The sequence below is a fragment of the Pezoporus occidentalis genome, unplaced genomic scaffold, assembly GCF_034315485.1.
Source record: "Pezoporus occidentalis ecotype Australia unplaced genomic scaffold, CSIRO_AGI_Poc_V1 ctg487, whole genome shotgun sequence".
NCBI classification, from domain to species: domain Eukaryota; kingdom Metazoa; phylum Chordata; class Aves; order Psittaciformes; family Psittacidae; genus Pezoporus; species Pezoporus occidentalis.
The window spans coordinates 1-65,948 of NW_026915821.1; the positions used below are offsets into that span (position 1 = coordinate 1).

At 55.2% G+C, this 65,948-nt stretch overlaps 2 protein-coding genes across 3 annotated transcripts; one reads left to right on the forward strand and one right to left on the reverse strand.

The window, feature by feature from the left end:
* Positions 1 to 2,263: 2,263 nt before the first annotated feature.
* Positions 2,264 to 30,836, reverse strand: BICRA (BRD4 interacting chromatin remodeling complex associated protein). Its single transcript, XM_062636613.1, has 14 exons — positions 30,673 to 30,836; positions 20,791 to 20,836; positions 20,359 to 20,401; positions 19,816 to 19,881; positions 17,292 to 19,217; positions 15,134 to 15,670; positions 13,485 to 13,635; positions 10,599 to 10,726; positions 9,364 to 9,456; positions 6,630 to 6,688; positions 6,395 to 6,543; positions 5,318 to 5,412; positions 3,606 to 3,708; positions 2,264 to 3,491 (listed from the first exon to the last, which is right to left on the reverse strand). Exons 2-14 carry the CDS (start codon positions 20,829 to 20,831, stop codon positions 2,323 to 2,325), a joined length of 4,560 nt encoding a protein of 1,519 aa, XP_062492597.1. The 5' UTR covers positions 20,832 to 20,836; positions 30,673 to 30,836; the 3' UTR covers positions 2,264 to 2,322.
* A 9,848-nt stretch (positions 30,837 to 40,684) lies between these two features.
* SIPA1L3 (signal induced proliferation associated 1 like 3) lies at positions 40,685 to 56,880 on the forward strand. Of its 2 annotated transcripts, XM_062636615.1 has the most exons (20): positions 40,685 to 42,142; positions 42,242 to 42,372; positions 42,462 to 42,650; positions 42,724 to 42,898; positions 42,983 to 43,086; positions 43,183 to 43,340; positions 43,513 to 44,089; positions 45,053 to 45,327; positions 46,462 to 46,662; positions 48,095 to 48,235; positions 48,371 to 48,459; positions 48,538 to 48,638; positions 48,721 to 49,037; positions 49,156 to 49,330; positions 50,401 to 50,478; positions 51,346 to 51,538; positions 53,441 to 53,560; positions 54,962 to 55,061; positions 55,179 to 55,260; positions 56,476 to 56,880. In XM_062636615.1, exons 1-20 carry the CDS (start codon positions 40,813 to 40,815, stop codon positions 56,623 to 56,625), a joined length of 4,686 nt encoding a protein of 1,561 aa, XP_062492599.1. In that variant the 5' UTR covers positions 40,685 to 40,812; the 3' UTR covers positions 56,626 to 56,880. The 2 variants fall into 2 exon arrangements, with proteins under 2 accessions (XP_062492599.1, XP_062492598.1); XM_062636614.1 differs by having other exon boundaries at positions 48,371 to 48,638.
* Positions 56,881 to 65,948: the final 9,068 nt, after the last annotated feature.

The following is a 65,948-nucleotide window of genomic DNA, read 5'->3' on the forward strand; positions in this document are numbered from 1 at the left end:
TTCACCACTTCTCCTGTTTTTTTTTACCATTTTCCCTGGATTTTACCCCAATTTCCACTCTTTTCCTGGATTTTCCCCATTTTCCCTGGATTTCAACCAACCTTCATCATTTCCTGGTGATTTTAACCCCATTTTCCATGGATTTTCACCCCATTTTCACCATTTTCCATGGATTTTACCCCAATTTCCACCTTTTTCCTGGATTTTCACCATTTTCCCTTGATTTCAACCAATTTTCACCATTTCCTGGTGATTTTAACCAATTTTCCATGGATTTTCACCCCATTTTCCATGGATTTTCACCCCATTTTCACCATTTTCCATGGATTTTCACCCCATTTTTGCTGGATTTTCACCCTATTTTCACATTTTCGCTGGATTTTCACTCCATTTTCACCATTTTCCATGGATTTTAACCCCATTTTCACCATTTTCCATGGATTTCAACCAACCTTCATCATTTTCTGGTGATTTTAACCCCATTTTCCATGGATTTTCACCCCATTTTCACCATTTTCCATGGATTTTCACCATTTTCCATGGATTTTCACCCCATTTTCACCATTTTCGCTGGATTTTCACTCCATTTTCACCATTCCCACGGATTTTAACCCAATTTTCTCCATTTTCCATGGATTTCCCCCCCATTCCCAAGGGATCGGGGGGGGGGGGGGGGGCGAGTTTATAGAAAGCAAAAACCATTTTAATTTACAAAGTCCTAAATGTACAGAATTCCCGATAAAAAACGCCGTTATCCACAATAAATACAAGTACAAAACTATTTATAGGATGGATCGTTCGGGATACCGGGAATGAAGGGGGGGGGGGGGGGGGGATTTGGGGTGGTTTGGAATGATTCTGACCTTGCCCCATCCCAAAATCCCACTAAAACCAGGATTAACCCCCCCTAATTCCATAGATCGGGATAAGGCTGACACCCCCCCCCCTTCCTCGGCGCCACATCCCATGGGATAAAGGGGGGGGGGGGGGGTCCTATGTAAAATGAAGGGGAAACCCCATCCTGCACCCCCTCATTTTTGGGGGGAAAAATGGGGAAAATCTCCCATTTTTCCAGGGAAAGGGAGAGGGAAAAGGTGGATTTCAGGCTCCCGATGGCTGGAATAAAGCGAGATTCCCAAGCTCCAGAGCCCCCGGAAACCCAGGATTTAATACACGTGGATATATAGGGATAAGGGAGAGATCCAACCGGGAAGCGCCAAAGAGTGGGAAAACGGGAATTGCCCCTTATTGCTGCCCGACCCGGGAATGGGGCTCCGGAGAGGCAAGGAAAGCAAAGAATCCATTCCCCCCCTTTTTTTTCCCTATGGAAAAGGCATTCCCGACATCCCCATCCCTCCCCTAAGGCCTTCGGAAGGGGGAAGAGAAGTGGGATGGAAGCGATCCCAAGCGGCTCCGTTTGGGATGCGGGAGGGCCAGCGGGAAGCGCGGGGTTAAGGAGGCGGCGTGGGGCGCTGGCCGTGAGCAAGCGGGGAGGAATGCCGGAATGCCGGCGTTCCCAAGGGAATCTGTGGGGCCCGCTTGGCCTCCGCCCCACCTCTGCGAGAGAATTCCCACTTTGCCCCCATTCCCGGGATTTGGGACCCCCCCCCAAAATGGGAAAACTCTTGGATAATGCCCATTCCGGAGTGGGATCCGTGCTGTTTGAACCCCCCCCCCCCCCTCCAAATCCCGTTTTTCCCCCTGGCATTCCCATGGGGAAGTTGTGGATTTCCCTTGTATGGGAAAAGAAGGGAAAAGGCGAGGGAAACGCAACGGGAAAACGGGAAAAGGCCCGGCGCCGGAGCGGGAATGACGAATCCTTCCGGATCGGGTGTTTTTGAGGGAAGGGGGTGGAGAATTCCTCATTGTTTCGGTGGGAAGAAGAGGGAAAAGCAGAGCCTTATTCCCACCCCCTTTTCTTTTTTCCATAGGGATTTGCATCCGATTGTTGCGCTTCCTCCTTTCCCCTCCGGATGATCCCAAACCCTGGAATCACCCCATTCCAGCTCCTCTTTTCCTATTGGGGGGGGGGGGATGACAACACACCCCATAGAAAAGCAGGAATAATCCCACTCTTGGGAATCCGGATTCCAACCGGGGGCTTCAACCCCCAGCACACGGCGCCGGGAATTCCACCCCCAACCCCCCCCAATATTCCCGAAGTTTTCCATCCCGGAGTTGTTTTTTTTCCCAACACCCCTCCCTCCCCCACACCCCCCACCCCCCACCCCACCCCCCCTTTTCCCCCTTTTTTTCAGTCCCCATTCCCATCTTCCCAACCCCTTTTTTTCCCAACGGGATTCCAAGCAGGAGCTTCCTCTGTTATCTGGTCAACGTCCTGGCGCCAAGGCCACCGTTGTGGTTGGGGGCAGCGACGAAGGTGTCCGTGCGGTGGGCGGGCGAGGAGAAAGGGGAAGAGGAGGAATTGTAGGAAGAGGAAGGCGTCCGGATGCTTTGGGAAGCGCCGGGATGCTGCTGGAGGTTGAGGATGCTGTCGATGGCGCTTTGGAGATGCTCGTTGAGGGCATCGTCTTGGGGGCTGTCGCTGGAGAAGCTGGCGTTATCCACTTCCAAAGATTCCGACTTACGGCGCTTGGCCGCCGGGAACGGCGCTTCCCAATGGAGTTCCGGCCCGGCGCTTTGATCCGGAGGCTCCGGTTTGATCATCCCGTGGTAAAAGTCCTCTTCGACCTCCGCGAGCTCCTTCAGAAGGCCACTGGTGGAGTCTTCGGGTTTGCTTGGCACCAAGAGCTTGGAGCTCTCCTCCAAGCGGCTCTTCTCCGTTGGCTTCTCCCGGCTCCTATGGGAGGTGGTGATGACGCTCCGGGAGCCATCCTCAGGCTTCACGTTGCTTCCGGCCGGGATGGGGTCCACTTTGGTGCTTTTGGAGCCGGGATCGGGGCCTTTCTCCCCTAAGAAAGCATCCACGTTCTCCCTATAGGTCTTCCGGAGGGGTAAACGGCAATAGGTGACCATAGGCTTCTTGTCGCTCATTCCCGACGTTCCGTGGTCAAGGGAGCCGTTCATGGTGGCTCCGGTGGCTCGGATGACCCGACACGTGCTAGGGGGTTGGTGCACGGGGTCCAGCGCCGTGTTATGGACCACTTTGCTTAAGCCAGCTTCTTGTTTGATCTTCAACTTGAGTCCAATCCTGCTCCGGGCTTCGTAGGTCTTGATGGGTGGTTTGCTTCGGGATGGAAGAGCGTCTTCATCGCCATCCAACGGAGCCGGGTTGGCTTTGGCCCAAGTGACCGATGGGGAGCCACCGCTGTGTTTGATGACCAGTTTGGTGGGGTGGACCATAGGGGTGGGCACCGGGGGGGCCTTCAGGCTCTCCGGGGTCGGGGTGGTGCTGGAGACCGAGGTGGAGGAAGAGGAGGAGGAAGAAGAGGAGGAGGAGGAGGAGGAGGAGGAAGAGGAAGAGGAGGAGGGAACGCCGGGAGCGCGGGAAGAAGAGGAGGAGGAGGAGGAAGAGGAGGAGACGTATTCGTCTGGAAGGGAAAAGGGGGAAGAGTCAGGAGCTCCGTTCCCATTGGGAATGCTGGGGCCTCTCGGCGGCTTTCCTGGCCCCCTCCATTCCCAAGGGAAAGGATTGGGGATCCCACCTGGTTTCTCCTTGGCCAGCTGCTTGTCGAGGGCCAACGTGGTCTTCTCCTCCTGGATGAACATGCGGTCGATCATCACCATCTCGGCTGACGGGCTGACCCTCTGCATGGGAGGCGGGGAGGAAGAGGAGGAGGAGGAGAAGGAGAAGGGTTAAGGAGAAGGATAAAGAGAAGGAGAAGGAGAAGGGAAGGAGAAGAAGGAGAAAGAGGAGATGGAGGAGGAGGATAAGGAAGGAGAAAGGAGATTGAATAGGAGGAGACGGATAAGGGTTAAGGAGAAGGAGAAAGAGGAGAAGGAGGAGGAGAAGAAGGATAAAGGAGATGAAGGAGAAGCAGAAGGAGGAGAAGGATAAGGATAAGGATAAGAGGAGAAGAAGGAGAAAGGAGATGGAGAAGGAGGATAAGGATAAGAAGAAGGAGGAGATGGAAAAGGAGGATAAGAAGGAGAAAGAGAAGGATAAAGATAAGGAGATGAAGGAGAAGCAGAAGGAGGAGAAGGATAAGGATAAGAGGAGAAGAAGGAGAAAGGAGATGGGGAAGGAGGATAAGAAGAAGGAGGAGATGGAAAAGGAGGATAAGAAGGAGAAAGAGGAGAAGGAGGAGAAGGATAAAGATAAGAATAAGGAGAAGGAGAAAGAGGAGATGGATAAAGATAAGGAAAGATAAGGGTAAGAAGAAGGAGAAAGGAGATGGAGGAGGAGAAGGATAAAGGTTAGGATAAGGATAAAGTATAAGAAGGAGAAGGAGAAGAAAGAGGAGATGGAGGAGGAGAAGGATAAAGGTAAGGATAAGGGTAAGGGTAAGGATAAGGATAAGGATAAGGATAAGGGTAAGGGTAAGGATAAGGATAAGGATAAGGATAAGGATAAGGGTAAGGGTAAGGATAAGGATAAAGATAAGGGTAAGGGTAAGGATAAGGGTAAGGATAAGGATAAGGATAAGGATAAGGATAAGGGTAAGGATAAGGATAAAGGTAAGGATAAGGGTAAGGATAAGGATAAGGATAAGGATAAGGGTAACGATAAGGGTAAGGGGAAGGATAAGGGTAAGGATAAGCATAAGGGTAAGGGTAAGGATAAGGGTAAGGGTAAGGATAAGGATAAAGGTAAGGATAAGGGTAAGGATAAGGATAAGCATAAGGATAAGGATAAGGATAACGATAAGGGTAAGGATAAGGATAAAGGTAAGGATAAGGGTAAGGATAAGGATACGGATAAGGATAAGGGTAAGGATAAGGGTAACGATAAGGGTAAGGATAAGGGTAAAGGTAAGGATAAGGGTAAGGATAAGGATAAAGGTAAGGATAAGGGTAAGGATAAGGATAAGGATAAGGATAAGGGTAAGGATAAGGATAAGGGTAAGGATAAGGATAAGGATAAGGGTAAGGATAAGGGTAAGGATAAGGATAAGGATAAGGATAAGGATAAGGATAAGAGTAACGATAAGGATAAGGATAAGAGTAACGATAAGGATAAGGGTAAGGATAAGGATAAGGGTAAGGATAAGGATAAGGATAAGGATAAGGATAAGGATAAGGATAAGAAAGAGCAGACGGAGGAGGGAGAGGAAGCAGAGGAGCGAAAGGAGCCATCGGGAAGGCGGAAGAGGCGCGGGAGCAGCAGCGCTTGCACCCACCCCATAGCCCGGCCGCCCCACGGCGCTCCCCGGCTCCCATGGGTCCGGGGGTGGAAGGGGGGGGGGACGGGACTCACCCGGGACTCCTCGAGCAGCAGCAGCCGGTACTTGTTGAGCATGGCCTGGGTGCGCTTGAGCAGCTGCGTGGAGACCACCTCGAACTCCTCGTCCACTGCGGGCACAAGGGGCAGAGAGCTGAGCACCCGCACACACCCCACTGCTGCCCTATGGCGCTGCCATGGGGGGGGGGAGAGGGGAGGGGGAAGAGGAGGAGGAGAGGAGGAAGGAGGGGAAGGGAGAGGAGGAGGAGGGGGAAGAGAAGGGGAAGGAGAAGAAGGGAAAGAGGAAGAGAAGAAGGGGAAGGGAAAGAGAAAGGGAAAGAAAAGGGGAAGGGGAAGGGAAAGGAAGCAGGAAGGGAAAGGGGAAGGGAAAGGAAGGGGAAAGGGGAAGAGAAGGGAAGGGAAGGGGAAGGGAAGGGGAAGGGAAAGGGGAAGGAGGGGGAGGAGGAAGAGGAGGAGGAAGAGAAGAAGGGGAAGGGAAAGGGAAAGGGAAAGAAAAGGGGAAGGGGAAGGAAGCGGGAAGGGAAGGGAAGGGGAAGGGAAGGGAAAGGGGAAGGAGGGGGAGGAGGAAGAGGAGGAGGAAGAGAAGAAGGGGAAGGGAAAGAAAAGGGGATGGGAAGGGGAAAGGAAGGGGAAAGGGAAGGGGAAAGGAAGGGGAAGGGGAAGGGGAAAGGGAAGGGAAAGGGGAAGGGGAAAGGGAAAGAAAATGGGAAGGGAAGGAAAGGGGAAGGGAAGTGGAAGGGAAAGGGGAAGAAGGGAAAGGGGAAGGGGAAGAAGGGAAAGGGGAAGGGGAAGCAGAAGGGAAAGGGGAAGGGGAAAGGGGAAGGGAAAGGGGAAGGGAAAGGGGAGGGGAAGGGGAAAGAAGAGGAGGAAGAGGAGGAGGAAGAGGAGTAGAAGGGAAAGGGGAAAGGAAAGGGGAAGGGGAAGGAGAAAGAGAAGCAGGAGGAGGAAGAAGCTGCCGAGGTTCCCCTTGGGCCCCCCCTCCAAGCATCCACTTGAACCATTCCACGTCCCTAGCCCTTGGGAACGGCTGGAGCCGTGGGAGGAGCAAATCCCTATGGATTTGTACCGAATTCCCTATGGAATTCCCTTTACCCTTGCGGTAGTCGTGGGCCGAGGGCAGCACCCCCTGGTAGACGTGGTAGGGCAGGAGCCGCTGCAGGGCATCGTCGAAGGAGCGGAAGGCGGCCTTGTAGTCGGGATGCAGCACGGAGCCCTGGTGCTTGTGGAGCTGCTCCAGGAAACTGGAAGGAACGGGAAGAGCTGGAGGGATTCCCGGCGTTCCCGAGAGGAACGGGCACGGGGGGGGGATCCATGGGGAGGGACTCACCAAGCTTCTTTGCTGGGTTGGAGGGCGGGGGGTTTCTTCAGGCCCAGTTTGGTGTCGAACTGTGGGGAGGGGAAAAGATGGGATGAGGAGGGGGGGGTTGGATGGGGGGGGGGGGGGGTCGGTGGGGTGGGGGTCGGTGGGGTGGGATTCAGTGGGGTGGGATTCAGTGGGGTGGGATTCAGTGGGGTGGGGTTCAGTGGGGTGGGGTTCAGTGGGGTGGGATTCAGTGGGGTGGGATTCAGTGGGATGGGATTCATTGGGGTGGGATTCAGTGGGGTGGGATTCATTGGGATGGGATTCAGTGGGGTGGGATTCAGTGGGGTGGGATTCAGTGGGATGGGATTCAGTGGGGTGGGGTTCAGTGGGGTGGGATTCATTGGGGTGGGATTCAGTGGGATGGGATTCAGTGGGGTGGGGTTCAGTGGGGTGGGATTCATTGGGATGGGATTCAGTGGGGTGGGGTTCAGTGGGGTGGGATTCATTGGGGAGGGATTCAGTGGGGTGGGATTCAGTGGGGTGGGATTCAGTGGGGTGGGATTCAGTGGGGTGGGGTTCAGTGGGGTGGGATTCAGTGGGGTGGGGTTCAGTGGGGTGGGATTCAGTGGGGAGGGATTCATTGGGGAAGGATTCATTGGGAGGGATTCAGTGGGGTGGGATTCAGTGGGGAGGGATTCAGTGGGGTGGGATTCAGTGGGGTGGGATTCATTGGGGAGGGATTCAGTGGGGTGGGATTCAGTGGGATGGGGTTCAGTGGGGTGGGGCTCAGTGGGGTGGGATTCAGTGGGGTGGGATTCAGTGGGGAGGGATTCAGTGGGGTGGGATTCAGTGGGGTGGGGTTAAGTGGGGTGGGATTCAGTGGGGAGGGATTCAGTGGGGTGGGGTTCAGTGGGGTGGGGTTCAGTGGGGTGGGATTCAGTGGGGTGGGATTCACTGGGGAGGGATTCAGTGGGGTGGGATTCAGTGGGGTGGGATTCAATGGGGTGGGTTTCGGTGGGGTGGGGTTCATTGGGGTGGGATTCATTGGGATGGGATTCAGTGGGGTGGGGTTCAGTGGGGAGGGATTCAGTGGGGTGGGGTTCTGTGGGGTGGGATTCAGTGGGGTGGGGTTAAGTGGGGTGGGATTCAGTGGGGAGGGATTCAGTGGGGTGGGGTTCAGTGGGGTGGGGTTCAGTGGGGTGGGATTCAGTGGGGTGGGATTCAGTGGGGTGGGGTTCAGTGGGGTGGGATTCAGTGGGGTGGGATTCAGTGGGGTGGGGTTCAGTGGGGTGGGGTTTGGTGGGGTGGGATTCAGTGGGGTGGGATTCAGTGGGGTGGGATTCAGTGGGGAGGGATTCAGTGGGGTGGGATTCATTGAGATGGGATTCAGTGGGGTGGGATTAGGTGGGGTGGGATTCAGTGGGGTGGGGGTCAACACAATGGGATTCACCCCTCCAAAAGATGGGGAAAAGGGGGATTGGGAAAGGGATTGGGATGGGGATTGGGAAAGGGATTGGGATGGGGAAGGGGGATTGGGATGGGGAAGGGGGATTGGGATGGGGAAGGGGATTGGGATGGGGAAGGGGGATTGGGAAGGGGGATTGGGATGGGGAAGAGGGATTGGGATGGGGAAGGGGATTGGGATGGGGAAGGGGATTGGGATGGGGAAGTGGGATTGGGATGGAGAAGCGGGATTGGGATAGTCAGTGGGACGGTGACGCGGATTGGGATGGGGAAGGGGATTGGGATGGAGAAGGGGATTGGGATGGGGAAGGGGATTGGGAAGGGGGATTGGGATGGGGAAGGGGGATTGGGATGGGGAAGGGGATTGGGATGGGGAAGGGGGATTGGGAAGGGGGATTGGGATGGGGAAGAGGGATTGGGATGGGGAAGGGGATTGGGATGGGGAAGGGGATTGGGATGGGGAAGTGGGATTGGGATGGAGAAGGGGATTGGGATGGGGAAGGGGATTGGGAAGGGGGATTGGGATGGGGAAGGGGATTGGGATGGAGAAGGGGATTGGGATGGGGAAGGGGATTGGGAAGGGGGATTGGGATGGGGAAGGGGATTGGGATGGGGAAGGGGGATTGGGATGGGGAAGGGGGATTGGGAAGGGGAAGGGGGATTGGGATGGGCAAGGGGATTGGGATGGAGAAGGGGATTGGGATGGGGAAGGGGATTGGGAAGGGGGATTGGGATGGGGAAGGGGATTGGGATGGGGAAGGGGATTGGGATGGGGAAGGGGGATTGGGAAGGGGAAGGGGGATTGGGATGGGGAAGGGGATTGGGAAGGGGGATTGGGATGGGGAAGGGGATTGGGAAGGGGAAGGGGGATTGGGATGGGGAAGGGGATTGGGAAGGGGAAGGGGGATTGGGATGGGGAAGGGGATTGGGATGGGGAAGGGGATTGGGATGGGGAAGGGGGATTGGGAAGGGGAAAGGGGATGGGGAAGAGGGATTGGGATGGGGAAGGGGATTGGGATGGGGAAGGGGGATTGGGATGGGGAAGGGGATTGGGAAGGGGGATTGGGATGGGGAAAGGGGATTGGGAAGGGGAAGGGGATTGGGATGGGGATTGTGGAGGCAGCAAAGGGATTTAGGGATGGATCCCATGACTCGAGGAGGGTTTGGACTGCAGGAACGCCCTGGGAATGCCTTGGGGTGAGCCAAGGGCTTTGGGGGCTGGGAAAGACACCCCCATCCCAATGGGCCTCTGGGGGGGGCCCCGCTATGGGGCTGGGAGAGCGAGGGGGCTCACCAGCGGCTGGGCGGGCAGGAGCTGCGGCATTCCCTTTCCGACCACCTGGAGCTGCAGAGGACCCTTCCCAAGGCTGAGCACCCCGGGCTTCGGCTGTGGGGAAGGAAGGGAGGGCTGAAAGGGGGCAGTTATGGGGGGGAAAGGGTGGGGTGATGGGGGGGAAAGGGTGGGGTGATGGGGGAAAACCTTGGGATAACATGGGAAAGCCTTGGGATAATGTGGGAAACCTTTGGGATAATGTGGGAAAACCTTGGGATAACGTGGGAAACCTTTGGGATAATGTGGGAAAACCCTGGGATAATGTGGGAAAACCTTGGGATAATGTGGGAAAACCTTTGGGATAACGTGGGAAAACCTTGGAATAACGTGGGAAACCCACGGGATAATGTGGGAAAGCCTTGGGATAATGTGGGAAACCTTTGGGATAATGTGGGAAAACCTTGGGATAACGTGGGAAACCTTTGGGATAATGTGGGAAAACCTTGGGATAATGTGGGAAACCCTTGGGATAATGTGGGAAAACCTTGGGATAATGCGGGAAACCCTTGGGATAATGTGGGAAAACCTTGGGATAATGCACGGAAACCCTTTGGATAATGTGGGAAAGCCTTGGGATAATGTGGGAAACCTTTGGGATAATGTGGGAAAACCTTGGGATAACGTGGGAAACCTTTGGGATAATGTGGGAAACCCCTGGGATAATGTGGGAAAACCTTGGGATAATGTGGGAAAACCTTGGAATAATGCAGGAAAGCCTTGGGATAATGTGGGAAACCCCTGGGATAATGTGGGAAACCTTTGGGATAATGTGGGAAACCTTTGGGATAATGTGGGAAAACCTTGGGATAATGTGGGAGACACTGGGATAATGTGGGAAAACCTTGGGATAATGTGGGAAAACCTTGGAATAATGCAGGAAACCCCTGGGATAATGTGGGAAAACCTTGGGATAATGTGGGAAACCCCTGGGATAATGTGGGAAAGCCTTGGGATAACGTGGGAAACCCTCGGAATAATGTGGGAAAGCCTTGGGATAATGCGGGAAACCCTTGGGATAATGTGGGAAAACCTCGGGATAATGCGGGAAACCCTTGGGATAATGTGGGAAAACCTTGGGATAATGTGGGAAACCCTTGGGATAATGTGGGAAACCCTTGGGATAATGCAGGAAAGCCTTGGAATAATGCGGGAGACCCCGGAAAGGCAGTGAAAAGCCATGGAAACGGGTCCCTCACCTGCCCTGGCTGCTGGATGGCGAGCGGCGTTCCCGGCTTTCCCTGGGCCACGGCCCCTTTCCCAGCGGGAATCGCGGTGGAAACACTGGCAAAGGTTTTGCTCTCGGCAGGCGCCGGGGCCGTGATTCCTGGCGCAGGGAAAGCAAGAGGAGGGGTTCACGTTCCGGCAGGAGAAGGATCAGGATCACATCCCGATGGATCCATCCCGATGGAGCCCATCCCAAAGGATCCATCCCGATGAATCCATTCAGATGGATCCATCCCGATGGAGCCCATCCCAATGGATCCCATCCCAATGGATCCATCCTGATGGATCAATCCCGATGGAGCCCGTCCCAATGGATCCCATGCCAATGGATCCATCCCGATGGAGCCCATCTCGATGGATCCCATCCCAATGGATCCATCCCGATGGAGCCCATCCCAATGGATCCCATCCCAATGGATCCATCCTGATGGATCCATCCCGATGGAGCCCATCCCAATGGATCCCATCCCGATGGATCCATCCCGATGGATCCCATCCCAATGGAGCCCATCCCGATGGATCCATCCCGATGGAGCCCATCCCAAAGGATCCATCCCGATGAATCCCATCCCAATGGATCCATCCCGATGGATCCATCCCGATGGAGCCCATCCCAGTGGATCCCATCCCAATGGATCCATTCCAATGGATCCATCCCGATGGAGCCCGTCCCAATGGATCCCATGCCAATGGATCCCATGCCAATGGATCCATCCCGATGGATCCATCCCGAGGGATCCCATCCTGATGGATCCCATCCCAATGGATCCATCCCAATGGCTCCATCCTGATGGATCCCATCCCAGCTCCCCTGCTTGCATCGCTTCAAGCCCCAACATAAAGGGGATGCGATGCTCGTGGTGCAGGATGCTCACGCACCGGGATGCTCATGGTCCAGGACCATAATACTCATGGACCATGATGCTTGTGGTCCAGGACACTTGTGCACTGGGATGCTCATGGTCCAGGATGCTCATGCAACCAGGATACTTGTGCACCAGGATGCTTGTGCATCAGGATACTTGGGACCAGGATGCTTGTGGACCATAATACTCATGGACCATGATGCTTGTGGTCCAGGACCCTTGAGAAACAGGATGCTCATGGTGCAGGACACTGGTGTACCATGATGCTCATGCACCATGATGCTTGTGGTCCAGGACCCTTGAGAAACAGGATGCTCATGGTGCAGGACACTGGTGTACCATAATGCTCATGCACCATGATGGTTGTGCACCAGGATGCTCATGGTGCAGGACACTGGTGTACCATGATACTCATGTACCATGATGCTTGTGGTCCAGGACCCCTGTGCACCAGGATGCTCATGGTCCAGGACACTGGTGTACCACGATACTCATGTACCATGATGCTCATGCACCATGATGCCTGTGGTCCAGGACCCTTGAGAAACAGGATGCTCATGGTGCAGGACACTGGTGTACCATGATGCTCATGCACCATGATGCTTGTGGTCCAGGACCCCTGTGCACCAGGATGCTCATGGTCCAGGACACTGGTGTACCATGATACTCATGTACCATGATGCTTGTGCACCATGATACTTGTGGTCCAGGACACTTGTGCACTGGGATGCTCATGGTCCAGGATGCTCGTGCACCAGGATGCTTGTGCATCAGGATACTTGGGCACCAGGATGCTTGTGGACCATAATACTCATGGACCATGATGCTTGTGGTCCAGGACCCTTGAGAAACAGGATGCTCACGGTGCAGGACACTGGTGTACCATGATACTCATGTACCATGATGGTTGTGCACCAGGATGCTCATGGTCCAGGACACTGGTGTACCATGATGCTCATGCACCATGATGCTTGTGGTCCAGGACCCTTGTGCATCAGGATGCTCATGGTCCAGGACACTGGTGTACCATGATGCTCGTGTACCATGATGCTTGTGCACCATGATACTTGTGGTCCAGGACCATTGAGCACCAGGATGTTCATGGTGCAGGACACTGGTGTACCATGATGCTCATGTACCATGATGCTTGTGCACCATGATACTTGTGGTCCAGGACACTGGTGTACCATGATACTCATGTACCATAATGCTCATGGACCATGATACTTGTGGTCCAGGACACTGGTGTACCATGATGCTCATGCACCATGATGCTTGTGGTCCAGGACCCTTGAGAAACAGGATGCTCATGGTGCAGGACACTGGTGTACCATGATGCTCATGTACCATGATGCTTGTGGTCCAGAACACTTGTGCACCAGGATGCTCATGGTCCAGGACACTGGTGTACCATGATGCTCATGTACCATGATGCTTGTGCACCATGATACTTGTGGTCCAGGACACTGGTGTACCATGATACTCATGTACCACGATGCTTGTGCACCATGATACTTGTGGTCCAGGACACTGGTGTACCATGATGCTCATGCACCATGATGCTTGTGGTCCAGGACACTGGTGTACCATGATGCTCATGCACCATGATGCTTGTGGTCCAGGACCCTTGAGAAACAGGATGCTCACGGTGCAGGACACTGGTGTACCATGATGCTCATGTACCATGATGCTTGTGCACCATGATACTTGTGGTCCAGGACACTGGTGTACCATGATGCTCATGCACCATGATGCTTGTGGTCCAGGACCCTCGAGCACCAGGATGCTCATGGTCCAGGACACTGGTGTACCATGATGCCCATGCACCATGATGCTTGTGGTCCAGGACCCTTGTGCACCAGGATGCTCATGGTGCAGGACATTGGAGTACCATGATGCTCATGCACCATGATGCTTGTGGTCCAGGACCCTCGAGCACCAGGACCCTCATGCACCTGCCCCCCCCTCCCATGTGCCACCCCCCACACACACCTGCAGTGGCTGTGGTGGTCGTGGTTGTCACCGTCACCGTCACCGGTTGCCCCGGGCCACTCACCAGCACCGAGGGGGCCGAGGTGCCGAATGGGGCGAGCGCGGTGGGGGCCTGGCTGGCCGGGGGCTGCTTCGGCTGCAGGATGATGCCCTGTGGGGGGAGAGGCCATAAACACTGTAAAGCACCCCAAAAACACCATAAAACAACCCCAAATACAACAGAAACACAATAAAGCACCCCAAAACCATCATAAACCACCCCAAAATCCAACAGAAACACAATAAAGCACCCCAAAACCACCATGAAACACCCCAAAATCCAACACAAACACAATAAAGCACGCCAAAACCACCATAAAACACCCCAAAATCCAATAGAAACACAATAAAGCACCCCAAAACCACAAAACACCCCAAAATCCAACAGAAACCACCCGCAAATCCACCAGAAACACAATAAAGCACCCCAAAGCCACCATAAAACACCCCTAAACCACCATAAACCACGCCAAAATCCACCAGAAACACAATAAAGCACCCCAAAGCCACCATAAAACACCCCTAAACCACCATAAACCACGCCAAAATCCACCAGAAACACAATAAAGCACCACCAAAACACCATAAACGACCACAAAATCCACCAGAAACACCATAAACCACCCCAAAACACCATAAACCACCATAAAAATCCTTAAACCACCATTAACCACCCCAAAATCCTCTATAAACCACCTCAAAATACACCAGAAACACCATAAACCACCATACAAAGCCATAAACCACCCCAAAATCCACCATAAACCACCCCAAAATCTACCATAAACCACCCCAAAATACACCAGAAACACCATAAACCACCCCAAAATCCACCATAAACACCATAAACCACCCCAAAATCCACTATAAACCACCATAAACCACCCCAAAATCCTCTATAAACCACCCCAAAATACACCATAAACACCATAAACCACCATACAAAGCCTTAAAACACCATAAACCACCCCAAAATCCACCATAAACACCATAAACCACCCCAAAATCCACCATAAACACCATAAACCACCCCAAAATCCACCATAAACCACCCTAAAGCACCCCAAAATCCCCCCCCGGCACTGCAATCCAATGCTTTTTCCAATGGGAGAAGCCAAGAAGCTGGCACTGAGCCCCGGGCACAGGATCCCCCCCTTCCCAAACCCACATCCAAGGTGGGGGTGGTATCAAATTCCAGTCGGGAAAAGCAGCTCCGGTGCTGTCCTTGGCATTCCCAGCGTTGGGAATAGCAAATAACCCCCCCCCCAGGATCCAGTTAATTCCTGGTACCCCACAGGCAAACCACAGTCCTGTCCCCCCCCCCCCCCCCCCACTTCCATTAGTGAGGCTCTGCTGTCCGGAGCGATCCCAAGAGCATCCCAACGGGAATGCCACCCCCAAGGGGGCTGGGAATGGGGCATGCCCGACGTTCTCCCAAGGAAAAACATCCCCAAGAAGAACGGGAATGAGGCGAGGAAGCGGCGCCGCGCCGCATCCCGCATGGGGTTTTGCTTCCCATTTTGCCTTCAGCATCCCGATGTCTGGAAGTCTGTGGCTACATTCCAGCCTCAACCCCACACCCCCCCCCCACTTCGATGGTGCTTATTTACCTGCTGGAACCTGTCCAGTATTGGCTTCGGTTGAGGAGCGGGATTGGGAAGAGCCGGGAGGGTTTGGAATTGGCTCGGGACCATCGGGAAGCTCCTCTGCTGCTCCGTGCTTAGGTGCAGAGCGTGGCCGGGAGCGGGGGGTTTGAGTTGGCTTTGGGTTGGGAATTGCAGCTGGAAGTGGGGGGAATGGGAATGGGGGATCTCGGCGTCGGGTTGTGGCGCCGGGAATGCCGCTTGGGGTTGGGATGGGGGCCGCAGCGGGTGCTGCCCCCCCCCCAAGGGCGAGGAGGAGGAGGAGGAAGAGGATAACTGGTTGGGAATGAGGTACAAGGGGGCTTGTGGGGTGCAGGGCCGGGCGAGCGGCTCCGAAGGGGGCCGGGAAAGGGATTGGGGTTGGGAAGGGGGTCGGGAAAGGGGTTGGGGTTGGGAAGGAGGGCGGGAGGGGATTTGGGAGAGGTGGGAAGCCGGGAGCTGCGGGGTGTCCCCAAGGGGAGGATGAGGTAGCGAAGGGGACGGGGATGCTCCAGGGAGCTTCTGCTGCAACAGAGAAGGAAAAGAGGAAGACGTTAGTGCGAGCTGAGGAAGGAATTCCGGCTCCATCGGGATCATTCCCGCTCTGAAAGCGGCTCCCCGAAGGCTCCGGGATCAGCCGGAAGCCTCGGGAATGCTGCCGGCATCACCCGGAGCTTTTACAGCTGCTTTGAGGGTGAAGCAGGGAGGGATGTACCAGGATTCCCACCAGGAATTGCACTCCACTTCCAAACATCTCCCCCCCGACCACCCCCACCCCATCAATACATCCTGATTTCTATGGAAAAATGAAGGATTTGAAGGAGGGATCAAGGCTTTGGAATGGGAAGAGAAGGAAAAGCGGCAGCTTGAGAGTTAGTCTTGCAAGCAAGCGGGAGCAGCCGGAGCTTGGGATGCATGGAGGGATGGAGGGAGGGAGGGATGGAGGGATGGACAATGGGAAGGGGAAGGATTTTGGCCCCGCTTCGGTTGCAGCTCGCTCATTCCCGAGCCCACCTCGGGAATTGGGAATTCCCAATTCCACTGGGAATTGGGCTTTGGAAGCACAAGGGGTGAACCCCCGCCATGGAGCAGAAAAGTGCCATCCAATTCCAGCTGTGGAGGGAGCATCCTGCTTCCCTCTTCCCACCCTGGTAAAACCATGGAGCTTCCATTGGTTACGTAGGGAAAAGTGGGATTGGAGGCATAGCCCTGTGCTCTTCCCACTCCACTCATTGGGAATGCCCCGTGGAGAAAGGGGGATCCATGGACAAGGGGGATCCAGAGGAACACGGAGAGGTGGGAGCAGGAGAACCTCATGGAGCTCAAGCAGTTCCAAGGGCAAGGGCCTGCCCATGGGGCAAGTCCAATTCCGGGAGACCGGGAATTTCTGGACACGGGATGGAGGGATGGGATGAGGAGGAATTGGAAGGAAGCTCTTCCCTATGAGGGTGGTGGGACACCGGGATGGGTTGGATGGAGAAGGTTTGGATGCTCCAGCGCCATCAAGGCCAGGTTGGAGCAACCCTATGGAAGGTGCCCCTGTGGGTTGGATCTGGATGATCTCCGGCTCCTTCCCAACCCAATTCCATGATTCCCAACATCTCCGGGGGGCTGAGAGTTCCTGCAACCCCAGCAAGGTCAAAGGGGGAGCTGAAGCTTCCCACCATTGAGATGCCATGACCACCGATGAGAGCTCCTGCTCTCATCCCATTCCTCCCTCTCATAGCTCAAGCACTTCCACCGGAGGAGTTTAGGGATCAAACCCGGTATCCAAGACGTCCCCAAAGCCCTTCCCAACGCAGATGCCCACAACCACCACTGGACCCCCCCTCCCCAACCCATCCAATGGTGGGGCCCAACCACCATCACCCCTAGAGCCACCCAACTACTTGGAACACGCTCCTGGAGGTGGAAAACCACGAGGTGGGATCAACCCTGAGCTGCACACGGAGGAGAACGGGGGTGAGGGCCACCCCATCCACGAGGTTCCTCCTTCCAAAACCAAGGCACCGGCTTCAAGCCCCACTTCCAAGCCCATCCTGATGGTGGCGAAGAGACACCACGGCAAGGAGCACGACGCCGTTGGGAGACCGCGGTGGAAGCAAACGTCAATGGGAGCTGGAGACCAACACCGGCTTCTCCTTACCTGCTGCAGGAACATCTGCATGGAGTCCTGGTTGATGACGGCACCGGGGGCTGCTTGTCCCAGGATGATCTTCTCCGGGCTGGAAGCCAACGTGGGGCTGGCTTGGGAAGTGACGGGCGGTTGGCTTGGAGGTGCCGGCGGGACGTTGAGCTGGAGAGGAGCAGCTTGGGAGGTCTGCACCGTCAGGATGGACGCCGGCTCCGTGTTGGCCAACAGGTTGGTGCCCGTGCTTGCCTGCGCTTGCCCAAGGCCAGGGCTTTGGCTGGTGGTGGCAGCAGAAGGTTGGATGCTCACTGCTTGCCCCATGCTCTCGGTGGCGTTGAGCATGGCAACTTGGTTGGGCAAGGTCACCCCTTGGATCACCGGTTGGCTTTGGGTGCTCAAGCTGCCCGCCAAGGAGACGGGCATCTGGAAGAGGGCCGGTTGGCCCACTTGGCCAGCCTGGAGCTGGATGGGAGCCGAGAGGATGTGAGCGGTGCCGTGGGCGCTCTGCGACGTCAGGACCTGGCCTAGGTTCAGCGGGCTGGCGATGTTCTGGTTGGTGAGGAGCTGCGCCGGCAACGCTTGGTTGGTCAAGAGTTGCCCACCGGGCCCTTGGCTCGTGATGATGTGGGCTTGGCCACCAGGATGGGAAGCGGTCAAGATCTGGCCGCCCATATTGGCCTGAAGAGCCGAGAGCTGCTGCGGGAGCTGCACGGTGGAGGCACCGGCCAGTTGGCCGGGGAGGAGGAACTGGTTCTGGCCCTGCAGCATGGCCTGAGGGACGTGTTGGGCCGGGATGACGATGCTGCTGCCCTGGTTCAACAAGTGGACGCTCATGGGTTTGCTGAGGGCTTGCTGCTGGGGTGGGGGTTGCTTGAAGACGTTGGCTGGGAGGCCTTGGGGGAAGCCCGAGAGGACCACGTTCTGCCCCGGTTTGCTGGCCATGAAGGTGAGGTTCTGTTGGGCCTTCTGCTGCTGGAGGGCGGCTTCGTTCTGGATGGTCAAAGTGGTGTTGTTGGAAGCAAAGGGCTTGGGGGTGATCTGGTAGAGCTTCTGCTGGAGGACGCCGGCAGGTTTGGGTTGGATGGGGGTCGGCGTCCTATGGATGATGACGTTCTGGGCTTGCACCAAAGGGCTGCTCAGGTTGGAGGTGACGGTGAGAGGTTGGGAGCCTTGAGTGCCGGCGACGCTTCCGAACATGGAATTGCCATTGAGCGTCGTGGTGGCCACCGTGGGCAGGTTCTTCTGGATGACGAGACCGGCACCTTGAGGAGAGACCCCCGTTGAGGCCAGGGTGACCTGTTGCTGCTCGGGTGCTGGTTGGGTGATGTAGCTCCCGACGGGCATGGTGGCCACTTGGGACGGTTGGACCTGCTTGGCGATGATCTGCTGCGCCGACTGGTTGATGGCCATCACTTGCTGCCCCACCACTTGGATGGGCCCGATGCCCAAGGTCCCGCTGGGGCTGCCGTTGGGCAAGCCTTGAAGGTTGGAGATGGGTTGGATGGTGACGTTCCCCAACCCGACCTGCTGCAGGAAGGGCTGGACGCTGATGGCCTTGTTGACCACGTCGGCCCCCACCGACTGCTGCACCAGCGCTTGGTGGGTGAGCACCGTGGGTTGCTGCAGCCCGATGAGGTCGGCCCCACCGGAGAAGATCTGGGGGGTGCCGTCGGACGTCGCCTGCACCACGGGTTGGAGGGTGGGGAGCTGGAAGGAGCCCAGGTCCAGCTCAGCTTCTGCTTCCAGGGTCTGCTCGGTGATGTTGGCCTCTTGGAGGCTCTGCTGGAGGATGTCGCAGGGCTGGTCCGCGTTGGCCAGGTTGGCCCCGGTGCTGGATGGGGACCCCAAGATGTCATCTTCTAAGAAGTCCAGGTCCACGCTGGCCGCCGGTTGGTTCTGCTCCGTGCTGAGGTGGTTCCCAGAGGCCTCCTGGACGTGGAGCTGAGAGAGAAGGCGGCGCTGAACTCAAGCATGGGGAGATGCCTTCAACCCGCATCCACCACCCCTTGAATGGGCATCTCCCATCCAAGGAGAAACCAACCCCTTCCTCATGGAGGTGGAGGGGATAGGAAGAAGACACCCCCCCCCCCCCCCCAAGCGAATGGAAAAGCTCCAGGAAGCCAAATTGGGATCCCATTTGGGAAGCAGGGTTGGGAATGCCACCGGGAGCTGGTGGGAATCCAGCCCAAGCGGCGAGCGGAGGGGAAGGGAATGGAAGCGGCGCAGGGGTGAGGAATAAAGGGAAGAGCCACATTAACCATTAATCATTATTAATTAATTCATCATTAATAATTAATGGTTAAGTCAAGATTTCTCATAATTGGGAATGAAGAAATTAAAGGGGGAACCAAAAACTCGGGAATTTCATGCAGAATAACCCAAATTTTGGGGGAAAAGCCCCAAAAAGAGGAATTGGAGGCTTATTGTTTCCTTAGGGAATAATCCCATTCCCAGCAAAATAACGATAGGAGATGACCACCCCCCCCTACATGAAAGGGAACATTCCTAAAGGGAATACTGTGTCCATGGAAGTACGTACCCCAGCACCTTCAAAGAAGGAGCTGGCTGCATCTCCGGTGTTGTCCAGGAGATCATCACTGTCAATCTGCAATGGGAAAAGATGGGATTTACTCTCCTGGGAGAAAAGATGGATCCCAAAATGAGGAAAACTATGGGAAAAAATGGCTCAATGTGGATGTGTGGGAAGCACCAAGCGCTTCCCGGCTCCGGATCAGCTCCAAGTGATCCCAAATCCCTCCAAGAGGTGCCAGAACGTTGGTTGGGCTCCCCCCAGGTCCTAAAAACTCCAAGGATCCTGGATTTGGGAATGACTTTAGGAAAATCCCCTTCTTTGAAGGAAGGAAAACTCCCTTTACAAAGGGAGGCTGGTGGGGAAAGGTTTGGGAATGAGCCTGGGGAAGACTGGGTTTGGGAATGGATTGCGAAGGGGTTGGGAAAAGGGTTGGGAATGGATTGAGAAGGGTTTGGGAAATGGTTTGGGGTGAATCTGGGCAGGGGTTGGGCAATTCCAAGTTTGGGAATGGAGTGGGAAGGGGTTGGGAATGGAAATTCCATCTCTCACCTTTTCAGATCCATGGAGGAAGTCGTTCAAGGCCTGAGGATCGCTGTAAAACAAGACACCACATGGACACGGGGCCACGCTTCCAGCCCCACTTCCCAGCAACTTCCTGGATCACCATAAATCCCATTGGACCATCCGCTGACCAACAGTCTGGCATCATCTTAACGTGTAGAGATCCCCAAAAGCCCTTATTTTATGGCAAAAGAGTGGAGAAATGAGATCGATCCATGTTGGAAGTGGCTCAAGGGATGAGTGGAGCCTCTTCCTCATGGCATGGAGCCACGAAAACCTCCAGGCTGGGAAGCAAATCCCATCAATGCAGGAGGGATTTTGGGATCTGGGGATGACTTTAGGCCTCTGGGGATGTGCCTATGGACCAAGGGGGTGGAATTCCCATCCCATTCCATACGGGAAGCTGAGGGAGCTACTCACCAGATTACATCTAGCAGGCACCGGCCGTCTTCATCATCCATGTCAACTGCAAAGAGCAAAGGCACCAACGTTACATCCCGTGGGATTCCCTCATCCCAAACACCCCATCCCAGGGCCCAACCAAGCCTCAGCCTCCTCTGTGGTCACTCAACCCATCTCCACTTGGATTCCATCACCAGTTCTCCCAGTTGCATCCATAGAATCCAAACTCGAATGCCCGGGCCTTGGTTTCACCCACACGGACCCACACCATGGTCCTGAATCCTCCAGGATCTGGATCCAGCCACATCCCAGCACCCCCAGGCCCATCTTATGGTTTGATCCCACAGTTTTCCCTATGGCCAAAGCATTTGGAAGCGTTTTCCCTTGGGAAGGTGGGACTGAAGGTGGAATTCCACAAGCTGAGAGCTGGATCCATCAATGCAAGTCAAGGAAGTGGAGAACCTCATTGAAGCTCCACTCGGATGAAGATCCTGCCTTTGGACAACCCAACTTCCATTGCAATTATGTTCAGGATAAGCTATGGAATTCCATGGATAACGGGAACGGTGAAAGCTCCAAGGCTGGAGAATTCTGCTCCCATGAACAGTTTCCTGCTCCCAATTCCCAGATTATCCCATTAGGAAAACTGAACCACAGACAAGGCGACGGCACCGGGAAAGGGAACGGGGTTTAGGAATTCCAGCCCACAGGATGTGGGTGCGGTAACAGCAACAGGGGCCCTTGGGATAATCCTCAGGGATAAAGATTGGAATGCGGGGGGTGTGACAGCAACTTTGGGATCACTCTTGGGAAGCTGAGGCCATCCCATAGCACCCGGAGACAAGGAGCTTCCCAGCTCCAGGAGTGAATCCAAAGCCCAAATTCCCTTTGGAAAGGGGCTTCCAAGCCCAGAGGGAGTTCATGAAGACCCAACTGGAACCTCCACCATTCCATGATCATGGAAGAGCCAATGAGGGCACTCAAGTGATGGACCCACAGCACATCATTGGGAATCCATCCCACCTGGAGCAGCTCCCAGAGCTCAACCAGCTCCTGCTCCTGGGGCAATTCCAAGGCCAAGGAGAAGGGATGGAGCAGCCCCGAGGAGAAGGATTTGGGATGCTAGGTGAGGAGAAGCTGCATGGGAGCCACCAACAGCCCGTTGTGTCCTATGGGAGCTCCCCACTGTGTCCTATGGGAGCTCCCCACTGTGTCCTATGGGAGCTCCCCACTGTGTCCTATAGAAACTTCCCATTGCGTCCTATGGGAGCTCCCCACTGTGTCCTATGGGAGCTCCCCATTGTGTCCTATGGGAACTTCCCACTGTGTCCTATGGGAACTTCCCACTGTGTCCTATGGGAGCTCCCCATTGTGTCCTATGGGAGCTCCCCACTGTGTCCTATAGGAACTTCCCATTGTGTCCTATGGGAGCTCCCCACTGCGTCCTATAGGAGCTCCCCATTGCGTCCTATAGGAGCTCCCCGTTGTGTCCTATGGGAGCTTCCCACTGTGTCCTATGGGAGCTCCCCATTGCATCCTATGGGAGCTTCCCAGTGTGTCCTATGGGAGCTCCCCGTTGTGTCCTATGGGAGCACTGGGACCAGTTTTGGGCTTCCCAACATCAGGAGACCTGGAGAGGGGCTTTGGACACGGGATGGATGGGATGGGATTGAGGAGATGATGGAGGAGCTGGATGGGCTCTTGGGATGAAGCTCTTCCGATGAGGATGGGTTGGATGGAGCAGGTTGGGATGCTCCATCCCTGGCCGTGCCCAAGGAGCAGCCTGCCCTATGGCCGGTGTCCCTGTGGGTTGGATCTGGATGATTCCAGCTCCTTCCCATCCCAACCCATCCCAACATTCCTCAGGCTTACCAAGGCCATGGATAAAAGCACCCAAGAAGCCACCAAAGCCCAAGAGCACCAGCAGAAGCCTCCATTTCTCTTCCCATTCCCATTATCCCAACATCCAGACTCATTCCAGGTCCAAGGATGTGCAGCTGCTATTCCAGAGAGGGGGGAAAAATGGGAATTCCCTGGTTTCTGACAGCTCCGGGTGGCACCAAAGGGCATCAGCATCACTCAAGCATGGAATGACAAGAACAAGGGAATAGGGAATTCCCGGTATTCCCTTCTTTTTTCCAGCATCCTGATGGATAACGCAAAAGAAGGATGAGAAGGACAAACCTCCCAACAACAAAGGCATCTTCCAGCAGGGAAAAAAAACTGGGAATTCCCACTTCCCTGCAGAAGGAAGCTGGGAATTCCCATTTCCCGCTTGAGGGATGGGCAGAGTCAGCAGGAATCCCACCGGGAATCCCACCAGGAATGGAGGAAATCTCCATTTCAGTGCGGGAATGCTGCGGCCTCAGCTTCTCCCACTGGGATTGAAGGGAAGGATCCCTTTGGAAACCCATCCCAACGCTCACATTCCGATGGAAACAACACACCCCACAGCCCCATTCCAGAAACTGGGAGCTATATGAGGGATAAGCAGCGCCGGGGTCTGTTTCCCTTCCAAAAGGATCCTGCTGGATTTGGGAATTCCAGGCTATTCCAAACCACTAAAGCTCAAATCCGGGCTCCCACATCCCGTTGGTCTCCCGATGGGATTTACTTCCATGCCTCCATCCCGACAATTCCATCAATCCTCCTAGCACCATCACAACATCACCAAAGCAGGGATCAGGTTATACACGGAATTCCTCTTTGGAATAACCCTCACTGGCACGGGCTAAGAGGAAAGCGCTTGTATCCAATGGAACATCCCGGTTTTCCAGGCCTGGGAGGTGAGGGAATGGATCCGGAACAGGGAAAACCATCACCTCATCCGGGAGATCCAGAAACAGGGAATAGCAAGAGGGATAAACTCTGGAATACAAGACAGAGCTCCATAGGGACGCACAAATCCATCGCTGCACTCAAACCTGAACCGGCATTCCCAGCTGCTGGAATTCCTTAAGCCCACTCTTCTCCCTGGGCTATTCCTCCTCACCAATGACTCTCTTATTCCTGAATTATTCCAGCTGCAAGGATTTTCCCTCTTCCGGGACAAACTGGAACCATAAGGATCGGAAAGGAGCCACTTAAAGAGGCTGAAGGTGGGAATTCCATGGGATCAAGATGCCCTGAAGAGACGGGAATCGCTTCCCAAAGAGGCGCTTCCCTATAAACCCAGCTCCGGTTGCACATCCCGGGAATGGTTTGGGCCATGCCTAGAACAAAACAGCCCCAACTCCTCGGGATGTTGGGAATATTGCACCCATTTGACAGCTGGAAGATTCCAGCGCTGAGGAATTCTGCCTTGATAACACGAATGGAATTCAGGAATCCCGACCCCAAGTTTGTTACAGGGAGGATTCCTAAAGGAAAACACTGTCTCCAGCTGCTCCTCCTCCATTCCCATTGGCATTCCCACATCCTGGCATCACCGTCATCCCAGCTTCTTATTCCTCACGGCAGCGAGGAGCTGAGGTTTGGCACTTCCAGCCCGTTGGATCCCATCCGTAGGGATGGAAAGACGGACACCGCCTATCCCTGCTCCGGGAGAAGCCACATTCCCGTTAGGAATTCCTCCTCGGTTTGTAGGGCGGCAGGAAAAGGCTTTGGGATGCATCCATTGACTCAAATCACTTCCAGGCTCGCATTCCCTTGGGAGGAGGAAGCCAACGGGAAGCAAAGCGCTGGATTTCCAAGTGGAAAAACCCTTGTTGTGCCGAGGAGGAATGGGATTCCCGGGCTGGAAACGCCATTCCCGGTTCAGCAGGAAACCGAGGAGCAGCTCCCAGTGGTTTTCCAGCCGTAATTCCGGGGTTTGGGATGAGAGCAGTGGTTTTCCAGCAGGGAAAACTGGAGGCTGGGGGAATTCCTTTTTCCCACCGCGGAATTCCAAGTTCTCAGCGTGCAAGGGGAGGGATCGGGAAAGGAAACGGCCGGAAGAAAGAAAAGGAAAAAGAGGAATGTGCCCAAATCCAGGTGGGAAGCACCCCCTCCAGATGGGAATTCGGCCAGGAGCGCATCCATATGGATGGGAGACAACACGTTCCTACGGGCTCCATTCACTTACTCCATGGATACAACACGTTCCTATGGGCTCCATTCACTTACTCCATGGATACAACACGTTCCTACGGGCTCCATTCACTTACTCCAAGGATACAACACATTCCTATGGGCTCCATTCACTTACTCCATGGATACAACACGCCCCGATGGGCTCCACTCACTTACTCCATGGATACAACACGCCCCTATGGGCTCCATTCACTTACTCCAAGGATACAACACAGGCCTATGGGCTCCATTTACTTACTCCAAGGATACAACACAGGCCTATGGGCTCCATTCACTTACTCCATGGATACAACACGTTCCTATGGGCTCCATTCACTTACTCCAAGGATACAACACGTTCCTATGGGCTCCATTCACTTACTCCAAGGATACAACACAGGCCTATGGGCTCCATTCACTTACTCCATGGATACAACACAGGCCTATGGGCTCCATTCACTTACTCCATGGATACAACACACTCCTATGGGCTCCATTCACTTACTCCAAGGATACAATACGTTCCTATGGGCTCCATTCACTTACTCCATGGATACAACACGTTCCTATGGGCTCCATTCACTTACTCCAAGGATACAACACAGACCTACGGGCTCCATTCACTTACTCCACGGATACAACACAGGCCTATGGGCTCCATTGACTTACTCCAAGGATACAACACAGGCCTATGGGCTCCATTCACTTACTCCATGGATACAACACAGGCCTATGGGCTCCATTCACTTACTCCAAGGATACAACACAGGCCTATGGGCTCCATTCACTTACTCCAAGGATACAACACAGGCCTATGGGCTCCATTCACTTACTCCAAGGATACAACACATTCCTATGGGCTCCTTTCACTTACTCCAAGGATACAACATGCCCCGATGGGCTCCATTCACTTACTCCAAGGATACAACACATTCCTATGGGCTCCATTCACTTACTCCAAGGATACAACACAGGCCTATGGGCTCCATTCACTTACTCCAAGGATACAACACATTCCTATGGGGTCCATTCACTTACTCCATGGATACAACACGCCCCTATGGGCTCCATTCACTTACTCCATTGATACAACACAGGCCTATGGGCTCCATTTACTTACTCCAAGGATACAACACAGGCCTATGGGCTCCATTCACTTACTCAGGGGATAATAGCAGGAATCACGGTGCTAATAGCAGGAATTACAGTGCTAATAGTGGTAATAATGGTGCTAATAGTAGGAATAACGGTGCTAATAGCGGGAATAACGGTGCTAATAGTAGGAATAGCGGTGGTAATAGTGGGAATAACAGTGCTAATAGTAGGAATAACGGTGCTAATAGTGGGAATAACGGTACTAATAGTGGGAATAACGGTACTAATAGTAGGAATAACGGTACTAATAGTAGGAATAACGGTGGGAATAGTGGGAATAACAGTACTAATAGTAGGAATAACGGTGCTAATAATAGGAATAACGGTGCTAATAGTGGGAATAACGGTCATAATGTACTAATAATGATGCTAATACTGCTACTAGCAATGAACTACTGGTAGTTATGATGAAAATACTACTGATAATGATGAAAATACTACTAACAATGATGGAAATACTACTAATAATGGTGGAAATACTAATAACAACAATGGAAATACAAGTAATAACAATGGAAATAGTGGTAATAATGCTGATAATACTGCTAATAGTGATGAAAATACTACTAATAATGATGAAAACACTGGTAATAGCAGTGCAAATACCGGTAATAATGAAAACACTGCCAATAAAGATGGAAATACTGCTAATAATGATGCTAATATGGCCAATAGCAATGGAAATACTGCTAATAGTGATAAAAACACTGGTTGTAAGGATGGAAATACGGCTAATAATGATGGAAATACTGCTAATAGCAATGGAAATAGTAGTGATAACAACGAAAACACTGATAACAGTGATGATAATACTGCTGATAATGATGGGAATATCGCTAATAATGATGGGAATACTGCTAATAGTGATAACAACACTGGTTATAACGATGGAAATACAGCTAATAATGATGGAAATACTGCTAATAACAATGGAAATACTGCTAATAACGATGGAAATACTGCTAACAGTGATAAAAACACTAGCTATAAGGATGGAAATACTGCTAATAACGATGGAAATACTGCTAATTATGATGCTAATACCACTCAGTGATGGAAACACTGCTCATAGTGATAACAACACTGGTCATAAGGATAGAAATACTGCTAATAATGATGTAAATATTGCTAATAGTGACGGAAACACTGCTAATAACGATGGAAATACTGCTAATAGCGATAAAAACACTAGCTATAAGGATGGAAATACGGCTAATAACGATGGAAATACTGCTAATAATGATGCTAATACCACTCATAGTGATGGAAACACTGCTCATAGTGATAACAACATTGGTCATAAGGACAGAAATACTGCTAATAATGATGTAAATATTGCTAATAGTGATGGAAACACTGCTAATAACAATGGAAATACTGCTAATAGTGATAAAACCACGAGCTGTAAGGATGGAAATATGGCTAATAACGATGGAAATACTGCTAATAATGATGCTAATACCACTCACAGTGATGGAAACACTGCTCATAGTGATAACAACACTGGTCATAAGGACAGAAATACTGCTAATAATGATGTAAATATTGCTAATAGTGATGGAAACACTGCTAATAACGATGGAAATACTGCTAATAGTGATAAAAACACTAGCTATAAGGATGGAAATATGGCTAATAATGATGGAAATACTGCTAATAGTGATAAAACCACTAGCTATAAGGATGGAAATACGGCTAATGACGATGGAAATACTGCTAATAATGATGCTAATACCACTCACAGTGATGGAAACACTGCTCATAGTGATAACAACACTGGTCATAAGGACAGAAATACTGCTAATAATGATGTAAATATTGCTAATAGTGATGGAAAGACTGCTAATAACGATGGGAATACTGCTAATAGTGATAACAACACTGGTTATAACGATGGGAATACAGCTAATAACAATGGGAATACTGCTAGTAACGATGGGAATACTGCTAATAGTGATAAAAACACTAGCTATAAGGATGGAAATACGGCTAATAACGATGGAAATACTGCTAATAATGATGCTAATACCGCTAATAGTGATGGAAACACTGCTAATAGTGATAAAAATACTGGTTATAAGGATAGAAATACTGCTAATAATGATGTAAATATAGCTAATAGTGATGGAAACACTGCTAATAACAATAGGAATACTGCTAATAATGATGGGAATACTGCTAATAGTGATAACAACATTCGTTAGAGGGATGGAAATACTTCTAACAGCAATGGAAATACCGGTGATAACAACGAAAATACTGCTAATAGTGATGCAAATACTGGTTATAATGATGAAAATGCTGCTAATAACGAGGGAAATACTACTACTACTGATGAAAATACTCCTAATAATGATGTAGATACACCTAACAATGCTAAAATATTGCTAATAATGCTGCAAATACTGCTAATAACACTGCAGATACTGCTAATAATGATGTAAATACTCCTAATAATGGCGGAAATACTCCTAATAATGATGGAAATACTCCTAATAATGATGGAAATACTCCTAATAATGAGGTAAATACTCCTAATAATGATGGAAATACTCCTAATAATGAGGTAAATACTCCTAATAATGATGTAAATACTCCTAATAATGATGTAAATACTCCTAATAATGATGGAAATACTCCTAATAATGATGTAAATACTCCTAATAATGATGGAAATCCTGCTAATAATGCTGCAAATACTGCTAATAACGACGCAAATACTCCCAATAACGCTGCAAATACTGCTAAAAAGTATTTTTGCAGCTAATAATGCTGCAAAAACTGCTAACAATGCTGCAAATACTGCTAATAACGATGTCAATACTGCCAATAATGATGCAAACACAGCCACTACCGATAATAACGACGACGACAGCGATAAGGACATTAATAACAGCTCATAACTCATAAATAATAGCTAATAAACCCAAAGCTCAGCCCAATCCTTGATGCTCCTTTCCCCATCCCACCAGGATGCCAAAGCCTGGCGCTGCCTCAGTTTCCCTTGGGATCCAGGAAACCCAACTGGATGGGCACAACCGAAGCCAGGCGGCATTCCAAGAGGGAAAAACCCACTACAAACGGAGGGGGGGGGGGGGGGGGGATACAGGGAATGACTGCGAGCAAACGAGAGGGAAAACCGGCGGGGATTTGGGAATGACGGAGCCGGGATTATCCATGGGGAAAGGTGGGATACCTGGCAGCGGAGCAGGGGAAATGACAACTAGAAGAAGGGTTTGAGGAGCAGCCAATGTCCTTTATTCAGCTCGGGGTTGGGGGGGGGATTTAAGCATCCCAAAAAGCCACGTCGATCCCAAAAATCCCACCCAGGAGCAAGCCATTCCCATGCTCGGGAATGGCTCCGTTTGGCACTGCTAGGCCGGAGCGCGGCATTCCCGGTTTTCCAGTGGCAACCCCGGTAACGGGGGGGGGGGGGGGGGGGGGGTTAATCCCAATCTTCTGCTTCCCACCCGTGTGCATCCCATGGGAAGAGGAGGAGCGGGATTGGGGGGGGCACCCAACCGTTCACACCCCCCTTTCCTTATCGTTATGCTCCTCCAGGATAAGGCGCTTCCCGGTGGGATACGGGTGGGAAGTGGGAGGGGGAGCGGGGTGGAATAAGGGGGGATTTTGGGGTTGGAATAAGAGGGGGGGTAGGTTGGAATAAGGGGGGGTTAGGTTGGAATAAGGGAGAATCTAGGTTGGAATTGGGGGGATTTTAGGTTGGAATAGGGGGATTTTGGGTTGAAATGGGGGGGGTAAAATGGAATGGGGGGGTTGGAATTAGGGGGGGTTTAGGTTGGAATAAGTGGGGGGGTTAGGTTGGAATAGGGGGATTTTAGGTTGGAATAAGGGGGATTTTGGGTTGGAATAAGGAGAATTTTAGGTTGGAGTAAGGGGGATTTTCGGTTGGAATAAGGGGGGGTTAGGTTGGAATGGGGAGGGTGAGTTGGAATAGGGGGATTTTAGGTTGGAATGTGGGGGGTTAGGTTGGAATAAGTGGGGAGTTAGGTTGCAATAAGGGGGGGGTAGGTTGGAATAGGGGGATTTTAGGTTGGAATAAGGGGGATTTTGGGTTGGAATAAGGGGGTGTTAGGTTGGAATAAGGGAGATTTTAGGTTGGAATAAGGGGGATTTGGGGTTGGAATAAGGGGGGGGTTAGGTTGGAATAAGGGGGATTTTAGGTTGGAATAAGGGGGGGAGTAGGTTGGAATAAGGATGATTTTGGGTTGGAGTAAGGAGGATTTTGGGTTGGAATAAGGATGATTTTGGGTTGGAATAAGGATGATTTTGGGTTGGAATACGGGGATTTCGGGTTGGAATAGTGGGGTTTTGGGTTGAAACAGTGTGGTTTTGGGTTCGGGAAGAGGGTGGGGGGGGTTGGGGGGGGGGGCACCCACACAACCATGCCCGCCCCGGGAGGAAGAGGCCGGTCCGGTAGCGGGAGGAAAGGAGGAGCGGGATGGAGGTGAAGGAGGAGGAGGAGGAGAAGGAAAGGGGGGGGGGGGGGTTGTTGAAGCGGCGGGGCCGGGCCTCAGGGGCTGAGGCTCGGAGGGTGCTTGGGGAGAGGCGCAAGGAGCGGGGAACGACGGCGGCGGCGGCGGCGTTGTCCGGGCCGGGGGGGAAAAGGCTCCGGTGGCCTCGGCCTCGGTTAAAGCGATTTAAGGCGAAATCGCTGCATTGTGAGGGACTCACCGTGGTGTCTGAGCAGCGCCCGGCGCGGGGTCTCCCGGACATCCCCGCACGGGCGGCGCACGCAAGGACCCCGCCGGGCACCGACACTTAGAGGTTCAACGCGGTGCCTGATCCCAGCGCCGGTGCCGAGATGAAGGGAAGGGGAGGCAGGCGCGGTACGGGGCAACCCTAGAATACAGAAGGGGGGGTCCTACATGGGGGGGGGCAAAGGGAAAAGGGGGGGGGGTGAGGAATACACACACAAACACCGCCCCCCCGCGCTGGGCGGTATTAGCATAAACCACGCCCCTCTCCGTGCCGTATATGGAAAGGACACGCCCATGTGCCGTGCGAACGCGGGGCACGCCCCTCCGCGCCTAATTTAGGCTACGCCACGCCCCTCCGCGCTCATATTAGCATACGACACGCCCCCTCAGGACCTTAGAAGGGTGGGCAAGCAGCTCAGCGCCTCTATTAGCATAAGCCACGCCCCCTCTGACTCTTATGAGCATGATCCACGCCCCTCCGTGTCTATATTAGCATAAGCCACGCCCCTCTAACTCTTATGAGCGTGCATAAGCAACTCAGCGCCTCTATTAGCATAAGCCACGCCCCCTCTGAGTCTTATGAGCATGCGCCACGCCCCTCCGTGTCTATAGTAGCACAAGCCACGCCCCTCTGTGTCTATATTAGCGTAAGCCACGCCCCCTCAGACCCTTATAAGGGTGTGCAAGCGCCGATATTAGCATACGCCACGCTCCCTCAGACCCTTATGAGCATGCATAAGCAACTCAGCGCCTCTATTAGCATAAACCACGCCCCTCTCCGTGCCGTATATGGAAAGGACACGCCCATGTGCCGTGAGAACGCAGGGCACGCCCCTCCGCGCCTAATTTAGGCTACGCCACGCCCCTCCGCGCTCATATTAGCATACGACACGCCCCCTCAGGACCTTAGAAGGGTGGGCAAGCAGCTCAGCGCCTCTATTAGCATAAGCCACGCCCCCTCTGACTCTTATGAGAATGATCCACGCCCCTCCGTGTCTATATTAGCATAAGCCACGCCCCTCTAACTCTTATGAGCGTGCATAAGCAACTCAGCGCCTCTATTAGCATAAGCCACGCCCCCTGTGAGTCTTATGAGCGTGCGCCACGCCCCTCCGTGTCTATATTAGCACAAGCCACGCCCCTCCGTGTCTATATTAGCATAAGCCACGCCCCCTCAGACCCTTATAAGGGTGTGCAAGCGCCTATATTAGCATACGCCACGCTCCCTCAGTCCCTTATGAGCATGCATAAGCAACTCAGCGCCTCTATTAGCATAAACCACGCCCACCTCGGCGCCGTATATGGAGAAGGACACGCCCATGTGCCGTGCGAAGGCAGGGCACGCCCCTCCGCGCCTAATTTAGGCTACGCCACGCCCCTCCGCGCTCATATTAGCATACGACACGCCCCCTCAGGACCTTATTAGCGTGCGAAAGCTGCTCAGAGACTCTATTAGCATAAGCCACGCCCCCCAGGACCTTATACGTGTGCGCCACGCCCCTCCGCGTCTATATTAGCATAAGCCACGCCCCTCTAACTCTTATGAGCGTGCATAAGCAACTCAGCGCCTCTATTAGCATAAGCCACGCCCCCTGTAACTCTTATGAGGGTGCATAATCAACCTAGCGCCTCTATTAGCATAAGCCACACCCCCTCTGAGTCTTATGAGCGTGCGCCACGCCCCTCCGTGTCTATATTCGCGTAAGCCACGCCCCCTCAGACCCTTATAAGGGTGTGCAAGCACCGATATTAGCATAAGCCACGCCCCCTCTGACTCTTATGAGCATGATCCACGCCCCTCCGTGTCTACATTAGCATAAACCACGCCCCCTCAGACCCGTATGAGCATGCATAAGCAACTCAGCGCCTATATTAGCATAAGCCACGCCCCCTCTGACTTCAATGAGCATGCTCCGAGCCGTGCCGTGCCTATATTAGCATACACCACGCCCCTCCGTGTCTATATTAGCATAAGCCACGCCCCCTCGGAACCTTATTAAAATGCATAAGCAACTCAGCGTGTCTATTAGCATAAGCCACGCCCTCTCAGACCCTTATAAGGGTGCGCCACGCCCCTCCGTGTCTATATTAGCATATGTCACACATATTATTAGCATACACCACGCCTCCAAAGTCTGTTTGAGCACACACCGTGGCCCCACAGCAATGTACTGGCAAAAGCCACGCCCTTATATACATATATTAGCATAAACCACGCTCTGTGTCTGCATATTAGCATACGCCACGCCCACCCGATCGTATATTAGCGCAGGCCACGCCCCCCAAGTCCCAACACAGGCCCACAGCAATGTTTTGGCATAAGCCACGCCCCTATTAGCTTAAACCACGCCCAGCATAGCCTTGTATTAGCATAAGCCATGCCCCCTCCCCATCTACGGCCAGGGTCCATGCCCCATGCCAATTGACTGGCACTCATTAGCATACACCGCGCCCACTTACCAACAGAGCAGCATTCACACCGCCTTCATTAGCATACACCACGCCCCCTCCTCTCCTCATTTGCATTGACCACCCCCCCCCAGTCCATCCTTTCGGTGCCACCGCATCATTTCCTCCCCTTAATTCCCGATTCCCCACGATCAATAACGGGATCAAACTGGGATAAACCCCAGGATGGAAGGAATTCCGCCCCATTATCTACCCCGCAGTGGGGCTGATCCCGGTTTAACCCACCCACAGATGAAATTCCCGGCTTTCCCACTGATTTAACACAGATTCCCTTCGGGAAAACGAGAAAATCCTCTTTAATACAAAAAAAACCCCAAATTTGCCCGATTTCAGCCGGGTTTTTTTTCTTTTTTTTTTTGCTGAAACCCAAAACGGCTCCGGCGCCACGGGGGCAGCCCCAGAGCCCGGGTCCTCCGCATCCCAGTTCCAAACTGGTCGAGCCGGGGAGGAGGCTCCCGTTTGGGATTGGCGAGGAACAGGCAGGGATAGGCAGGGCCGAGCGCCGTCATCGGCCGCGTTCCATAGGGTTGAGCAGCGAATTCCAACGCCGAGGGGCCGGGCTTGGGGCTTTGTTGATAGCCCGGGATTGGCTGGATTGGGATAGCCGAGACATTCCCTATGGATATAGGGGGGGGGTTTGGACCATTCCGTTCCCCAACGCCGCTGCTCTTCGCGGCCGCGGTTCGGCGCTGGAAAAGCATCGGGATACGGATCTGGTTAAGGAAGAGGGAAGTGGGGAAGGAGAAAAGCCCCAAGCACTTCCCAGTTGCTTTTAGGGCTTCCCAGTTACTCCCAGTAGCCCCCATTAGCTCCCAAAGGCTCTTAATATGGTCCCAGTGTCCTTTAGGGCTTCCCAGTTACTCCCAGTAGCTCCCAAAGGCTCTCAATGAGGTCCCAGTGTCCTTTAGGGCTTCCCAGTTACTCCCAGTAGCTCCCAAAGGCTCTTGATGAGGTCCCAGTGTCCTTTAGGGCTTCCCAGTTACTCCCAGTAGCTCCCAAAGGCTCTCCATGAGGTCCCAGTGTCCTTTAGGGCTTCCCAGTTACTCCCAGTAGCTCCCAAAGGCTCTCCATGAGGTCCCAGTGTCCTTTAGGGCTTCCCAGTTACTCCCCAGTAGCTCCCAGGGACTCCCAGTTACTCCCAAAGGCTCTCGATGAGGTCCCAGTGTCCTTTAGGGCTTCCCAGTTACTCCCAAAGGCTCTGGATGAGGTCCCAGTGTCCTTTAGGGCTTCCCAGTTACTCCCAAAGGCTCTGGATGAGGTCCCAGTGTCCTTTAGGGCTTCCCAGTTACTCCCAGTAGCTCCCAAAGGCTCTCCATGAGGTCCCAGTGTCCTTTAGGACTTCCCAGTTACTCCCAGTAGCTCCCAAAGGCTCTTGATGAGGTCCCAGTGTCCTTTAGAGCCTCCCAGTTACTCCCAGTAGCTCCCAAAGGCTCTCCATGAGGTCCCAGTGTCCTTTAGGGCTTCCCAGTAGCTCCCAAAGGCTCTGGATGAGGTCCCAGTGTCCTTTAGGACTTCCCAGTTACTCCCAGTAGCTCCCAAAGGCTCTCGGTGAGGTCCCAGTGTCCTTTAGGGCTTCCCAGTTACTCCCAAAGGCTCTCGGTGAGGTCCCAGTGTCCTTTAGAGCCTCCCAGTTACTCCCAGTAGCTCCCAAAGGCTCTCGGTGAGGTCCCAGTGTCCTTTAGGGCTTCCCAGTTACTCCCAGTAGCTCCCAAAGGCTCTCCATGAGGTCCCAGTGTCCTTTAGGGCTTCCCAGTTACTCCCAGTAGCTCCCGAAGGCTCTCGATGAGGTCCCAGTGTCCTTTAGGACTTCCCAGTTACTCCCAGTAGCTCCCAAAGGCTCTCCATGAGGTCCCAGTGTCCTTTAGGGCTTCCCAGTAGCTCCCAAAGGCTCTGGATGAGGTCCCAGTGTCCTTTAGGACTTCCCAGTTACTCCCAGTAGCTCCCAAAGGCTCTCGGTGAGGTCCCAGTGTCCTTTAGGGCTTCCCAGTTATTCCCAAAGGCTCTCGATGAGGTCCCAGTGTCCTTTAGGGCTCCCCAGTTACTCCCCAGTAGCTCCCAAAGGCTCTCCATGAGGTCCCAGTGTCCTTTAGGGCTTCCCAGTTACTCCCAGTAGCTCCCAAAGGCTCTCAATGAGGTCCCAGTGTCCTTTAGGGCTTCCCAGTTGCTCCCAGTAGCTCCCAAAGGCTCTCCATGAGGTCCCAGTGTCCTTTAGGGCTTCCCAGTTACTCCCAGTAGCTCCCGAAGGCTCTCCATGAGGTCCCAGTGTCCTTTAGGGTTTCCCAGTTACTCCCAAAGGCTCTCAATGAGGTCCCAGTGTCCTTTAGGGCTTCCCAGTAGCTCCCAAAGGCTCTGGATGAGGTCCCAGTGTCCTTTAGGACTTCCCAGTAGCTCCCAAAGGTTCTCCATGAGGTCCCAGTGTCCTTTAGGGCTTCCCAGTTACTCCCAGTAGCTCCCAAAGGCTCTCCATGAGGTCCCAGTGTCCTTTAGAGCCTCCCAGTTACTCCCCAGTAGCCCCCAGTGACTCCCAAAGGCTTCCCAGTTGACCCCCAAAGGTTATGGGCTGTCCCCAGTAGCCTCCAGTTACCCCCAAGCATATTCCCAGTTCCCCTTCAGGGACTCCCAGTCGCTCCCAAGGGACTCCCAGCACCTCCCAGTGCTCCCAGTATCTACCTGGGCAGGCTGTGGAGGGCATCCCAGTAACCCTCATAGGGTCCAATGGGGCTGACTGCGACCCTCATAGGGTCCAGTGGGGCTGACGGCGACCCACATAGGGTCCAATGGGGCTGACGGCGACCCTCATAGGGTCCAGTGGGGCTGACGGCAGCCCACATAGGGTCCAGTGGGGCTGACGGCGACCCTCCTAGGGTCCAATGGGGCTGACGGCGACCCCCATAGGGTCCAATGGGGCTGATGGCAGCCCCCATAGGGTCCAATGGGGCTGACGGCGACCACCATAGGGTCCAGTGGGGCTGACGGCGACCCTCATAGGGTCCAATGGGGCTGACGGCGACCACCATAGGGTCCAGTGGGGCTGACGGCAGCCCCGATAGGGTCCAGTGGGGCTGACGGCGACCCTCATAGGGTCCAGTGGGGCTGACGGCGACCCTCATAGGGTCCAGTGGGGCTGACGGCAGCCCCCATAGGGTCCAGTGGGGCTGACGGCAGTCCCCATAGGGTCCAATGGGGCTGACGGCGACCCTCATAGGGTCCAATGGGGCTGATGGCAGCCCCCATAGGGTCCAGTGGGGCTGACGGCGACCCTCATAGGGTCCAGTGGGGCTGACGGCGACCCACATAGGGTCCAGTGGGGCTGACGGCGACCCTCATAGGGTCCAGTGGGGCTGACGGCAGCCCCCATAGGGTCCAGTGGGGCTGACGGCAGTCCCCATAGGGTCCAGTGGGGCTGACGGCGACCCTCATAGGGTTCAGTGGGGCTGACGGCAGCCCCCATAGGGTCCAGTGGGGCTGACGGCGACCCCCATAGGGTCCAGTGGGGCTGACGGCGACCCTCATAGGGTCCAGTGGGGCTGACGGCGACCCTCATAGGGTCCAGTGGGGCTGACGGCAGCCCCCATAGGGTCCAGTGGGGCTGACGGCAGTCCCCATAGGGTCCAGTGGGGCTGACGGCGACCCTCATAGGGTCCAATGGGGCTGACACCAGCCCCCCCCCATAGAGCAGAGCCCCCTTTTTACCCGCGGGACCCTCTGCGGAGCGCGCCCTTTATGCAAATACCCCTCCCAATCAGACGCCACAGCGTGGGCGGGGCGCGCCCCCTCCCTCCCTTCCCCCGTATGCAAATCACCATCCCCGTTCCCTTCTCTCATTGGCTACACGGCGAAGGCGAAGCCCCTCCCTCCTCTTCCGCCGCCGCCGCCGCCGTCCCGCGCCGCCGATTGGCTCCTGCGCTCGCGCCGCGGGGTGAGTGACTCCCCCCCCCCCTCCCCTCTTCCTCCCTCAGTCCCCCCCTGAGGCTCGGGGGGGACGGACGGGGAGGGGGGGGCTCTGCCGCCGCTGCCACCACCACCACCGCCACCACCGAGCTCCGATCAGGCCTGGGCCTTTCCGGGGCCTCGAGGGTAACGGGAGAGGTGTCCCCGCTTCAACCTCCGGGTCCCCGTTTATTGGGGGGGGGCTGCCGGGAGTTGTAGTGCTGGGAGCAGGCCGCAGGGGTAGGCCGTGGGGAGGGGGGGGACTACAACTCCCAGCGGCCTTTGCGTTGAAGGGGGACGGACGGGACGGGCGACGACGACTGGGCCTTTAGGGGGGGTATTTGGGGTGTCCCCCCCCCCAAATGAGGCTGTTTCCCAACTTTCCTGCTGTTTATGGATCTATTCCCTCTTTTCCTCCCTCAGCACTGGACCAGGAGGGGTTGCGGTAGGTAAATCCATAGGGATCTGTGTATTATGGGGGGGGGGGTTTGGGCCCGGACTCAATGGGAGTCGTAGATTGAGCCCTTTGTTAAGGTGCAGCTGGGTTGTGGCTCCCAAATCCCCCTTTGCAACGCGTCCCGCTGGGATTCTGCCGTGGAAAACACCCGGAACTGCCCCAAATACCCCCGGAACTGCCCCAAAACCGCATTTAAGAACACCCAGAACCCTCCCCAAACCCACATTTACCCCCCCAAAACCCCATTTACCCCCCAAAACCCGCATTTACCCCCCCAAAACCCCATTTACCCCCCCAAACCCCCATTTACCCCCCGAAACCCCCATTTACCCCCCAAACCCCCATTTACCCCCCAAAACCCCCATCTGCCCACCCAAAAAAACCTTTTTCCCCTCAAAAAGCCCCCATTCCCCCCAAATCCCTCATTTCTCCCCCCCAAAAAAAAACATTTCCCCCCAATTCCCCCCCAAAATCACATTTACCCAAAAAAGACCCCATTTCCTCCCCCCAAAAAAACCTTTCCCCCAATCCCTCATTTTATCCCCCCAAAACCCCCCATTTCTCCCCCCAAAAACCCATTTCCCCCCAAAAAAAAATTTCTCCCCCCAAATCCCTCATTTCCACCCAAAAAAAAAACTTCTTCCCCCCCCAAAAACCCTTCCCCCCCCCAAAAAAAAAGCCCCATTTCCCCCCAAATCCCTCATTTTCTCCCCCCAAAAAGCCCCATTTTTCCCCCCCCCCAACCCCTATTTCACCCCCAGGGCTGGGGGAATACCCCCATTCCCAAAGGTGGGAATTCTTTGGCCTTGTTTTGGGCTCAAAATGAGGCTTTTTGGGCATGGCAAAGGGCTTGTTTGGGGGGGGGGGGGGCACCCGTGAGGCGGGTATGGAGCTGGCAGCGCTTCCCGCTGCCTCCTGCGCGTTGGGACTTGCCTTTTCCTTCCCTTTTATCCCGGTTTTCCTTGGCTCTTGGGTTATTTAATGGGATTTGGGGGGGGGGGGGGTGCTCTTTAACAACTTCCTTTTCCCTTTGGATTTCATGGAGCGGTAATCCCGACTCCATCCCGAATCCAAGGTGGCCCTTGGATCTGTTGGCATTCCATTGGGAGCAGGGCGATCCCAGCGCTTTCAACCCTTCCTCTTTTCCTTCTCCCAGGATTCCTCCTCAAGCTTGGAGCTTGGGAATGCCATAGGAGCCTCCTCTTCCTCCTGCCCATCCCTGTTCTTCATCCCGACATCCAGGCCTCCCCGGGCTTCTTTGGACCTCAACACGCAGGGATTTATCCCAAGGGAAAGGGATTCACCGGGGGGATGTGACAAGCTCCTTCCTTTGGGATCATAATTCCTTTGGAATAGGCCAACCTCATCCAGAGACGCTGCTATCCCAGAGATCCCGGCCTTGGGAATCCAGGCAAGTAGGAATCGGTCCCTATTCCCAACCGTGTTGGTGTTGGAATGGTGTTCATTATCCCGTCTTCATCAGATAAAACCGGGAATCAAGGTCCAGGTTGGGATAGAGCCCTTCCTGTATTCCTGTTTTCCCTTTGGGATAATGAATGGTGTCCTCATTGCCCACTAATGATTATTGGGCTTTAACTACCCCCTCATTAAGCCCAGAATTCCCGAGCTTTTCCTTTAATTGCTTCCCTAATTACCCTTGCCTTTCCCTTTGGATGAGCACTGGGAAAACCGGGAAACACCACATCCCCCCCCCCATCCCAAAGAGTCTTTCTGGGGCCGTTTCATCCCAAAGGGAGCCTGGGATGGTGCTTTATTCCCTGTGGGAAGCCCTGAGGAAGGGAGGAGAAGCTCATGGTGGATTTGGGAATGAGCTGGGATCAAGCTGGAAGCGGAAAGGCCCCTGTGGGGGGTAAAATCCCGGGGTTGTAGTGGGAATTGGGTGGGATAAAGCTGGGAAGGGGTTAAATCCCATCCCACATCCCAAAGCAAAGCCTGTGGTTAACCATTAAAACCAATCTGGTTATTCATTAGCAGGGAAAGGGTTGGGCCCTGCTCCTGCAAATGCAGCAGGATGGGCCTCAACATTCCCAACTTTGGGATCAACTGGAGGAGCGGGATCAGCTGCAGGAGCAGGATCCATCTGGGGGGGGGGGTGTGTTGTTGAAGCCTTTTCCCTCATTTCTTATCCCAAAGGACATCCCAAGGGGGTGATGGAGCAGCTGGGGCGGTGTTCATCCCTCCACTGGGATCCCTTGGAATGCTTTGGGATCCATCGGTGCCGGTGAATCCGGTGTCGGAGCCACCAGGATTCCCCTTAAACTCCTGCAATGAATCCTTAGGGCTCCTTCTGCTTCCCTTTGGCACACAGAGCCCGGAGAGGGGGAGACTCTTCCCATATTTCCTAGGGAATAGGATGAGATTCCTGCTTGGATGGATTCCTGCTGGATAACGGAGGTGCTCCAGCGCTTTTGGTCTTCCCAAGCTTGATAGTGGAGGCTGGAAATGCCAAGTCGGGGGAGATTCCAGGAAGGAAAAGGGGGGGGGTATTCCCAAAACATGGAGCTGCTGTTGGGAAATGCAAGGCTGTTCCTGGTTTTCCATCAAAAGTAGCTCCAAATCCATTAAAAAAGGAAGGGGATGACAAGTTCTTCCATAGGGACGGAAAAGGTTGCCCTGAACCCTTCCCGTTGGGATCATACTGTATGGGAAGGGGGATCCCATCGTCCCTGGCTGCAGGTTTATGCTCCCATATCTTTTGGGAAGAGCATCCCGGGAATTTCATATCCTTGTGGGTACAAATCTCTTCCTGATGCTTCATCTCCATGTCCATAGAGACCTCAGAGCAACTCCCAGTGCCTGCAGGAGACCTGGAGCAGGGCTTTGGACACGGGATGGAGGGATGGGATGAGGAGATGATGGGCTCTTGGGATGAAGCTCTTCCCCATGAGGATGGGTTGGATGGAGCAGGTTGGGATGCTCCATCCCTGGCTGTGCCCAAGGAGCAGCCTGCCCTATGGCCGGTGTCCCTGTGGCTTGGATCTGGATGATTCCAGCTTCTTCCCATCCCATGGATCAGAGGGGACCATTACTGGTCATTCCCAACCCAAACTGGTGCTCCCCACCTCCAACCCCATGTCCCCCTCTCTTCTCTCTCTTCCCCACCCCAGGATGTCCCATCGGCTCTGAGTGCCACCACCATGCCCCACGGCATTCCCAGCCTTCCCGGCATTCCCAGCGGCGGCATCCCAGCGGCATTCCCGGCCTGGCAATGAACGGCTTCATCCCCGTCACCGGACCATGAGCTCCCACCGCCCGCCGCGCCATGAGGACACCGACGGTTCCCCAGCGCCCTTTTGGGTGCCCAATGGCAACGTGGTGCCAGCACCCCCCATGGCGGCACCTCCCGGGGCTGACCCCCCCCGCATGGTCCCTGTCCCCAAAATGGGGGTTCGTGCCCGCATCGCCGAGTGGCCCCCCAAGAGGGACCCCCCCAAGGAGCCTCCTCGGGAAGCAGCGGGAAGCCGGGATGCTCCTTGGAGCCGGAATGCGGCTCCCATCGGGCAGCAGCCCCTGGCGGGCGTCGCGGGTTTCAAAGCCCTGCAGCGCCTGGCGCGGCGGCGTTCCAAGGATGTGGAATTCCAAGAGGGATGGCCTCGATCCCCGGCCAAAGGTTTGGCACCGCTGCGACACCGGAGCAGCAGTGAGGTGACGTTGAGCGAGTGCGATCCCGAGGAGCCGACGGAGCCCCGAGGAGCCAAACTGGGAGGAGGAGGTGGGATATTCCGGGAATACGGCAGCACCTCCTCCATTGACATCCAGGGAATCTCGGAGCAAAGCTTCTTTGATATGCTCAATGAATTCCGCACCAAGAAGCCCGAGCGGCGAGCGGCGAGCCCAGAGCGTCTCGGAGAGGCCGGTTTTCCTATGGGATCATACCCCGGGATCAAAGCAGATGGCAGGAATGGAGCTCGGGATGAAGCATTGACCCAATCCAAGGAGAAACCCCGCCGGAGATGCCCCAAAGGTGACGCCGGCGCCGAATCCATCTTCAGGAAGCTCCGGAACGCCCGGAACGACGCGGAACCGGAGGAGCCGCGGGCACCGGAGCCGGGCAGGAGCTGGTGGTGCCAGAAGAGCTTTGCCCATTACGACGTCCAAAGCATCTTCTTCGACCTCAACGCCGTGGCCACCAACCGCGTGGTGGTGGCCCAACGCCGCAACACCACCACGGGCGCCTCGGCTGCCTCGGCCGCCCCGTCGGGAATGGGCTCGGATCCGGCCTTTCCCGGCACCGAGGATCCCAACTCGAAGGAGAACTTGGAGCACGACCTCGGCGATAACACCAGCAACGAGCTGCTCCTCAGTTGTCCCCATTTCCGCAACGAGATCGGTGGCGCCGGCGAGCGCAACGTCAGCTTCTCCAAAGCTTCCGGGGGATCTCCGGTCCTCCCCGTATCCGATGGGAGCTTCCCGGAGCCTATCCTGGATCCCCGGCCCACCAACGCTGCCATCTCGGTGCTGGAGGTGCCCAAGGAGCTGCAGAGGAACCCCAACCGCCTCAAGCACTACAGCGTGGAGCACGTGGACCTCGGTGCCCGCTACTACCGCGACCACTTCCATGGCAAAGGTGGGGTTTGGGGGGGGGTGTTGTGACAAGGGGGTTCCCAGCTCATCCCGATGCTCCTGATCCCCATTTTCTCCTCCATCCCTCTTTTATTCCTGGTAGAGCACTCGAATTACTTTGGAGTGGATGAGAAGCTCGGCCCGGTGGCCGTCAGCATCAAGCGGGAGAAGCTGGAGGACCACAAGGACCACGGCCCCCAATACCAGTACAGGATCATCTTCCGCACCAGTGAGGTACCGCATCCCGCTGGGATACCACAAACCCAGGATTGGGAAGCTGGATCCAGCCCTGCTTATCCCGTTTTCGATTGGTCTTTTCCCAGCTCATCACCCTCCGTGGCTCCATCCTGGAAGATGCCACCCCCACCACCACCAAGCACGGGACAGTGCGGGGCCTCCCGTTGAAGGATGCTCTGGAATACGTCATTCCCGAGCTCAACATCCACTGCCTGCGCTTGGCCCTCAGCACGCCCAAGGTCACCGAGCAGCTCCTCAAGCTCGATGAGCAAGGGGTGAGTAGAGGTAGGAACCAACGCTCCCGGAGCCGCTGGGATCCGGCGCCGCTTGATTCCCGTCTTCCCGCAGCTCTGCCGGAGGCACAAGGTGGGAATTCTCTACTGCAAAGCCGGGCAGAGCTCGGAGGAGGAGATGTACAACAACGAGGAGGCCGGTCCCCCCTTCGAGGAGTTCCTCATGCTCCTGGGGGAGAAGGTTTGCCTCAAGGCCTTCAGCAAGTACGCGGCCCAGCTGGACACCAAGAGTGAGTGACACCACGGGCTGGCACCGTGGGGCCACCGGAGATGCTGCCACCACCGCTCACTTGTCCCCTCTGCCGCCCTTGTAGCCGACTCCACCGGGACCCATTCCCTCTACACCACGTACCAGGACTATGAGATCATGTTCCACGTGTCCACCATGCTTCCCTACACTCCCAACAACAGGCAGCAGGTAACCCCCTCCATCCCCAGCAGCGCCTTCGTTGGGCTTCCCCCTCCTCTCCATCCGTAGGGATTTGCTCCTCTCCCTTCGTCTTCTCTCTTCCAGCTGCTGAGGAAGAGGCACATCGGGAATGACATCGTCACCATCATCTTCCAAGAACCTGGAGCGTTGCCTTTCACCCCTCAGAACATCCGTTCCCACTTCCAGCACGTCTTCATCATTGTCCGAGCCCACAATCCCTGCACGGAGAACGTCTCTTACAGGTGAGCTTCCAGCTGGATTTGGCCACCACATCCCAAATTTCCCCCTCTTGGAAGAGGAGACGTGGAGCTTCTCCCTTCGGAGCGGGCAAGAAGGGACCTAAATCCCAACCCTGAGCGGGGTTCCATGCTTTTAGCCACCTTAACCACCTTCCCTTCTCCATTCCTTCCCAAGCGTGGCCGTCACCAGATCCAAGGACGTCCCTTCCTTCGGTCCTCCCATTCCCAACGGCGTCACCTTCCGCAAATCCGACGTCTTCCGAGAGTTCCTCTTGGCCAAGGTGATCAACGCGGAGAACGCGGCTCACAAATCGGACAAGTTCCACACCATGGCCACCAGGACACGCCGGGAATACCTGAAGGACCTGGCTGAGAACTGGGTCACCAACACTCCCATCGACTCCACTGGGAAGTTCAACCTCATCTCCTTGGCTTCCAAGAAGAAGGAGAAGACCAAAGCACGGGTTGGGGCTGAGCAGCACAGCGCCGGGGCCATCTCCTGGCGTGTTTCCGCGTTGGATTTCGCCCGTGGAGCCGAGATCTCTTGTGCTTTGGGAATCTCCAATGAGTTCGTGGTCCTCCTGGATCTGGGAGCTAAAGAGGTGGTCTTCAACTGCTTCTGTGGGGACGTCATCGGGTGGACCGCCGATGCGGCCACCATCAAGATCTTCTATGGCCGAGGGGACCATATCTTCATCCGGGCCGGGGAAGGGGGTCCTGAGGACATCAAGGAGATCGTGCAGAGGTTGAAGGTGGGTTTCCAGGTGGAAGAACCATGGGCAGAGGTTGTGGAAGTGCTGCTTGGATGAGGGGTGATGGGGTGGAGCTGGGAGACGGGAAGTTGGGGTTGGATATAAGGAAGTTCTTCCTTATGAGGGTGATGGAAGTTGAGGTTGGATATAAGGAAGTTCTTCCTTATGAGGGTGGTGGGAGGGTGATAAGGGCTCTTCCTCATGAGTTGGAGGTTGGATATAAGGAAGTTCTTCCTTATGAGGGTGATGGGAAGTTGAGGTTGGATATAAGGAAGTTCTTCCCTATGAGGGTGATGGGAAGTTGAGGTTGGATATAAGGAAGCTCTTCCTCATGAGGGTGATGGGAAGTTGAGGTTGGATATAAGGAAGCTCTTCCTCATGAGGGTGATGGGAAGTTGAGGTTGGATATAAGGAAGCTCTTCCTCATGAGGGTGATGGGAAGTTGAGGTTGGATATAAGGAAGCTCTTCCTCATGAGGGTGATGGGAAGTTGAGGTTGGATATAAGGAAGTTTTTCCCTGTGAGGGTGATGGAAGTTGAGGTTGGATATAAGGAAGTTCTTCCTCATGAGGGTGATGGGAAGTTGAGGTTGGATATAAGGAAGTTTTTCCCTGTGAGGGTGGTGGGACACTGGAACAGGGGAAATTCAGGTTGGATATAGGGAAGTTCTTCCTTATATCCAACCTCAACTTCCCATCACTCTCATAATGAAGCTCTTCCCTGTGAGGGCAGAAGGACTGGGTCTGGCTTGAATGAAGGTGGTTTGGCTGCTCCATCCCTTGCCGTGCCCAAGCCCTGCTTGGAGCAATCTCCTCTATGGAATGCATCCCTCCCTCTGGAACTGGATCATCTCCAGCTCCATTCCAGCCCTAAACCTGGAGGCTGTCTCCTGCTGGGATGTGGATCCAGGACCACCCCGAGGAGGCTTTTAGGCCTCCAACCTCCTCCTTTCCCCCTTGCCAAGGTGATGACGGACGGCTGCGAGACGGTGGACATGACCCTGAGGAGGAACGGCCTGGGCCAGCTGGGCTTCCACGTCAAGTACGATGGGACGGTGGCCGAGGTGGAGGACTACGGCTTCGCCTGGCAAGCGGGCCTGCGGCAAGGCAGCCGCCTGGTGGAGATCTGCAAGGTGGCCGTGGTCACCCTCAACCACGACCAGATGATCGACCTGCTCCGCACCTCCGTCACCGTCAAGGTGGTCATCATCCCGCCCCATGAGGATGGGGCTCCTCGGAGGTAGGTGATGGCGATGATGGGGATGGTCCTCCATGGAGCCCATGTCTTCCAGTTGGGTTGGTGATGGTCCTTCATGGAGCCCATGTCTTCCAGTTAGGTTGGCGATGGTCCTCCATGGAGCCCATATCTCCCAGTTAGGTTGGTGATGGTCCTCCACAGAGGCCATGTCTTCCAGTTAGGTTGGCGATGGTCTTCTATGGAGCCCATATCTCTCAGTTAGGTTGATGATGGTCCTTCATGGAGCCCATGTCTCCCAGTTAGGTTGGAGATGGTCCTCCATGGAGCCCATGTCTCCAAGTTAGGTTGGAGATGGTCCTCCAATGAGCCCGTGTCTTCCAATTAGGTTGATGATGGTTCTCCATGGAGCCCATGTCTTCCAGTTAGGTTGGCGATGGTCCTCCATGGAGCCTGTGTCTTCCAATTAGGTTGATGATGGTTCTCCATGGAGCCCATGTCTTCCAGTTAGGTTGGCGATGGTCCTCCATGGAGCCCGTGTCTTCCAATTAGGTTGATGATGGTTCTCCATGGAGCCCGTGTCTTCCAGTTAGGTTGGCGATGGTTCTCCATGGAGCCCATGTCTTCCAGTTAGGTTGGCGATGGTCCTCCATGGAGCCCGTGTCTTCCAATTAGGTTGATGATGGTTCTCCATGGAGCCCGTGTCTTCCAGTTAGGTTGGCGATGGTCCTCCATGGAGCCCATGTCTTCCAGTTAGGTTGATGATGGTTCTCCATGGAGCCCATGTCTTCCAGTTGCCACCAATGGGAGAACATCCCCTTTGTGTTGGGCAATAGAGTGCCCAAAGGGTGTGGAGCCTTCCCAGTGGGATTTGAGGGTGGGGTATCCCAGTTTTCCAGTGCTGGTCACTGGTAATGGGGACTTAAAGAGCTACAGGAAAGGCATTGCTTGGGGGGCCTAAAGCTCTGCCCATGGCACTGGCTGCCTTTGGGTGCCCCATAAGTGCTGATCCCCATGTCTCTGTGCCCCATAAGTGCTGATCCCCATGGCTCTGTGCCCCATAAGTGCTGATCCCCATCGCTCGGTGCCCCATAAGTGCTGATCCCCATGGCTCCATGCCCCATAAGCGCCTCTTGCCACCAGCTCCCTGCCCTGAGCCCCGCTCCCTGTGCTTGGCAGGGGCTGGTCCGAGTGCGTGTCCCTGGGCAGCACGGAGCCCAGGGAGGAGCCGGAGCGGGGGGGCTGCCCGGCGCGCCCCCCATACCGCAGCAGCGCCGCATGGCAATGGAGCTCCTCGGCCTCCCACAGCACCAGCCTCGGCCCCACAGCGCCCCACGGCCGCCCCGGCAAGCAGGCGGTGCTGCCGCCCCATGGCAAGAGGTGAGTGACCGCAGCACCCCCACCATGACACCATCACCATGATAACATCACCATGGTACCATCACCATGACACCATCACCATGGCACCATTGCCATGGCACCATCACCATGGCAGCACCACCATGATAACATCACCATGGCAGTACCACCATGACATAATCACCACGACACCATCGCCATAACATCGCCATGACACCATCGCCATGGCAGCGCCACCATGACACCATCACCATGATAACATCACCATGGTACCATCACCATGGCAGCACCACCATGACACCATCACCATGGCACCATTGCCATGGCACCATCACCATGATAACGTCACCATGGCACCATCACCATGACACCATCGCCATGATAACATTTCCATGACACCTTCACCATGATAACATCACCATGGCACCATCGCCATGGCACCCTCACCATGGCAGTACCACCGTGGCACAATTACCATGGCACCATCGCCATGCTAGCATCACCATGGCAGCACCACCATGACACCATCACCATGATAACATCACCATGGCACAATCACCATGACACCATCACCATGCTAGCATCACCATGACAACATCGCCATGGCACCATCACCATGGCAGCACCATCATGACACCATCACCATGATGCCATCGCCATGGCACCATCACCATGACAGCACCACCCTGGCATCATCACCATGGCACTATCACCATGACACCATCACCGTGACACAATCACCATCGCCATGGCACCATCACCATGGCACCATCATCACCAACCTCTTATAGAGTCACCAAATGGATTGGGTTGGAAATGACCTTAAGCTCATCCAGCTCCAACCCCTGCCATGGGCAGGGATGCCTCACACTGGACCAGGTTGCCCAAGTCCCCTCCAACCTGGCCTTGGACACTGCCAGGGATGGGGCATTCACCACTTCTCCATTCACCCCATTCCAGTGTCCCACCACCCTCCCTTCCTTATCTCCAGCCTGAACTTCCCTATTCCAGTTGGAACCCATCACCCCTTGTCCTATCGCTCCAATCCCTGCTGGTGGTCCCTCTCCAGCATCCTTGTGACCCCCTTCAGACCCTGGAGGTCTGAAGGTCTCCACTCACCTCTCCTCCAGCCCCAATGTTCTCAGCCCCTCCTCATCCTCATGGCCTCCTTTGGACTTGCTCCAGCAGCTCCATGTCCTCCTCATGTCGAGGACTCCCCAGGATCCAAGTGGAGCTATTGGGCTGCATCAATAGGACCATGGCCAGTAGGTCATGGAGGGGATCCCACTTGGATACCGCATCCCGTGTCCTCAACGTAAGGACACGGAGCTGTTGGACTGTGACCTGTCCTTGCCCATGACAGAGGGTTTGAACTGGGAGATCTGAAAGTCCTTCCCACCCCAACCCATTCCCTGCTTCCCTGCCTTTTTCCCACATGGATCCATGGAGCCAGGCCGCTGAGCTTCCCAGAGACACCGCATCCCTCCTCCTCCTCCTCATCCCCATCGGAGCGGCCGCAGCCGTACCGGCAACCATCGGGCAGCTTCTCCGCACCGGGCAGCACCTTCACTCGCTATAAACCATCCCCAGAGAGGTGGGTGACACCATGGGGACCCCCCCCCCACACACACTGTGTCCCATAGGGGTGGGTGGCACCATGGCGACCCCATAGTGGGGGGGGGGGGGTTGGCACCGTTTTAGGGTGGTTTAACCCCCATTCCCGTTACAGGTTTGGGGCAGCAGCGGAGCCACCCGATGGCGATTCCTCCTCGGGGGGGGTCAGCAGCCACGAGAGCACCATGGAGCGGCACAACCCGGGTACGGTGACCCCGGTGTCCCCCCCCGAGGCCACCGGGGCCTTTATGGTGACACCGACCCAACGGGGACTCATTGCAGAGCCCCTGTGGCACGTGCCAGCGCAGCCCCGCTTGCCAACAGGCAGGAGAAGCAGCAAACAGGAGGTGGCCGGGATGGATTCTCCCAAGCGGCATTCCAAGGTGAGGCACTGGGGTGATCCCAAGGTGGGGGGGGGGGGGGGGTTAGGGAACACCAAGGTGATGCTGTGGGGGTGCCCCATAGGGTGAGGCACCATATTCCAGCCATTCCAGCACCACCACGCTCTCCAGCACCGCCTCGAGCGACGAGCGCTGGTTCGACATTCCCGATGCCACCGACGGCGCCGAATTCCCGGATCCTTTCCCCAAAAGCAGCGCCAACGACAGCGGCATCGACACCCCCAAACCACCACCACCACCCCCCCGCCCGCTATCCCAAAGGGATAAGGGCCCCAAACCCATAGGGGCTCCAGGGGACGATGCCACCGCCACCACCAAGGGGGACCCATCACCCCCCAGCACAAGCTACAGGCACAAAGCAGGGACCCCCCCCCAACCCAGGTGAGCCCCCCCCAACTAGGGGTGTGTCCCCCACTATATTGGGCCCCCCTATCATTATGGGGGGGGGGTGTACCTACATCCCCATCCTAACCATGAGCTTCCATCCTCTTCCTCATAGTTCCAACCCACGGATGGGGTATCCTGGCTATGGCACCCCCACAACTGAAGCCCCCCGGGGGGGGGCCCAGCTCTCAGCTTCCATCCCCAAATCCTTCTTTTCCAAGCAGCCGGTCAGGAATAAACAAGCCACGGGCTGGAAAAGGGCTGAGGAGAAGCCTGAACCCCAAAAGTGGGTGCTGGGGGGGGGGGTAGGACCCATAAAAGTGGGTGATGGGGGGAGCAGGACCCAATAGTAGGTGCTGGGGGGGGGGTTAGGACCACAAAAGGAGGTGATGGGGTGATGATGTTGGGAGATGATGGGGATGATGATGATGGGGTGATTTGGGGTGATGTTGGAGTTCAGGGGGGGTCCCACATCCATGTGCTCCCCCCCCCTCCATGGTCCTAGGCAGGTGGAGGCCTGTTGAGGTGATGGGATCATGATGGGTTGATGATGTTGGGGTGATGTTGGGATGATGATGATGGGTGATTTTTGGGGTGATGATGATGATGGGGTGATGATGTTGGGGTGATGATGATGGGTGATATTGGGGGTGATGTTGGGGATGATATTGGGGTGGTGATGTTGAGGTGATGTTGGGATGATGACGTTGGGATGATGACGTTGGGATGATGACGTTGGGATGATGACGTTGGGATGATGATGACGTGGGGATGATGATGACGGGATGATGGGGTGATGTTGGAGTGATGATGGCTGATTTTGGGGGTGATGATGGGGATGTGATGTTGGGGATGATATTGGGGTGATGATAGGGTGATGTTGGGTTGATGTTGAGGTGATGTTGGGATGATGATGATGGGATGATGAGGATGATGACGTTGGGATGATGATGACGTTGGGATCATGTTGGGATGATGATGATGGGATGATGATGACGTTGGGATGATGGGGTGATGTTGGGATGATGATGTTGGGGTGATGATGTTGGGGATGATATTGGGGTAATGATAGGGTGATGTTGGGTTGATGTTGAGGTGATGTTGGGATGATGATGATGGGTGATTTTGGGGGTGATGATGATGTTGGGATGATGATGTTGGGGATGATATTGGGGTGTTGATGGGGTGGTGTTGGGTTGATGATGATGGGGTGATGATGGGGGTGGTGATGTTGGGGATGATATTGGGGTAATGATAGGGTGATGTTGGGTTGATGGCAGGTGGAGGCCACCCCGATGATGACGTGTTGGGCAGCCCCGGCTCCGGGCGATGTTGGGTTGATGCGATCCCCCCGCAGGAGGTGATGAAGTTGGGTGAGGATGACCTCAAGAAGCTCATCATCATGGACACCACCAGCCCGGAGCCGGAGCGCGCCCCGGTGAGCCCGGAATGCCATGGCTAAGGGGCCTCCAAACACAACCAGGGGGGCCAACCATGACCAGTGGGGTCCAACCACGACCAGTGGGGTCCGACCATAACCAATGGGGCTCCAAACATGATCTGGGGGGCTCCAACCATGACCAGTGGGGGTTCAACCATGACCAGAGGGGTTCCAACCACAACCAGTGAGGGTCCAGTCATGACCAGTGGGGGTCCAACCATGAACGGTGGAGATTCAACCATGACTAGTGGGGGTCCAACCACAACCAATGGGAGATCAGCCACGACCAATGGGGTCCAACCATGACCAGGGATGGTCCAACCATGACCAAGGGGGGTCCAACCATGACCAGGGATGGTCCAACCACGACCAAGGGGGGTGCAACCACGACCAATGGGGGTCCAACCACGACCAATGGGGGTCCAACCACGACCAATGGGGATCCAACCACAACCAATGGGGATCCAACCACGACCAATGGGGATCCAACCACGACCAATGGGGATCCAACCATGACCAATGGGGATCCAACCATGACCAGTGGCAGTCCAACCATGACTAGGGATAGTTCAGCCATGACCAATGGGGGTCCAACCATGACCAATGATAGTCCAACCACAACCAATGGAGTTTCAACCATGACCAATGGGGGTCCAACCATGAACAGGGATGGTTCAGCCATGTCAAATGGGAGTCCAACCATGACCAGTGGGGGTCCAAGCATGGTTCAACTGTGACCAATGGGTTCCAACCATGACCAGGGATGGTTCAACCATGACCAGTGGGGGTCCAACCATGACCAATGGGGCTTCAACCACAACCAGGTGCTCATCCCCCCCCCCACCACCCTCTTTTCCCCCCTAGACCCCCCCCAAGGGGCTCCAGAGGACCCTGTCAGATGAAAGCCTCTGTGGTGGGCGCCGGGAACCCGCTTACACCAGTGGGAGCCCAGTGCTGGAAGCAGAGGGGGGCTTTGGGAGCACGTACCCCTCCAGCACCCTGCCCAACCGCCGCCAGCACCCAGCCACCACCAACGGGGGCCTCCACGACAAGAAGGGTGAGTGCTGGAATCAGTGGGGAGATCCCATAGGACACAATGGGGAGATCCCATAGGACACAGTGGGGAGCTCCCATAGGACACAGTGGGGAGCTCCCATAGGACACAGTGGGGAGCTCCCATAGGACACAGTGGGGAGCTCCCATAGGACACAGTGTGGAGATCCCATAGGACACAACGGGGAGCTCCCATAGGACACAGTGGGGAACTCCCATAGGACACAATGGGGAGATCCCATAGGGCACAATGGGGAGATCCCATAGGACACAGTGGGGAGCTCCCATAGGACACAGTGGGGAGATCCCATAGGACACAATGGGGAGCTCCCATAGGACACAGTGCGGAGATCCCATAGGACACAGTGGGGAGCTCCCATAGGACACAGTGCGGAGATCCCATAGGACACAGTGGGGAGCTCCCATAGGACACAGTGTGGAGATCCCATAGGACACAATGGGGAGCTCCCATAGGACACAATGGGGAGCTCCCATAGGACACAATGGGGAGCTCCCATAGGACACAATGGGGAGCTCCCATAGGACACAATGGGGAGCTCCCATAGGACACAGTGGGGAGATCCCATAGGACACACTGGGGAGATCCCATAGGACACAGTGGGGAGATCCCATAGGACACAGTGGGGAGCTCCCATAGGACATAACTGGGAAGTTTTGGGATGGTTTTTGGTGGTTTTAGGGTGTTTGGGGGGCAGTTTTGGGGTGTTTGGGGATGGTTTTGTGTGGTTTTAGGGTGTTCAGGGGGCATTTTTGGTGTATTTGGGGATGGTTTTGGGTGGGTTTGGGGTGTTTCGGGGTGGTTTTGGGTGGGTTTAGGGTGTTTTGGGGTGTTTGGGGATGGTTTTGGGTGGTTTTAGGGTGTTTGGGGGCATTTTTGGCGTGTTTGGGGATGGGTTTGGGTGGGTTTGGGGTGGTTTGGGGTGTTTGAGGATGGTTTGGGGTGGTTTTAGCGTGTTTCGGGGTGGTTGGGGTTGGTTTTGGGTGGGTTTGGAGTGTTTTGGGGTGGTTTTAGGGTGTTTGGGGGTGGTTTGGGGTGTTTGGGGATGGTTTTGGGTGGTTTTAGGGTGTTTGGGGTTGGTTTTGGGTGGTTTTAGGGTGTTTGGGGGCATTTTTGGCGTGTTTGGGGATGGTTTTGGGTGGGTTTGGGGTGTTTGGGGATGGTTTTGGGTGGTTTTAGGGTGTTTGGGGGCATTTTTGGCGTGTTTGGGGATGGTTTTGGGTGGGTTTGGGGTGTTTGGGGATGGTTTTGGGTGGGTTTAGGGTGTTTTGGGGTGTTTGGGGATGGTTTTGGGTGGTTTTAGGGTGTTTGGGGGCATTTTTGGCGTGTTTGGGGATGGTTTTGGGGATGGTTTTGGGGTGGTTTGGGGTGTTTGAGGATGGTTTGGGGTGGTTTTAGCGTGTTTCGGGGTGGTTGGGGATGGTTTTGGGTGGGTTTGGAGTGTTTTGGGGAGGTTTGGGGTTGTTTTAGGGTGTTTGGGGTGGTTTTAGGGTGTTTGGGGTTGGTTTTGGGTGGTTTTAGGGTGTTTGGGGGCATTTTTGGCATGTTTGGGGATGGTTTTGGGTGGGTTTGGGGGGTTTCGGGATGGTTTTGGGTGGTTTTAGGGTGTTTGGGGGTGGTTTGGGGTGGTTTTGGGTGGTTTTGGGGTGTTTTGGGGGTGTTTCAGGGGTGGTTTTGGGGTGGTTTTGGGTGGGCATTTTTGGGGTGTTTGGGGATGGTTTTGGGTGGTTTTAGGGTGGTTTTGTGTGGTTCTAGGGTGGTTTTGTGTGGTTTTAGGGTGTTTTGGGGTGGATTTAGGGTGTTTTGGGGTGGTTTGGAGTGTTTTGGGATGGTTTTAGCGTGATTTTGGCATGGTTTTGGGTGCCAATGGTCCCCATGTCCCTGCAGGCCCCATCTCTGCCTCGGAGCTCTCCCTGCGCCGCGTGGATCCCGGGATGATGCCGCTGCCGGACACGGCCACGGGGCTGGAATGGGCCAGCCTGGTCAATGCAGCCAAGGCCTATGAAGGTACCAACGTCCCCCCCCAACTGCACCCTCAGCATGGGGTGGCTTTGGGGGTGCTGGGGTGGCTTTGGGGGTATAAAGGGAGGGGTTTGGGGGGGTTTGGGATGGTTTTGGGGGTGTTTCAGGCTGGTTTGGGGGTGTTTTGGGGTGTTTCATGGTATTTAGGGCTGTTTTGGGGCTGGTTTGGGCTATTTAGGGGGTGTTTGGGGCTATCTGTGGGGTGGGTTTGGCTGTTTTGAGGGTGTTTTGGGCTGGTTTGGGCTATTTTGGGGGTGGTTGGGGCTATCTGTGGGGTGGTTTTAGCTGTTTTGGAGGTGTTTGGGGTTGGTTTGGGCTGATTTGGGTGTGGGTTTGTGTTTTGGGGTGGTTTTAGCTGTTTTGGAGGTGTTTGGGGCTGGTTTGGGCTGGTTTGGGTGTGGGTTTGAGTGTGTTTTGGGCTGTTTTGGCCTGTTTTAGGATGCTTTTGGGGTATTTTGGGCTGGTTTTGGGGTAGTTTGGGCTGTTTTTGGGATGGTTGGAGCTGGTTTGGGGGGTGTTTTGGGGTATTTTGGTCTGTTTTGGGGCTGTTTTGGCCTGGTTCTCGGGGTGGTTTGGGCTACTTTGGGCTGGTTTAGGGGTGTTTTAGGGTGGTTTATGGTGTTTTGGGGGTATTTCAGGGTGTTTTGGGGGTTTTAAACTGTTGTGGAGGGGGTTTGGGCTGGTTTTGGGGTGGTTTGAGCTGTTTCACGGGTGTTTTGGGCTGGGTTTGGGGGGTTTCAGACTGCTTTGTGGGTGTTTTGGGGTGGTTTGGGGGTGCTGTAGGGGTGTTGTAGGGGTGTTTTGGAGTGTTTTGGGGTGTTTTGGGCTAGCTTGGGGGTATTTTGGGCTGGTTTAGGGGTATTTTGGGCTGGTTTGGGGTATTTTGGGCTGGTTTGGGCTGCTTTTGGGGTATTTTGGGCTGCTTTTGGGGTATTTTGGGCTGGTTTTGGGGTATTTTGGCCTGGTTTGGGCTGCTTTTGGGGTATTTTGGGCTGGTTTGGGCTGGTTTTGGGGTATTTTGGCTAGTTTGGGGGTATTTTGGGCTGGTTTGGGCTGCTTTTGGGGTATTTTTTGCTGGTTTGGGGGTATTTTGGGCTGGTTTTGGGGTATTTTGGGCTGGTTTGGGCTGCTTTTGGGGTATTTTGGGCTGCTTTTGGGGTATTTTGGGCTGCTTTTGGGGTATTTTGGCTTGTTTAGGGGTATTTTGGGCTGATTTGAGCTGGTTTGGGGGTATTTTACCTGTTTTGGGCTGGTTCTGGGGTATTTTGGGCTGGTTTGGGCTGGTTTGGGGGTAGTTGGGGGTATTTGGGGCTGGTTTAGGGGTATTTTTTGCTGGTTTTGGGGTATTTGGGGCTGGTTTTGGGGTGCTGACTTCCCCCCCCCCAGTGCAAAGGGCCGTGTCCCTGTTCTCCCTCACGGAGCCGGTGCTGAGCCCCGACCTCCCCCTACCCCTGGAGAGGCCACGGGGGGGTGCGCCCCCCATCAGGTCCAGGGACCCCCCCTATATGGAGACCCCCCCATGTCCCCCTTGTATGTGGGGCTGGGACCCCCACATCCGGGTCTGGGATCCCACCCCCCCCATTGCCCTATGCCCCCCCCACAGCCCCCCCACAGCCTTGGACCTCCCCGAGAAGGTGTCGCAGCTCGAGGCCATGCTAAAGCAGCTCCACAGCGACCTCCAGAAGGTACCATTTTGGGGTGGTTTTGGGGTGTTTTGGGGTTCTGACCCTGTATCCCATAGGAGAAGCAGGGCAAGGTGGTTTTGGGCTGGGTTTTGGGGTGTTTTGGGTCTGTTTTGGGGCTCTGACCCTGTATCCCATAGGAGAAGCAGGACAAGGTGGTTTTGGGGTGTTTTGGGGTTGTTTGGGTTGTTTTTGACCTCCTTTGGGTCTTTTTTTGGGCCCTGCCGCTGTATCCCATAGGTGAAGCAGGACAAGGTGGTTTTGGGCTGGTTTTTGGGGTGTTTTGTGTTGTTATTGTCCTTTTTTAGGGCTGTTTTGGGGCTCTGACCCTGTATCCCATAGGTGAAGCAGGACAAGGTGGTTTTGGGCTGGTTTTTGGGGTGTTTTGGGTCTGTTTTGGGGCTCTGACCCTGTATCCCATAGCAGAAGGGGGATAAGGTGGTTTTGGGCTGGTTTTGGGGGTGTTTGTGGTTGGTTTTGGCCTGTTTTGGGTCTGTTTTGGGGCTCTGACCCTGTATCCCACAGGAGAAGAAGGACAAGGTGGTTTTGGGCTGTTTTCGGGGACTTTTGGGTTCTTTTTGGCCTGGTTTTGGGTCTGTTTTGGGGCTCTGACCTTGTATCCCACAGGAGAAAAAGGAGAAGGTGATTTTGGGGTGGTTTGGCCTTTTTTTTGTGCGTTTTGGGGCTCTGATGCTGTATCCCATAGGAGAAGCAGGACAAGGTGGTTTTGGGCTGGGCTGGGGTGGTGTTTTGGGGGACCCTGTATCCCATAGGATAAGCAGGACAAGGTGGTTTTGGGCTGGGTTTTAGGTGTTTCGGGTTGTTTTTTGCCTGTTTTGGTGCTATTTTGGGGTTCTGACCCTGTATCCCATAGGAGAAGCAGGACAAGGTGGTTTTGGGCTGGTTTTTGGGGTGTTTTTGGGGTGTTTTGGGGCTCTGACCCTGTATCCCATAGGAGAAGCAGGACAGGGTGGTTTTGGTGTGGTTTTCTTGTGTTTTTGGGGTGTTTTGGGGCTCTGACCCTGTATCCCATAGGAGAAGCAGGACAAGGTGGTTTTGGGCTTGTTTTGGGGGTGTTTTTGGGGTGTTTTGGGGGTGTTTTGGGGCTCTGACCCTGTATCCCATAGGAGAAGCAGGACAAGGTGGTTTTGGGCTGGGTTTTGGGGTGTTTTGGGGTGTTTTGGGTCTGTTTTGGGGCTCTGACCCTGTATCCCATAGGAGAAGCAGGACAAGGTGGTTCTCCAGGCCGAAGTGGCCAACCTGCGCCACAACAACCGGCGCCTGCAGCAGGAATCGCACTCGGCCGCGCGCCAGCTCCGCCGCTTCGCCCGCATCTTCTCCGGCACCGTGGACAAAGAGGAGCTGTGACCCCCCCTTGGGACAATGGCATTCCATAGGGAACACCGTCATTCCATAGGGAGCACTGTCATTCCATAGGGAACGCCGTCATTCCATAGGGAACAGTGTCATTCCATAGGGAACGCCGTCATTCCATAGGGAATGCTGGGATTCCATAAGGGACCCTGAGGATCTCGCATCTTCTTCAGCACCATGGACAAGGAGGAGCTGTGACCCCCCCCTTGGGACACTGGCATTCCATAGGGAGCACTGTCATTCCATAGGGAACGCCGTCATTCCGTAGAGAACGCCATCATTCCATAGGGAACACCGTCATTCCATAGAGAACGCCATCATTCCATAGGGAGCACTGTCATTCCATAGGGAACGCTGTCATTCCATAGGGAACGCTGTCATTCCATAGGGAACGCTGTCATTCCATAGGGAACGCCGTCATTCCATAGGGAACGCCGTCATTCCATAGGGAGCGCCGTCATTCCATAGGGAACGCCGTCATTCCATAGGGAACGCCGTCATTCCATAGGGAACGCCGTCATTCCATAGGGAACACTGGAATTCCACTGCTCTTCCATAAGGGACACTGAGGATCTTGCGTCTTCTCCGGCACCGTGGACAAAGAGGAGCTGTGACCCCCCTTGGGACAATGGCATTCCATAGGGAACGCCGGGATTCCATAGGGAACGCCGGGATTCCATACGGGGACGCTGCAGTTCCATAAGGGACATTAAGCATCTTGGATCTTCTCTGGTACTGTGGACAAAGAGGAGCTGTGACCCCCCCCCATAGGACACTGGGGACCCCCCTTGGACACTGGGATTCCATAGGGAGACACTGGGATTCCATAGGGAGACACTGTGAATCCATAGGGAGACACTGGGAATCCATAGGGAGACACTGGGATTCCATAAGGGACACTTGGCATCTCCAGTGCCTGGAGTGGATGGAGCCATAGGGGATGCCTCATGGGACTCATATAGGGGATGCTGTGTCCTCCTATGGACCACCCTATGGGGCTGAGGGGGTCTCTATGGGACCAAGGGTATCCCTATGGGGTTAGGAGCATCCCTATGGGGTTAGGAGCATCCTTATGGGGTTAGGAGCATCCCTATGGGGTTAGGAGCATCCCTATGGGGTTAGGAGCATCCATATAGGACATGGGGCTTCCATATGGGACCACCAGCATCCATCTAGGGCTGAGGGCCCCTCTATATGGGGCTGAGGGGCTCTATATGGGCCTACGAGCAGCATCCATATACAACATGGGACCAGCGGCAGCCGTATGGGACCAAGGGCCTCCAGATGGGACCACAAGCATCCATATGGGATTGAGGGCCTCTATATGAGGCTAGGAGCATCCATATGGGGCTAGGAGTATCCATATATGACATGGGACCTCCATATGGGACCACAAGCATCCATCTAGGGCTTAGGGCTGAGGACTTCCATATGTAGCTATGGGACTCCATATAGGACCAAGGGCCTCCATATGGGACCACGAGCATCTACATTGGGCTGAGGGCGTCCATATGGGGCCATGGGTTCCCATATGGGGCCATGGGCTTCCATATGGGCCTCTGTATGGGACCAAATGCAACTCTATGGGACCGTATGTGCATCCATATGGCACTGGGGACCTTCCCTATAGGGCTAGAGGGCATCCATATGGGGCTGAGAGCATCTCTGTGGGGCTGAGGACCAGCCCTTATGGGGCCACAAACCTCCCTAGGGGACTGAGAATATCCATCTCTATGGGGCTGGGGGCTTCCCTATATGACATGGGGCCTCTGTATGGGATCACATGCAACTCTATGGGACCATATATGCATCCATATGGCAATGAGCACCTTCCCTATAGGGCAGAGAGCTATAAGGGGGTAGAGTATCTCTATGGGGCTGAGGACCAGCTCTTATGGGGCCACAAACCTCTACAGGGGACTGAGAATATCCATCTCTATGGGGCTGGGGGCTTCCCTATGGGGTTCAGGCCTTCCCTATAGGCTGAGCCTTCGCTAGGGGGTTCAAGCTTTCTCTATGGGGCTGAGGTCTTCCCATAGGGCTGTGGCTTCCCTATAGGTCTCCCGCCCACCCCCATACATCTCCTTTGTCTCCCCCATATCCCTGGGGAGGGGGTGGGCGGAATGCGACAATACCATTCAAAGCAATAAGGGGTTGCAGGACCCCTCCCAGCCCCTCATTTTGAGGCCAAATCCTTAATAATCATAATAATATGCCAATTAATAATTAGGCTCTTCCAGCACTTTCTCCCCCTAAATTATTTCCTAGTGGAAATCAATGGGTTTAATCCCCACCTTCCCCCCCCCCCCCCCTTTATAAATCACTATATTTGTATAAATGGTGCCTTTCCAACCCCAAGTCTTACCTTATTCCACCCATTTTCTCCACGGGGGGGGGGGAGGGGCCTCACTGTGACCCCCCATTGCCCTCCCCAAAATAATCCCCCCCCATTGTGCCTATTATTTTATATGTCCCCATGATCTTATTTAATTATCCCGCCCCCCATTGTGATGCTGATAGGAATAAAACTGCTGTCCCCCCCTTCCCCACAGTGGTTTGTTCCATAACGGAGGGGTAGAAAAGCGGGGTCGCAACCATTTTGAGGGGCTGGGGGGGTCCAAGCCATTTTGGGTGTTGGGGTCTGCCCCATTTTGGGGTGCCCCCACCCCATTTTGGGGTGCTGGGGACCCAATTTGGGGGGGTTTCCCCCATTTTGGAGTGCCCCCCCTATATTGGGGTGCTGGGGTCCCAGTTTGAAGGGGTTTCCCCCATTTTGGGGTGCTGGGTCCCATTTTGGGGTGCCCCCACCCCATTTTGGGGTGCTGGGGTCCCAGTTTGAAGGGGTTTCCCCCATTTTGGGGTGCTGGGGTCCCAGTTTGAAGGGGTTTCTCCCATTTTGGGATGCTGGGTCCCATTTTGGGGTGCCCCCACCCCATTTTGGGGTGCTGGGGATCCAGTTTGGGGGGGAGTTTCCCCATTTTGGGGTGCTGGAGACCCAGTTTGGATGGGGTTTCCCCCATTTTGGGGTGCTGGGGTCCCAGTTTGGGGGGGGTCTCCCATTTGGGGTGTCCCCCCCTTTTTGGGGTGCTGAAGACCCAGTTTGAAGGGGTTTCCCCCATTTTGGGGTGCTGGGGACCCAATTTGGGGGGTCCCCCATTTTGGGGTGTGTTCCCCCCATTTTGGGGTGCCGGGGTCCCAGTTTGGATGGGTTTCCCCCATTTTGGGGTGTCCCTCCCTATTTTGGGGTGCTGGGGACCCAGTTTGGATGGGTTTCCCCCATTTTGGGGTGTTCCCCCCTATTTTGGGGTGCTGGAGTCCCAGTTTGGATGGGTTTCCCCCATTTTGGGGTGTTCCCCCCTATTTTGGGGTGCTGGAGTCCCAGTTTGGATGGGTTTCCCCCATTTTGGGGTGTCCCTCCCTATTTTGGGGTGCTGAAGTCCCAGTTTGGATGGGTTCCCCCCATTTTGGGGTGTCCCCCCCTATTTTAGGGTGCCGGGGTCCCAGTTTGGCGGGGTCTCCCATTTTGGGGTGCTGGGGACCCAGTTTGAAGGGGTTTCCCCCATTTTGGGGTGTCCCCCCCATTTGGGGGCATTGGGTTCCCCCATTTTGAATACTTGGGGGTCCCCCTTTCGTGCTCGATGAGCCCGCCCACTGGGGGGGGGGCGTGGTCAAGCCGGATGGGTCGGGCTCTGATTGGCTGGGCGCCCGGGGGGGGGCGTGGCGTTATGCTGTGGGCGGTACCAAGCGGCAGAGCAAGGGGGTACTCGGGCGCGCCCAATGGAAGCTTGGCGGGGGGGGGGGGATTGCGATCTCCATCCTTTTGGGATCGCCCTCATCCAGCGGCGCTTCCGATCCCGATCCCAATCCCAATCCCAATGCTATGGGATGGAAGGGGAAGAGGAAGGGAAGGAAGGGGAAAGGGAAAGGGAAAGCGAAAGGGAAAAGAGAAGGGAAGGGAAGGGAAGAGACAAGACACGGGGGTGCCCCAAAGGGGGCCTTGGGGTGCCCCATAGGGACACGGGGGTGCCCAAAGGGGACCTTGGGTGCCCCATAGGGACACGGGGGTGTCCAAAGTTGACCTTGGGGTGCCCCACAGGGACACGGGGGTGCCCCAAAGGGGACCTTGGGGTGCCCCATAGGGACACGTGGGTGCTCAAAGGGGACCTTGGGTGCCCCATAGGGACACGTGGGCGCCCAAAGGGGACCTTGGGTGCCCCATAGGAACACGTGGGTGCCCAAAAGAGGTCCTTGGGGTGCCCCATAGGGACATGTGGGTGCCCAAAGGGGACTTGGGGTGCTCCATAGGGACACGTGGGTGCCCTAAGGGGACCTTGGGGTGCCCCATAGGGACACAGGGGTGCCCCATAGGGACACGTGGGCGCCCAAATGGGAACCTTGGGGTGCCCCATAGGGACACGTGGGCGCCCAAATGGGAACCTTGGGGTGCCCCATAGGGACACATGGGTGCCCAAAGGGACCTTGGGGTGCCCCATGGGGACACGTGGGTGCCCAAAGAGGACCCTGTGATGCCCCATAGGGACACGGGGGCACCCAAAGGGGACTTGGGGTGCCCCACAGGGACACGAGGGTGCCCAAAGGGGACCTTGGGGTGCCCCATAGGGACACAGGGGTGCCCCATAGGGACATGTGGGTGCCCAAAGGGGACCATGTGGTGCCCCATAGGGACACGGGGGCGCCCAAATGGGAACCTTGGGGTGCCCCATAGGGACACGTGGGTGCCCAAAGAGGATCTTGGGGTGCCCCACAGGAACACGTGGGTGCCCAAAGGAGACCTTGGGGTGCCCCATAGGGACACGTGGGCGCCCCAAAGGGCATTTCTTAAAACACACACCATATACTTGAATAATAAAAAAATATAAGGCACGTTAAGCAAGAGATAACCAGGCTATAACAGAGAACAACAGGGTATAACTGGAGCGAGGCAAGAGCATCCTTAAAGCACTTGTTGGCGTCCTCCCAGCCTGACGTTAACTTTGCCTAGATGCCTTCCGATAACCGACCCCAGCTTGTTCAATATCCAGGGTCCAAAGATCAACGCTATCACGAGCATCAGAACTGGCCCTATCAGGGTAGTTATTAGGGTGGCAAGCCATGGGGAATGGTTAAACCACGATGCAAACCCATTCTGTTGCGCCTCTCGTTTCCGTTTTTTGAGTCGTTCTTGTAGTTTGGCCATAGCATCCCTCACTATTCCAGTGTGGTCGGCGTAGAGACAACATCCTTCCTTCAGTGGGACGCATCCTCCTCCTCGTTGTAAGGACGCCAGGTCTAACCCCCTCCCCTTTGGCAGCGCTGCTTCAGATTGTGATCCAAGTGAGCTTTTGAAGGCACCAATGGATTGCTCAACCCTAGCCAGGTCTTCGTCCACCGCCATTCTCAAGGCGTTAAGTTCAGTTTGTTGCGCTAAGGATGCTACTCCCGTACGTCCTCCCGCACCTCCTACGCTCATTAGAGCGGCTATTGTCGGTGCTGTAAAGGCTTCCCGTTTTGACAGGTGGTGTTGAGGGATTTGGGAATCATCGGCGAAGTTTTCGGCACGGTAAAAGATTTTAGGGACTATAGTTACTTGGACACAATATTCTGAGGAGTCATTAAATTTGTCTAACGACAAACAAGGCGTGACTCCCGTAACGGAACAAACCCACTTGGCGTTGTTGGCCGGGATCAACCACCGCGCAGGGGTTTTAGGTTGCGTGACGTTAATACACAGTTGGGTTTTGTGTTTTGGGACTCGACCGATGCACACGCCGCTTCCAGCCACGTGCGCTAACGTAATCCCTTGTTTGCCTGCGTCCCAAACGCATTGGGTTGGATTCGTAGCGTTGGCTCGTACGGGTGTATCGCTTACACCTATAGCCTCGTAAAAGGGGGGTTTTACCCCGTAGCACAACCAACAATGCTCTGTGAGATTTGGGTGCGTTTTGTTCAGTAGTCGATAGCTAGCTTGCATCATTTTCCAAAGGGAATTTTGATTGGGAAGTTCGGTGGCGGGCGCGATGACCTCGGTACTGTTTACAACGCTCTGCGGTAACGGTGTAGGCGGCGTTGGGTTGGGTATCGTTGGGACAGGTATTTCGGGGTTAGGTCCTACGGGTTTAGGATCTCGTGGGATGGGTTCCTTCTTGATTAAAATGAGGCCCCCTCTATCGGTACCTGGTTCCTTATATCGTACCCCCCAAGTTTTCCCTATTATCCACCCATTGTCGAAAGGGTTCGTGATATTAATCATCAGATGCCGACAGTTTCCCGGGGATACTATTCCTCCACTCCAATCTCGTTTCGGAGGGGTACATCCATAAGGACCCCATTGTACCCTTAAAAACCTGTCTGGATTTCCAGGGACCCAATCTGAGGCTATTGTTTCGCATCCCCAGTAGGGACAATAATATTCCCTGGGGTAATTGCAATATCCTTTCCCTGGATTCGAGCTTGGGCAGAAGTAGAATCCCATAAGATCTAAACAGGGCTTTATAGGCACTAGTTGACAGAGGCTAGCAGTAAAATTGGGCCCTCCTGTTGCGACTAGGCTTTGGATAACTCTTCGGTCTCCCCACCTAGACAAGGTCCACTTAAAAGGCTGATGGGGGGGGTGTTCTGATACTGCTTGTCCTATAGCCACGAGCTGTAAAACGAGGATCACACGAAGACATCGCAGCCTCCGTCTATGGGGGTTACGTGGCCGTTGTCCGGAGTCTGTCGGTGCCCAACTTCCAGGTATGGGTAGGATGGCTGTTGACTTGTCATCTTCTCTTCGTATCGGGGCGTATGGGTTACGGGGACGTCCGATCATCCCATCCTGTGGATAAAAACTCAAGAGGTTTTTTGATAGTTCTATTTTTGGAGGTCTGGTTTGATGGACACCACTCAACTGTTCCATCCTTTTTCATACCCTCGTTCCCATTCCCCTAGCTCATTCCTGATGGTGACCAATGGGCCTTCTTCTAAGCGCTCGAGTGGCCCCAATGTTTTTGGATGGGGCTATTTACCTCTTCCCCCCCACCAAAGAAACCAATTTAGTGCTAACAATTGATTCACTCCTCCAACTACGGCTTGTCCCGTGCCATTATATGGAATACCGTGTGCTACGGTGATATCCCAAGTGCAAACACCCGGACCGATGCCGAGCCAAAATCCACACCGTTTCCCGTTTCGATCTGCTTAGGAATGCCGAGCCATGCCGTAAGCGTTAACCAACGTTGGATGATGGCTTCGGAGTTGGTTCTGCTACGATCACGCCGCTATATGTGCCTACAGTTACCACTAACCACGCTCGAAGGGGGGGTTTTAGCGATTGACAGAGGGTAAAATGCATTTGCCACGCTTTGGGGGCTTTAAGACCCAATGGGGTTGACCCCACTGGACGCCTCGCGATAGCGAGAGTAAACCCTTTGGGTTTCCAATGGATAACCCCATTGTTTATGGGATTGAGATACGACCTTCACAAGCGCTTCCATCCTCCTCGTTGGTCCACGAGCATCCCCCCCATTGCCGGGCTGGTCCTGCCGCCGTTCCCCCCATTGCAGGCGAGTGATTGCCGGGTTTCGGTACCGCTTGTTGCCGTCGCAAGGGACGGCGACGACCAACGCCATCGGCTCAACGTGGTCCACGGTAAATGGCGTTAATTGGGGAGGTAACACGGCATTATATAGGCTGGGTTTATGACATCACTTCCGTCTGCTTGCATCACAAACTAAACGCTATTGGCTGTCGGGAGAGGGGCCCTACACTATAGGGACATGGGGGTGCTCTCGAAGGGGTCCTTGGGGTGCCCCATAGGGACACGGGGGTGCTCGAAGGGGACCTTGGGGTGCTCCATAGGGACACGGGGGTGCTCGAAGGGGACCTTGGGGTGCCCCATAGGGACACGGGGGTGCTCGAAGGGGTCCTTGGGGTGCCCCATAGGGACACGGGGGTGCCCGAAGGGGACCTTGGGGTGCCCCATAGGGACACGGGGGTGCTCGAAGGGGTCCTTGGGGTGCCCCATGGGGACACGGGGGTGCCCGAAGGGGTCCTTGGGGTGCCCCATAGGGACACGGGGGTGCCCAAACGGCCCCATCACCCCCGTTGAGCGCTCGCACGCTGTGAATCCCCCCCCCTCCGCTCCGCCTCTTGGTACAGCCCACGGCAGGCGCAGCCCCTTTAAGGACTAAGCCCCGCCCCTCTCCGGCCCAGCCAACCAGGGTCCGCTGCGTCCCGCTTGGCCACGCCCCTCCTCTGGGCCGGCCCATTGTGGGGGGGGGAGGAGGGGGGTCGGTTCTGTTCCGGTTCCGGTCGGGGTTGACGGGGGAGCGGAGCCAACATGTGAGAACAGGAACGGGAACGGGGACGGGGACGGGAACGGGAACGGGAACGGGAACGGGAACGGGAACGGGGACGGGAACGGGAACGGGGACGGGAACGGGGACGGGGAAGGGAACGGGGAACGGGGAAGGGAACGGGGACGGGGAAGGGAACGGGGAAGGGAACGGGGACAGGGAAGGGAACAGGGAAGGGAACGAGGACGGGAACGGGAACGGGGACGGGAACGGGAACGGGAACGGGAAAGGGGACGGGAACGGGAACGGGGACGGGGAAGGGAACGGGAACGGGAACGGGGAAGGGAACGGGGACGGGGACGGGAACGGGAACGGGAACGGGGAAGGGGAAGGGAACGGGGACGGGGAAGGGAACGGGAACGGGGAAGGGAACGGGGACGGGAACGGGAACGGGGACGGGAACGGGGAAGGGAACGGGGAACGGAAGGGAACGGGAAGGGACGGGGAAGGGAACGGGAAAGGGGACGGGGACGGGAGCGGGGACTGGAACGGGGACGGGAAGAACGGGACGGGAACGGGGACGGGGAAGGAACGGGGACGGGGAAGGGAACGGGGACGGGGAAGGGAACGGGAACGGGAACGGGGACGGGGACGGGAACGGGAACGGGGACGGGAACGGGGAAGGGAATGGGGAAGGGAACGGGAACGGGGAAGGGAACGGGGACGGGAACGGGAACGGGAAAGGGGAACGGGAAAGGGGAACGGGGACGGGGAAGGGAACGGGAACGGGGAAGGGAACGGGGAAGGGAACGGGAACGGGGACGGGAACGGGGAAAGGAATGGGGAAGGGAACGGGAACGGGGACGGGGAAGGGAACGGGGACGGGGAAAGGGAACGGGGACAGGAGCGGGGACGGGAACGGGGACAGGAGCGGGGACGGGAACGGGAACGGGAGTGGGGACGGGAACGGGAACGGGAACGAGGACGGGAGTGGGGACGGGAACGGGGACGGGAACGAGAACGGGGAAGGGGACGGGAACG

What these genes read in the sequence shown, in the direction of transcription:
- BICRA (XM_062636613.1), bottom strand. Translation starts at nt 20,831, where the DNA reads ATGGATGATGAAGACGGCCGGTGCCTGCTAGATGTAATCTG. An exon ending in TGCCTGCTAGATGTAATCTG is followed by an intron (nt 20,402 to 20,790) that starts GTGAGTAGCTCC and finishes CTTGTTTTACAG; the next exon opens with CGATCCTCAGGCCTTGAACG. An exon ending in CCTTCTTTGAAGGTGCTGGG is followed by an intron (nt 19,218 to 19,815) that starts GTACGTACTTCC and finishes CTTCTCTCTCAG; the next exon opens with CTCCACGTCCAGGAGGCCTC.
- SIPA1L3 (XM_062636614.1), top strand. Translation starts at nt 40,813, where the DNA reads ATGAGCTCCCACCGCCCGCCGCGCCATGAGGACACCGACGGTTCCCCA. An exon ending in TCATCTTCCGCACCAGTGAG is followed by an intron (nt 42,373 to 42,461) that starts GTACCGCATCCC and finishes GTCTTTTCCCAG; the next exon opens with CTCATCACCCTCCGTGGCTC. An exon ending in GGGGGTGCGCCCCCCATCAG is followed by an intron (nt 55,062 to 55,178) that starts GTCCAGGGACCC and finishes CCCCCCCCACAG; the next exon opens with CCCCCCCACAGCCTTGGACC.